Here is a 72089-nt window from a genome sequence, read left to right on the forward strand (position 1 = left end):
TTAATTAGAATGCCCCAACCATGTTATTGTATTGAGAATGTAATTCTTGTTAACTTGTATCCGAGTATACTTCTTGTCGTGTTAATTGGTATGTTCCAATCTTGCTTAATTCTATTGGTAATGCAATTCATGTTAATCTATTTTCAAGCATATTTCTTGTCGTGTTGTATGGATTGTTCCAAACCCTGTTTAACTACATTGATAATGTAATTCATGTTAACTTATAAACTTCTCGTGTTCGTTGGATTACCCCAACCTTGACTTGTTTCATACATGTATATGTATCATGATTCTTGTTGACATTGCTCTAGGATAGGTTAGGATGCTCCCTGAGTCTCACCTTTGATATAGACGTTAGGTGACATGATCCCTTTTGAACTGATTCATATTAGTCTAAAAATCTCTAAAGAAATCGAATCAATGCATGCTCATTCTCTACGAGTAAACTTGTTTACTCACCCCAAAGTTACTTGGGGATTTTTTTAGGTACGAAGACTTGGTTCGTGATGCTTGTCGACCATTCCGTGGATGACTTGTAGCTTTTAAGTTTCCATTTCATGCAAATGTTAGTATGAGATGCTTTTTGTAGCTTTATTTGACAAAATGTGTATATTTGATTCCATTTATGTAATATGTACATAAGTATACCATTTTCATTGTATACAACATGTATAAGATAAGGCCGAAGGCCAATGACATGTACCTTGTATCCCATGTAACTTTTAACTTCATGAAATATTATGAAAATATTGAAAAATGTCAAGTATTCGTCTCACCATGGTTGCATCGGGTGTGGGAATTCCATTTTCATTCTTTCATAGGGTCTCATTAATCATGTATGAAATGTGGCCAAGGGCCAAACGGTCATTTGAAACCATTTCCTAATTTTGGTTTTCAATTTTCTCATTTCAAGTTAATTTTCGCCTTTTTGGCCGTTGGGGGGTCAGATTTTGACTCGGCCATTTTCGGGAGCCACAAACCATTCCCACGCACTCAAAATCATCATTCACGTTTACATGAATGATCGTTTCCATTAAAAACCATTTCGTTTGTGTTTTGAGCCTCCTATGGACTCATTTCACATTTTTGTTGAAAAACTCGGCCCAAGGGCATTTTGGGGATTTTCTTTGGGGAATAAATTCCGTTCTCAACTCCATCACATATAAAAGTGATTTTAGGGGGAGTTTCTTCACGATATTTTTTCAAAAAATATCATCTTGACCTCGAAAATCGTGTCACAAACTCATTTTTTTGCTAAAACACTATTTTTGCTGCATTTTGGGTGTTCTGTTCAAGTTGAACCGGTTCAAGAATAGTTGAACTGGTTCAAGGTGTCATTTTGGTTCAGCTTGGGCATACTGCCAATGTTGAACCGGTTCAAGAATGTTGAACCGGTTCAAGTCTTCCAGAGTTGTTAGTTTTGGACTTCCAAGTTCAATTTGACGTAACTTCTTCGTTTCAACTCAGAATTGGTCCATTCTTAAGTCTAAACTAACCGCGTCAAAGTAAGCTTTCCAATTGTACCAATTTTAGCTTCAGATTATTTTCCTAGCTCAAGATATCAGCATTTTAGTGAGAGGGTGTCAGATTTAGTTCGAACTAGGATGGGGTTCATCCGGGATTTCACTTCCTTTGGCCTTGGGTCTTCATGTGAAGTTACCAAAGGACGTTTTGAGATGTTTTTGATCAAATTTGACTTGTTGAAAGTTAAATTCCTTCCTCCTTGGGTAAAATGACCATTTTACCCTTGGTTATTCTTTCGGAGTTAATGCCCTTGTCTTCGCTTTGTTTCCATTGAGCCTCGAAACTCTTTCAAAGTCCATTCCTATGTCTTAGGAATGAAATACATCTCTAAGGACTTGTCTTTGTTTTGCTTCCGCACTTTATTCATTTGGGTTCCGTGACTTCATGGGAGGTTATCTTAGGGTCTCAAAGGTGTGTTGTGCCTTGGGAGACCGTTGTTTCATTTCTTGCTTCCGCATCTGGATCCGTTAACGGGTCAATCTTCGGTTCATCACTGACCCACTGGGTTGAATAAAAACCCGGGTCGTTACAAGATCTATGAAATTCGATCGATCATAAAAAGGTTTGAGATCGATCTCAAAACTTCGATCGATCTAAGAAACTAAGTTCGATCGATCTCTCAAGATCGATCTGAGATAGAAGTTCGATCGATCGAACTGTGCGAAGGTGAAAACTGAAAGGTCACAGATCTGTGACTTTAGAAGCACGGGGGCCACACGAACAGTGTTGTGGGCCCATCAACTCATCAAATCCTTAATCCTAGTCACACAGCATGGCCCATACTCCCATAATTAATTCAAAACTCAAAAATATATAACCATATATACACATATATACACGTATATACAAACATACTTCAAGATCATTAATGGTGGATTTCATCATCAATATATCATGAATTCAACATTTAAAACATGTATTGAACAAGTTAAGGCTTGAAATCACAAAATGTGGCTCGGATCTTACCTCAAGGCGCGAGAGAAGATGAGAGGAAGATGGAGATGAAAATCTGAGAGGAGAGAGAGAGTATCAAGGTTTGGATCTCGCTGGAGGTTCGCTGGAGATGATGATGATAATGGGTAAGTGCAGCGGCGATGAGAATGAAGGACCAAGGGTTTGGAGGGTTGGATCGATCTAATGGATCGATCTTGAGACCCTCCAGGTCTATTTTTAAAAACTTTTTCCGATTAGTTCGATCGATCGAACTGAGATTTCAGATCAATCGAACTTTGATGGTCTCTCTTCAAAGTGTTTTTGGAATTTTTGAAATTTTTGAAAAATTAAAAACTAAAATTAAAAATTAAAATTGAAAAATAGAAAATGTTTTTGGATTTTTGAAATAAATAAAGTAAAATCCCTCTTTTTTTTATTTTGAAAAATTAAGTAAATAAAAGAAAATCTTTTTTTGTATATTTTTTTTTTTTTGGAAAATAGAATGAAATAAAATAAATATTTTTTGGATTTATTTGAAAAAAAAAAAATCAAATAAAGTCAAACAAAAGTCAAAATAGAGAATTGAAGAACTGAGATCGATCTGAACAAAATGTTCGATCGATCAGACAGAGAGCAAAAATATGCAGGTTTTTGGTTCAAAAATTTGGCTAAGTGTTGGAACTTGTAGATTGATCGAATTTTGAAGTTGGATCGATCTAAGAACTTCAGATCGATCTTGAAATGTTTTCGATCAATGAGACAAAGGGCTGAAATATGCAGGTTGATGCAGGCTCAAAATTTTTCTAAGTGTTGGATCTCAAGATCGATCGAACTTTGAAGTTAGATCTATCTAAGGTCTTCTAATCAATCTGAGAATAAGTTCGAATGATGGGACAAAGGGGTGATTTGGATGCAGGTGGATGTAGGTCAAAAAATTTTCTAAGTGTTGGATGTAGGTGGAAGTTCGATCGATTGAACTCTCATTTGAGATCGATCGAACTTATGCAAAATGCTCAATCACAACATAAAATTTCATGCAATCCTAATCATAGTTCCTAGCAATGCATATGAACCCAAAGCCAATATCTAGACTTCACAAGAAATGAAATTTAAGATAGAAATGAGGGAGAAATTGGGTTTTGACACCCTACGAAATGCTTTGCTAGTCTTTAACGTCTCTAGCAAGACATTGGGCTTTTTTAGCCCAGATCAAAGATCTTGTAATGCATCCCCTCCTTGTTGGGGTGATAGATACTTTAAACTCCCCCCAACAAATGGTTCTTTGAAGAACTTGTTGGATTAAGCTCAAAAGAAATTTTTGATCCCTTGTCAATGCAATCATAACCTTTGGGCTTCCATGCCCTTTCAAAGCAAGAATTTGAAACAACACTTTGAGAATGCAAGGTTGAAGATGATTCCTTTGAAGTTTTGGTCTTACACAAAAGCTCACTTCCTTGACATTGAAGATCATGACATTTGTCTACAATATTAACCTCTCCTTCATATTTGTCAAATGAATTGGGTGTGGGATTAAAGATATTCAACTTCACCTTCATGTGGCCAAATGAGATCTTCATTATCCCCGTCCTACAATTGATGTTGGCATTAGCTGTTGCCAAGAAAGGACGGCCAAGGATAACGAGAATTTGGCTTTTAAGATTGGGGACCGGTTCTGTGTCAATGATAATGAAATCAACGGGGAAGAAGAATTTGTCAATCTTTATCAAAACATCCTCAATTATACCCCTAGGCTTCTTAATGGATCGGTCGACAAGTTGTAAAACTACCGACGTCGGTTTCAATTGACCTAGGCCTAATTTGACATAAACCGAGTATGGAAGAAGGTTAACACTTGCTCCTAAGTCAAGAAGCGCCCGATTAATGATATGATCACCAATAATGCATGAAGTAGTAGGTGAACCGGGGTCCTTAAACTTTGGTAAAGTGTTATGTTACAAAATTGAGCTTACTTGCTCGGTCAAAACCACTTTTCTTGGTGCTTGACTCTTGTTCTTCTGCTTTTGGGTGCACAAGTCTTTTAAGAATTTGGCATAAGCCGGAATTTGCTTGATTGCATCCAAAAGTGGAAGATTGACTTTCACTTGCCTAAACATTTCCATGATTTCATTGGTTTTTGCCTTTTGCTTGTCTTTTGAAATGGATCCTTTTAAGGCATCCGGAAATGGAACTTTTGGTTCAAACACTTTTTCAGAATTTCCTTTTGAAAAGTCCTCAACACAAGAATTTTTGAAATCACTTTGTTTCAAATCATTTTTCAACAAAACCTTTTCAAATTCATTTTTCGACAAATCTTTCTTCAGATCATTTTCAAAATCATTTTTTAAATCACATTTTGAAGTTTTCTCATTCACAAGATCATGTATATACAATGAAGGAGGAATGGGATGTGAAACGGGATGGGTGATAACTTGAGGTTGCACCGGTTCACTCTCTTCATTGGACATTTTAACTTAATTGTCCACAATCCTATCACTCCGCAAGGTAGTCACCGTATTAACATGCTCAATGGTGTGGCCTTCCGATGAGGAATGGGTTTCCACAACATATTGTTGCTTAGGTGGTGCATTCATAGGCATCTTTCCCTTCTCTCTTGCATTGAGAGTGCTTGCTATTTGCCCTACTTGGATTTCTAGCTTCGCAATAGATTAAGAGTGGGAATGAAGCAATTGTGTGTTTGCCTTAAGAGTGCCCAAATCATTTAAAACTTTTTTTTAAAGGCGGGATTTCTAGTATTTCCTTGGGAATAAGATTGGTTGGGAAAATGAGAGTTAGCAAATTGATTTCCTTGTGATTGGTAAGGTCTATAACCTTGGGATCCTTGGTTTTGAAGTGGAGGTGAAATGTACTTCCCTTGAAAACCACCTTGGGAAGGGTTTGAGCCCTCTCCTTGGTTTTTCCAAGAGAAATTCGAAAGATTTCTCCAACTTGGATTATAATGAGTACCATAAGGATTGTTCCCTTGGTTCACGAAAGCTGCATTGACTTGTTCATTAGGTTCATTTTGCACTTATCCGTGAGGACAATGAGAAGTAGAATGAAGAACACTAGAACAAGTCATACATGTTTCATTTGATGCACGATAAGAATGGTTAGGGAAGGAAGATACTTGGTTCGCCGAGTTTTGGTTAATAAAAAATTGATCAAACCTTTGAAATAAAGACTTTATTTCGGCGGCTATTTCATTTGAGTGGTCAACTTGATGTAAGCCAACACTCTTCCTACCTTGTGAATTTCTACCATTCTTAGATGATAATGTTCTATGCAAAGAATTTTCACTCATGCTCTCATAAAGATGCCACACGTCATCCTCATGCCTATCAATGTATGAGCCACCCATGGAAGCATCAACCATGCCTTTGTAATTGTCCGATAAACTCTCAAAGAAATATTGAACTAATTACCATTTGGGCATGTCATGATGTGGACACTTCCTAAGCAATTCATTAAAGCGTTCCTATGCCTCATGAAACGTTTCTCCATCCCCATATGAAAATTCTCGAATTGAGGTTCTCATGGCATTGGTCTTAGAAACCGAATAGTACTTCTTCAAGAACTCTAGTTGCATTTCTGCCCAAGAAGTGATTGAAAAAGGCCTAAGATTGTTAAACCAATACTTTGCCTTATCTTTTAAGGTGAATGGAAAAAGTTTGAGTCTTAAGACCTTTTCCGACATGTCCGTATATTTTACGGTGGAACATACTTCTAGAAACTCATCCAAATGCTTGTAAGGTTCTTCACTTGGAAGTCCATGATAGTTAGGAAGCATTTGAATGGTTTGTGGCATAATTTCATAGTGATGTGCTCTAAATGGTGGCAATTGAATGCATGTGGGTGCATTGTATTCATTAGGCACATAGTGATCTCTTAAAGCAAGTAGAGGATTAGCAATTTGAGGTGCAACGTGGGCACCTTGATTTTGATTTCCTTGAATGATGGGAGGTTATGGAGCATACATTGGCCTTGGCATTCCAAATGGAACTTGGCCTTGTTGTTGTTGTGGTTGGTAAATGAATGGCCTAGGCATGTCTAATGGTGCTTGAATGTTCTCATGATGCACATTTGGATGAAGGATACCTTGTTGGTCTATGTGACCAAGGTTCTTCATATGTTCTTCATTATGGCTTTCCATTGATATAATGGATCGGGTAGAACTAGAACTTCCTCTTCCCCTAGGATTTCTAACTACGGATTCAAGATGCAAATCAAGAGGGACAAGAGTTGGTCTTAGTTATCTACGAACATGCATACACAATGTAAAAACACATAAACACAATGAATGACCAAGTGCTTTGACTTCACAACAATTCAATGAAACTTCCTCCACAAACACTTAACCCATACTCCTATGCTTTAACAACAATGATGCAAAGAACAATTAAAAATGCCTCCACGCGGGCTCAAGATTTATCTAAGAAATTAAAAACAAGCCTCCACGCGGGCCGACGATTTAATTAAGGGATTGAATAAAGAAAGTGTCACAAAGGTCCTTTAGCACTTCAACTCCAAATTTATAGCTTAGATTAGCAATTTTTTTAAAAAAATTCTTAGCATTTTTCCTTACTTACTTAGCTCCTTTGCTTGCTTCCTAACTCAATGCTCTTGTCAAAGATGAACAAACACAATAAGTAATCAAAAGAAAAATAAAAACTAAGTGAAGACACAATCAAAAGAGTACTAATTCCTAATGAATTCCACAAATACGACATTGCCTAATCCCTAGCAACGGCGCCAAAAACTATGGTCGTCGTCCTACCATAAGCTTAAGAGTGTGCATTAAGGAGAGGGCCAAGTTTTACATTTATAGAAGCCACTACTACCTTCACTAAAAATATAGTTAGGGCGAGTAGGGATCGTCCCAAGGGATTGGAGTCGAATTTGGTTGTGGAATCACTATTAGGGTTAGCAAGTTGAGTGATCAAACAAATGGTTGGTTGGTTGATTAAACTAAGAGCAAATTAAACTAAATAATTAAATGTAATAAAGAATAAGTAAGAGAGAGAGAGATCTTGGGGTTTAGAGGTCACCACCAAATAATGCTTTTCTACACCCTTAACTAGTGACTAATGAGGGAAATGTGTGTTGCAATATTGATTTGTGTGTGTGTTTGGTTGATTCAATTAGCAAGGGTGACCAATTAAGCATACATTATCTAATCAACATATGAAAAACACAATATATCTAGCAATTAAGTATATATTGTCTAAATAACATGTGAAAAGCACAATATATCTAGCAAGTCATTAATCCTTTCATTAAGCTCACAAGCCAAATACACCACAAGGTTAGAGACATATGCTACTTGCATTCAAAAGTATGGAACATCAAACAACAAGCATGGATTGTCCTCCCATCTAACAACTATGCTACCACTACACTACAATTAAGCTAATTACATGAAATTAAACTAATTAAGCTAAGGGAGAGGCACAATCCATCAAGAAATGAGCATGAACCATCTAGAAAATTACAAGAGCATTCCTTTAAGCACAATATTTTGACAATCTCTAGATCTATGGCATTAATTCACATAGACATGCACCAATAACATAAGAAATAGAGACAAACAAATGAACATCTATTCTAGCATACATACACATATGGATAGAATGAAATGATCAATTGGAAGCATTAAACCACATAAATTACTGAATAAACAAGATCTATATATATAAAAGTGTCAAAACATGTATTACAACACTAATCCCTCAATAATACATAAAATCAAGATGTAGAAAGCATGCTTGGGGCTAACTCTAGCCCCAATAGGATATCTAGCCATTCATGGTAGTGCTTCTCCAACCCTCAAGGGCTAACTCCATGGTAGAGATTTGCTCCTTGGTTGATGAAGAGTCTCCAATGGTGTCTCTAGCCTCCTCCTCCTCTAAGCTTGCTCTCCAAGAGTTCTTACAAGGTATGAGATAATATGATATGATATGAGGTGCTATCATGTAAAAAGTAATCCTTATCCTTATATAGGTAGGTCAAATGACACACAAAATGAGCTGGGGTCGTGCACAAAATATTTCCCAATGATTGGATAAAGGACAACTTTTTGTGAGCTGAAAATTTAACTTTTTCGCACTGGAGGAAGTTGGATCTATCGAACCTTAGACTTGGATCGATCGAACATGGCTGAGATCTATCGAACTGAAGTTGGATTGATCCTCAATGGCGGCACTTTTTGGATAAAGACAAATCTGAGATATTTTGAAGATATTTTTGGGAAAAGGACAAAAGTGGTTGGTAGGGTGGTACAACTAGATAAGATCAATCATTTGGATAAGGACAAGATAGTTTGATCGATTGAAGAATGATATGGATCGATCGAACTTTTGAGATCTCTGAAAATATCATCATGGCTTTGATCCATCTTAAAGTGTTGAGATCGATCATGTTGGATCGATCGAATTTTGATCTAAGATTGATCGAAGATGTTCATATCCACCTTTTTCTTCCTTTTGTTTCCACTTGGCTCCTTTCTTTGATTCATCCCAGAATTGCTTCATTTCTGCTCTTATTTCGCTGAGTTAGCTTATTTCTAGGATAAGTGACTGAAAATGGAAATAATACGAAATCAATCTAAAACGGTAAAGTAAGATAGATAAAGGTACTATAATGCCTAAGCTTAAGGGGTTTAAATACACACTTTTCAGCGCTCATCAAAAGGCAAACTTTGGAACTTGAAACAATCATTGGAGCTTAAAGCTAACATTAAAATTAGAAGTTGTTTAAGGACCTTTGTGAGAAATTCTTAGAACTCTTGTATTTTAATTGCTTCACTTCTTTGCATACTTGTGATAGCCCATGTGGAGGCCATTATTTGTTGCATTTGGATTTTGAATGTGGATAGAGCCATTATTTAATTCAAGTTAGGGGAAAAATTACTTCCCTTCACCTTATGTCCCTCCACCATATTTTGATCCTTATGAGGTTGAGTCCAATTCATTTCAACATGTATCATCTTATTATGGACTTGATCACTCTTTTAATCCTCCTTGTGACTACTACCCTCTCCCACCATTTTATGAATAACCAACTCCACCACCTTCTAGGTACTCACCCGGATTTGAAGATAAAGTGTTAGCTTTACTTGATATGCATATTTCACAAACTCCACTTATTATGAAAGCTTTCATTCTTGATAAAGGTTGATAACAAACCTTTTTTACTAAGTAGCCGAGATTCTAGCCTCATCAAGCACTTAATTTCTCGCGCCAAAAGGTGGAGGCCCAAACTTGAGGTTAAATAACTTGAAAAAAAAAAAAGAAAAAAAAAGTTATTGCAAAAGCAAATAAAAAAAGTGAGAACTTCTTCCAAAAGATGAGAAGTGGGAAATGATTAGATGGAGGTTGTTTTGATTTATAGCCTAGTCAATTTGAGCTTGTAAGTCCTTAAGGGTGTTTAAACACCTAATGTTCTAAAAAGCTTAATAGATCACTACATTGCACCATGCTTCCATCTTTGATCACTAGAAAGCTTAATAGATCACTACATTGCACCATGCTTCCATCTTTGATCTTCTAGACTAGTTTTTTTTTTTTTTTAAATAAAAAAAAAAAAAATCGGGTGGAAAGAATAAGCGCACCTAGATGAATAAAGCTTTAATAAAAAGTCCATTCTTTGTCTCGATGATCGGTACTAGATTTGTGTGCTAGTTTGAGGATAAGGATGTGATTATTTCCTTAGTTGGCTTAGATAGCAACATATTTGATGCCGGTTCATTTAAAAGGATTTTAGAGTTGTTTTGATTTGCATGATCATTTTCTTGATGTGTGGAGGACCATACTTGCTTGCTTGGTGTTGAAATTTTGGGAGATTGCTTGGAAAAGGTTAAAAAATTGCATACTTGAGGTAGTCTTCTCCCAATGCTTCTTTGCAATATTGGTGCCTCTTTTGTGAGAATGAGTTTAATGTTTGTGGGTATCATTTTTGGAAACCCTCACGAGACTTTACTCGTCCACTAGGGCTAACCTAGGGGTTTAAAAGGCTTGTTGCATATGCTAAATGCAATCGTGTTCCCTACGAAAATGGCATTATCCATTTATTGCTTTCTAGTTCATAGTTGTTTAGTTATTCATTTTATTCCTTTACTTTGTAGTTCATTGCTAGGGACTAGCAATATTTAAGTTTGGGGGTGTGATGAGTGCTGAAAAGTGCGCATTGAAACCCCTTAAGCTTGAGTATTTTAGGATCTTATTCTATCTTATTTTCCCATTTTAGTCTAATTTCGTGTTATTTCCCTTTTCAGGTCAATAAAGTTAAAACGGGTTAAAAATGGCTTCTTAAGGCCTTTTTGGAGTCAAACTAAGTCTTAATGAGAATCTGGAGCAAAAGGAGGCTGATCTGGAGCAAAAAGGAGGCTGATACTGGAAACTGCCAAGTGAGATCAATCGGAGAAAAGTGAGATCAATCAGAGAAAAGTTGGATTGATCGAACCCTGATCGATCGAAGAAAAGTTGGATCGATCAAACTGTTCGTAAAAGTTATAAAAAAACAGATCTAAAGTTCATTTGAAACCAACTCGAGCTGTGCTTGAAAAGGAAGATCCTAGGGCCGAGTTCTCACATTTTTGGGCTCTAAAAGCCTTGTATATAGGAGGGATTAAACCATTTTTGTAGAGTGATTCATATTTTTACATTGTAATTTCTATATTTTCATTAGTTTTCTCTCTCTAGAAAGTTAGAGATTAGGGTTATAAGAAAAGAGGAAAGTGGAGGCACATCTCAAGAACACATCTCTAGATCCATATACTCTCTATCTTTAGAGCTTCAAAGAAGAAGAAGAAGAAGAAGATGGAGCCATGTTTGGAGCTTGCCCTTGAGGGTTTCATGACCACATCCACCTCCTCCATGATTAGCTAGATCTATACTTAGGGCTTGGATGAGCCCTAAGTCTTGTGTAATCTAAACCATTATATTTCTATTTTTGGGGATTTATATATATATTGTTTTGATTAGTGGTTAGCCTTGTGATTGTTGATTCAATTCTTCCTAATGATTCTCTATTTTAATTACATGTTGTCTTATGTGTGATTATTTGGGAATTGATCTTCACACTAGATTCTCTATGTTGGTTGAATGTCTTTTGTGTGATTAATTAAGGATTTAGTAATGGCTAAGTATGATTTTCATTGAATGGGTTTGTAAATTAATTTGATGAATTATGCTTACACTTGATAGGTTGTTCTATAATTTGATTCATGCTTATAGGTAGGTAGACAATCTTTGTTTGGTTTGATACGCCACACTTATTATTGCAAATTCCATAATTCTTTAGATTAATGTGTGCTCTCATTAGACCCATTTGTTAACTAATTGATGGATTATACCTTTGTCTTGGTGGGTTATTCTACACTTAGTTTACTTGTTGGTTAGGTAGACAATTCACTCTTGCATTAGATAATTCATACTTCTACATGCAAATTGTGTTTATGTTTGTGGCCACATCTAGATTGCATTAATGTATTCCCCATTAATGGAAAGCAAGTGGTTAATTACATGAGCTTAGTAGTGATTCCAACACCCTAAGACCTCTCTTCATATATCTTAAATCCCTATCTCTCACTAGTTTATTTTAATTGCATTTTAATTTAATTGTTTTCTAGAGTAATCAACCAACCCAACCCTCCTTTGCAATCTTTTGATACGCTAGAGTCGAAGTTAAATTCCAACACGTATAATCCCTGCTGACAATCCCTACTCACTATACTTCATTAGTTGTAGTAGTGGTTTTATAAATGTAAATTTGACTTTCTAAGCTTCCAAAATCATAATCATATTTTGACATTGCGAAGCGACCTCTCGCATTAAAAAGTTAATTTTCTATCACATAGAAAGAGGCTCGTCAAATTACATAATTACCCAAAGTGCCGGTTTCAGGATTCCGAAGATTCCGCCGAACAAATCGAAGTAATTACTAATTAATAAAAGAGTCTATACTTCTTTTATGCTTAAGAGTCAAATGATATGACGGTGATAGGGAGCAATTGCATACGACGGCTCTCGCAATATATCTTAACCTAACGCGGATCCAGTTCAAGTCTTAGTTAATAATGAGTCCATCCATAATTACCGACTATGAACTATTTATGATTATTATTTATATTCATGTATTGATCATCATCACATACATATATAAATATCGCTTGTAATTAGGTGGGCACTATCAATTCCATAATGAATTGAAACATAATACATTGAATTCACCAATCCAATTATCTTAAGAACATATGTCACTTTAATCTAATTAGGAATTCGCTATGCCAGGGCATATAAATCCCAACAGTTCTGCCTTGGTTGTTGTCCTCCCTCTCTAATGTTGTTGTTTGATGTATACATTGGACTGAATTCAACAATTGCCATAGTCTTTGTTGCTGAGTTTGAATACTGTACCATTTGAAATATGTCCTCTGTTTATTTATTTATTTATTTATTTTTAAGGCTACATTATAACATGCGGATAGTAAATTTTGTTCTTTTATCTGTTTATTTGAAAAAGAAAAAGAACCATTCTTTCTGATGCAAAATATTTCAATGTAAAAAAAAAGTAAAGAAAAGAAAAACACTTTATAGAACAAACTCAAAAATTCTTATAGTCCCCATTTGAACCGTGAACAACAAAGTAAATGTGTGAGCCTAATAAAATCACTGTCGCTGTAGGCATCAGTTGCTTTCGCCGCCATTTGTTAAGGTTTGTTGTTCGCTCTCCTTTGTATCTTTTATATTTTTCTCTTACGAATTTTGAGTTTTATTAATTTATTTATTTTTCATTTCATTTCGTTTGTTTTTTCGGAATAGTTTTCCTGCAAAGATTTTAAGTCTATTTGATTATTGCTAGTAAATAAAATCAACAAAGCTTTGCTTTTATACTTGGAATTTAATTTTTATTAGGGAGATATTTAAATGAAATTTAATTTTCATATGTGATGTTGTAATTTGAATAGTATAAGAATTCCATATTTTAGCTCCGGTGTTTTGTCATGGTTATTGTCCTCCCTTTCTAATGTTGTTGTTTGATGTATATACCGGATTGAATTCAATAGTTGTCATAGTCATTTTTGCTGAGTTTGAATACTGTACCATTTGAAGTATGTCCTCCGTTTTTTTTTTTTTAGGGCTACATTATAACATGTGGATAATAAATTTTGTTATTTCATTTATTTCCTTGAAAAAGAAAAAGAACCATTCTTTCTGGTGCAAAATATTTTAATGTAAGAAAAAAAAAAAAAAAAAAAAAAAAAAAAAAAAAAACACTTCAGAGAGCAAACTCAAAAATTCTTATAGTCCCCATTCGAACCGAGACCAACAGAGTAAAAGTGTGAGCCTAATAAAATTGCTGCCGCTATAGGCATCAGTTGTTTTCGCCGTCGTTTGTTAGGGTTTGTTGTTAACTCTCCTTTGTATCCTTTCTATTTATTTCTTACGAATTTTGAGTTTTATTAATTAATTTATTTTTTCATTTCATTCCGTTTGTTTATTCGGAATAGTTTTCCTGCAAAGATTTTGAGTTTTATTAATTTATTTATTTCCCACTCTAATGTTGTTGGTATACAGTGGATTGAATTCAACAATTGCCATAGTCTTTTTTGCTAAGCTTGAATAATGTAATACCCCTAATTCTTAAAAGGATAGTCCCGGTATTAATTTAATTGTTTAAATTGCATTTTTATTCATTTACTTGTTTATTTGTCTGATTATTTGAATTCTTAAAGGGGTTAATTGTTAATTGCATTTTTATTTATTTACTTGTTTATTTGTTTGATTATTTGAATTCTTAAAGGGGTTAATTATTTATTTGCTTAATTATTGTTTTGTTTGTTTAATTATCTGAATTATTGAATTAATGGCTTTAATGACGTGTAACTATTTGACTTATTTGTATTAATTAAATTACTGATTTAAGTTGTTAATAGGGGTCTTTGATAAGTGCTTTAATGTTGCATATTTCAGCTCCTAAATTAGGTTATTTTAATTATTGCATCTATCTTATTTTCATGTTTTAGTTCTAATTTATGTTTTTGTCAATTTCAGGTCAATAAGGTTCAAATGGACTAATTTTGGTTCACTAAAGCCTTTTTGGAGTCAAGCAAAGATATTTGGAAAAAGTTCAGAAAATGACAAAAAGAAGTCGCAGCCCATTGCTCGGATATGGTGCTTATTCTTCAAAAAGCGGTCAATTCTACCTTTCTCGGGCCTTTGATGATGTTCCCAGATGAAGAAGCAAACCAATTATCCCGGGGCCAAAATGGAGCTAAAATGGAGCTTAAAGGATATTTCCAAAACCTGGGGATCGATCCCCAAAGCTGGGGGATCGATCCCCCACTATTCACAGAACTAAAAATGCCCTTGGGGGATCGATCCCCAAGGCTGTGGGATCAATCCCCTAGGCCCTGGCAACATTACGGGTTTTTGTCTTTTGGGCTTATTTGTTTGTAACTTATGGGCTTTAATAATGTTCGTTACTTAAGGGAAACAAGCCCATTATTTTTAGGGTTAGTTTTTCATTAGTTTGGAGAGAGTTTTATTTATTTTTATTTTATTAAGAAGTTTTATATTCTGTATTGATATTCTCTCTCGAAAACACGAAGAAAAAAAGCTAGGGTTCTTGGAAAAAGCATAGAGAAGAAGAAAAATTTTGAGAAGATGAAGCAGATGATGGAACTTGTTCTATCTTCAACTCCATCAATCATGAGTGGCTGATTCTTCTACTTAGGGGTGGATAAACCCTAAGCATGTCACCTAAACTTTCTCTCTTTTCACTTTTTAGGGATTTATTTGTGTAATTTTTGTATAGCCTTGAAATATAAATTAATTCTTTCATTTGATTATCTATGTCAACTTCATATTGTCTTATATGTTTTTGAATGATAATTGATTTTTACACTTGATTTCTTTGTGAATTGAATCATGTGATGGCTATGCATTGTATTAATTTGATGTGATTGTGTTCTAATTTGATGGAAATTGCTTATATTAGATGGGTTGTACTACGCAATTAGGTTAATGTCTAGTTTAAATAGTTTAATTTCAGGTTTGGTTAGTTTAATTTAAGATCAATTAGTTAATTGCAATTTAATTATTGGATAAGTAGACAATCCATACAATTGTTTGAAATCCATACTTATTGTTACAATTATATATCTTCTAGATTAATGTGTGTTGAATTTGCAACTTGAATTGATGAATCATGCTTTGAATTGGTGAATTGCACTACACTTAGTTTAATTGTCATTAGGTAGTTGATTCATGCTTGAAATTGATGGTTTACACTTTTCATTGCAATTGTTAGTCACATATAGATTACATAGTATTATTTCTCCAATTAGTTGAAAGTGAGTGAGTGAGGGAATGTGCTTAGTGGTGAATCCTACACCCTAAGTGTCTTTCCAATCTCTTAAACTCTATTTATTTTATTGCAATCATTTAGCTTAAAATTAGTCTAATCACAAAACCAAACCTTTTTAGCAATCACATAAGCACTAAAGTAGAATTCAATTCTGGAAAACCTATAATTGTTTAGATCTCTTGGGACGATCCCTGCTCACTTTATACTCCATAGTATAAGTGTTTAGTGGTTTTATAATTTTTAAAATATGGTGCCCACTTGACATTATTTCTAAACCTAAAGTGTTGTGCATTATTTTGTGCACACGCTCGGTCGCACCATAGTTTTGGCGCCGTTGCCGGGGATCTAATGGTTTTAAAAGAATTGAATTAGACATTAGTTCTTTGTTGATTGTTTACTTTTAAGTCATTTTAATTTTTATTTTCTCATTTGATTTGTCAATTAAGTACTTGAAGCAAAGTGGAGCAAACACTGGACTTGGAAGCAATTAAAATTTTTTTGGAAGTTACTTAAGGACCATTTGTAAGTTTCTCTTTAATTTTTGTACTTAATTGTTTACTGTCTTGCATGCGCATGCTTTGGACAACCCAATTGGAGGTTTAATTTGAATTATTTTATTTTTAAGTCCAAGCATACCTTCTTGTAGAAGGCATTGGCCCGTGTGGAGGCATTTAATTATTTTAAGTGCATTAATATTATTGAGGAGTTTGGGAACATCGTATGTGGAGGTTGAAAGCTTGAAGTGTTGGTGTGATGACTTATTCTAGTCCATGCATGGTCGCAGATCACTTAATCGTCCTCTTGCTCCTGTAAATCAAAATCTCGAAGTTTTCCTTCGGCATTTAAGAGGTAGTACTACGGATAGTCATCCTCATCTTCCAAATTTTGATTTTCCATCACCTTTAATGGAAGACCCAATAGATCCAATTGAAGATCCCATTGTAGATCTTGGTCATGTGGATCATAATGGTGTGCACCACCCACCATAAGTTCATATTGTGGATCCGCAAGGTGTGCATCCATCCTTGGGAATGCCATGACCAATCAATCCTGTGGTGCAACAACCTAATCTAGGGATGCCAAGGCCAAATGTTGTTCCCCCAATTAGTGAGCAACAATAACAATATGTTCAAATGGCATACCCTTAACAAGGTCAAATGCCATATCCTCCTCTCAATCCTCTTAATCCTCCAATGGTCCTTAGGGATCGTTACACTCTAAATTAATATAATGCACCTACTTGCATTCAGTTGCCAAATTTCCGTGCTCATCATTATGAGATTAAGGCTTCCACCATTAACATGTGTCCCATTTTCTATGGGTTGAGCAATGAAGAGCCTTATAAACATTTAGATGAGTTCTTAGAAGTTTGTTCCACCGTGAAAATCACGGATGTTCTAGAAGAAGTGATCGACGGATCAATTACCAATTATAAATCAACCCGTTTTGCAATAGCACAAATCACTGTAAAATAGGGCTATTGGTCGGGTAAGTCAAACCACTGGGACTGCTTGTTTATGGCAACTTAGGTATCTAGGATCATCTTTTAGAATGATAAGGGGGTTTATAAAGGATTTGTTGGATTGTCACTAAAACTAAAATGTGAGGTTCATAAAATAAAGCTTGCGAGAATTAAAGCGAGATAAAATACGAGTAAAGACAACTAGGGAAGTGAATTTGCCTCCATTCCTTTACACGTGCTAGATATAGAACTAATTTAGGGGATAAACAATATATAATGGTCAAGAATTATATACGACACATAGTTGTCATATAATTAACAAGAAGTACATTAAGCCTTAAACAAGCATAATCCACTAAAGGTGAATGTGTTTAAACTACTTAAACTAGGATGCAACTTAAACACACTTACTTGGATGAAAGATTATCAAGTTCTTGACAAAAATGATGAAGCACATGAAGGTAGAGATTAAGCATACACCATCAAAGGATTTTCCTAAGCAATGATCTATCAAAGTCACCTATCAACATGCCATTAAACCATTTCATAACCTTATTTCCATTGTCACCATGAAAACATAAGCAATATGATTAATGTAATACATTACCTAGAACAAGATAATCAACTTAGAAAAATCATTCATGTATATATCAACATCCATTACAACCAATGAAGTACTCTTGGTCATGAAAAGACCATAGAATATACATTGTAATCCCCAAAATAGAACTATACTAGAACATGCTTACAAGGGGGAGGGGCTTCATCACCTCCCTAGAGGAAGGAAGAAGTTGCCTCTAACCTCCATTTTCGAGGTCCCTCCTTGTAGCCACAAGAACTCTATCCTCCTCTCCTTTTTCTCTCCAAAAATCTTACAAAATGATATATGTTGATATCTAATCTCTTGGTTCCCCCCTCTTTTTGTAGATAATAAGCCTACCAAACCCCCTCAAAATGAGGCTCAACTCCCCCCAAAAGACATCTCCAACCAACTCATAAAAGAGGGCAATCTGAAGTTGGAAGATTCAAGACACAAGTGGGCCAAAAATGTTCCTTCGAGCGCTCAAAGAAGAGGCTTCAAGCGCTCGAAGATGTTCGAAGTGATTCTGCCTGAATTTTGAGTGCTCGAAGGTCCTTCTTCAAGCGCTCAAAGATGCAATAGATTGCATTCTTCTACTTGTTCTGCTCTGAGCTACTTTGGTAAAAAGGCCATAACTTTCTTCTCCAAACTCCGAATGACAAACCGTTTGATGATTTGGAAAGCTAACTCAAAGCTCTAAGCACGTCATGTTTCAATGGAAGTCTAGTTCTTAATTTTGGTGGGTTTAAAATGAAGAGGAAAGTCAAACTTCACTGCTGCCACGCTGTTCTGCACACCTTTGGTTAAAAGGCCATAACTCTCTACTCTAAACTCCAAATGAAGAACCGTTTGATGATTTGGAAATCTAATTCAAATATCTAAGTATGCTATGTTTTAATAGAAGTCCAGTTCTCAAGTTTGTTGGGTCAAAATTGACGAGCAAAGTTGAACTCCACTATTGCCAGGCTGTAAACTTCAGCATTGCACACTTTGATATTCAAGAACTCATCAAAACATCATTTTTATTCCTTTTTGGGAAATAAACCTGAAAATATATAAAAACATGCAAATGAAGATAATTTATATAAAATAATCAAATAATGGACTTAACTAATGCAACTAAGGGTGCTTGAATATGCAATATTCGGCGCTTATAACACCCCTAAACTTACATTTTGCTAGTCCCTTAGCAAAACCAAAATGAAAAGCTTAATGAAATGACAACCATGGGAATGCTACCACAAAAAAAAAAAAAAAATCAACCGTGGTAAAATGAAATACATACATAGCTCAAATACAACTTGAAACATACAAAGAACTAGAGACGGGGTCATTAAGTAGACTACCATGCATATATGAAGCATTGATACAAAAGTTTGCTAAACACGTTTCAACATATATGCATCAGCATCCTAGTCTATATAAATAACTCAATTGTCATCTCTTGAATGGAAATCGACTCTAACTTTAGTGAAAGTGGATTGGATTCTCAACATGCAGCTTTTACTTTCTTTTTCCAAGTTAAAGACACAAGTCTTCAAATCATTGAATTCCCCTTTAAATGAAGTCACTAAGGCATGAATTTATTTACAAAACAACTTTTGTTGCTTGTTGACAATTATTAGAACTCAAAAATGACACAAAAAATGGTTGTCCAATGCTGCAATCCTTTAAGTTTTCTAACCAACCCATGTAGCAAGCGTTGGGCCAACAACTCCCAAACCAGATGGCTTTAGGGTGTTGAGTGTAGAGACACTCCTAGGGCTTAATAACTCGAGTTGGAAAGGCTACGAACTCCAACGAACCATGTTTATTATAATTTTTTTTTGAATAACCGAGCAATATCTAAGTCTTTTAAGCTTTCTAACCAACCTATGTAGTAAGCGTTAGGCCAACAACTCCCAAACCAGATGGCTTTAGGGTGTTGAGTGTAGAGACACTCCTATGGCTTAATAACTCGAGTTGGAAAGGCTACAAACTCAAACTGGTCATTATTTTCTTTTTCATATATTATTATTTTTTTATCATTATTATTATTTTTATATCATGCCAAAGGTATCCATCTATTAGGTTCATCAATTCAGATTAACTAGGTCAAGATCAAGGTTAATCAAGTTACATGCCTCACGATTAAGTTTCCAATGTGCATCTGTGCATTGTGAAGCATAAAAGAGTATAAGATCCAGCGAGAATTTAATTGAAACATTTATACGGACTAAATTGCATCCACATGATCATTTCAAATTCAAATTTTTCTTTATTTTCAAAACTTAACAATTGCTTCTATACACAAGGTATTAAACATGAGCATCATCTCCGACAAGTTTCAAATTGCATTATCATTGCTCAAAAATGTGATGCAAAAAATATGTCATTTATAGAAATGCAATATTGCACCCCCAAACTTGAATAACACATTGTCCTCAATGTGGGATAACGACTACCATCTATTAAAAATGAGAGAAAAACAAGAACAAAAATACCCAGAATAGGAGGAAAGCACATGGAGAAGTGACAAAAAGCTCCCATGGAAATTCCAACACAAAAAGGCCCCCAAACTTGAAGTGTGCAACCTGCGAGGGATCAGAAACAGCTGGGGAAAGAAAATAAGTAACAATGAAGCAATAAAAGAAAATAATTAACAGACAATAGAAGAAAATAAAAGAGGGAATTTTCATTCAAAAACAGGTGGACATGATTACAAAAAGTACTGAAGTGCTAGCCTGGTCCAACCGGATCAACGATGACAAAAAAAATAAATTCCCAAGTTCTAACAGGAAGACAATAACAGAAATTAAAAACAGAAAACATGTGCAACTAAAGACTAATTGCCCGGGCAACCAACTATAGGCCAAGAGGAAAACGAGCAAGGAGGGATTTTGTTTCACATCGTTCCTCTTGAGCCATGCAACGCTCTTTAACCGCAACACGGTGGTCCTTGGCAATAGTACGACGGTCTTCTTCGGCACGGTAGTAGTCCTCACGCACGGTCCGATTGTAGTCAGCAAGGGTGGCCTCAAAATGGTCCATTTGGGTATGGATACCGGCGATGCTAGCCTACAGAAAAGCATAGTCCTGCGGAGGGTCAACAGGGGGCTCCTCCCATTCAGCAGCCTCAGCCATGGGATCATCCTCAGAAAGAGGAGGAGATGGAGAGTGGGGGAATGGAGGTGCAGTGAGCTGAGATAGCCGAGAATGGCTAAGAACATTGGTCCACCAGCAGAGAGTAAAAGTCTGAATCTTTTTGTCTTTTGTTTCATAAGGAAGAACAATGAAGCCTTTGTGCTTCAAGAGCTTGATGATGAAGAATGGCAATGGCAAAGGCCGATTTTTAACACCCTGATGCCATGCATTGATACACTCATCCCAGAACCGCATAAATGTGTCCCAAATGAGCTCCGGGACAGAGTACCATTGGCCTTGGTCCATGGCATACAAAGTTTGCAACATCAGGCCTCGGCGCTCGGTGCTGTGCGCCAAGGGGTAAACATTGTGCTTGAGAATGGAACCAAACTCGCTCCGGAAGAGTGGATTTGAGTGTATAGCTCCGGGGTCAATAAGGGTCATCCACGTTGCAAATGGCGGTAACAACCTGCTCCATAGTTAAATTATCAGGCTCCTCATATAAAGGGAGATTCTCACGATTGACAATATCATCGGGGCACTCCAGAGGACATCCAGAGACAGCCACAATGTCAGCAAGAGTGAAGGAATAAGGGACGCCATTAATAGATGTGGTGAGAGAGAGAGGCGGCTCTTCAGGGCAATTGAGATTCTGGTAGACGAGTCGCACCACACGGGGGTAGGTGACCTTTGCAACGAGTTGGCAAATATGTTATAGGTGCCGGTTGACTAATTCCGCGGCAGCCTATGAAATGGTGGGAAGAGTGTCAAAGACACCCGTGAGCGGAAAGAGAAACTCATAATTAAGCTTTTTATCGAGCCAAGGGTATCGGGGTTGCTCACGAGCAACAACGGGGACATCCACAGAGGGTCTAGGACGACGAGAAGGGCCGGCATGAGACATTTGGAGAGGTGGATGTGGATGGGGAATTTCAGCTAGCACCTGGCGTGCACCAAGAGAAAGAAAAGGTGAGACTGAGTGTTATGGAAGATCAAACCCAAAAATTTTGTTAACAAAACACTCTCAAGATTAGAGTAACATCAACAATCACACCCAACCTCCATAATTTCCATGCCCCTACTCCTCAAAAAGATAACAATAATTGAACAAAAAGAATGAAACGAAAAGGATGAGGAAGCATACCTTGAGAGGATGAGGGGGAGAAAGATGGATGAAGTGAGGAAGGAGGATGGAGGTGGTGAGTATTTATAGAGGTTTAGTGCATCAATGGGGTAGTGGAAAAGATAGGGAAGTTATGAATGGATGTGATAGAGGGAGTTCGTGGGTTGATTGAGGGAGTGGTTGAAATAACTAAAGCAAATGGGGAAAGGAAAGTTGGATTTAAAGGGAAAGGGGTGAGTTCGAGCACTTGAAGAAGGCTCTTCGAGCACTCGAAGAATGGGCAAACAGCTTTGAAACCATGGGTTGAAGCTTCGAGCGCTCGAAGGTGACTCTTCGAGCACTCGAAAAATGGACAGTAGGCTTTTTGGAACTTTCGAGAGGCTTCGAGCACTCGAACTTTGGGCAGAGAACTTGGAACTTTGGAGTGCAGGTTTCGAGTGCTCGAAGGTGGTCTTCGAGTGCTCAAAAATTCGGCAGAGAGCTTGGTGGCATCATCAAGAACTTGAACTGAAGTGCAAAGTTTCTCTAAGACCTTTGAGCACGTAAATTGTAGTCTTTGCCACACGGAAATGACAATGAAGTCAAAGAGTGCCAATGTAGGACTTAAGTGCTCGGAAAGAATTGGGAAACCACAATCAATTGGTGTATTGAAAATAGGATGTTATGCACACGAGTACCAACCCGAAGGTCCGATGAAATTGCTAGATAAAGCTGAAAACTTCCGGGAATGAAGACAAGGGTTGAGAAGGTCTAAGAAAGCCAGTCTGAATTGCAGGAACACAATTTAAGATAGTTCCAGAAAAATTAAATTTTGGCTTTCCTTAACCATTCCCCAGAAAATTTTAAGGCACGAGCAATTAAAAATTAGGGAAGCATGGGAATAGAAAGAATTTCTTCCCTTTGGTTGCTAAATTTAAAGTCGATAGCTAGACAAAGCGAGATCATGTATCAGTCCTCATAAATTGGGTCTATCAAGAGGACTTTCTCAACTTTGCGGATTGGGATAATGTCGTCAATGCAAGGCTTAAGCCGTTGGCCATTAACCTTGAATAGGGATCCATCAGTCGGATTCTGAAGTTCGATTGCACCATGAGGAAAAACAGTATTGATGAGGTAAGGACCATCCCATCTTGACCGGAGTTTACCGGGAAAGAGTTTCAAATGGGAATTGAAAAGCCAAATCTTTTGTCCCTGGGTGAAAGACTTGTTGACAATGTGTTTGTCATGAAAAGCTTTAGTCTTTGCCTTATAGATTTTTGCACTTTCATATGCATCATTTCGGATTTCCTCAAGTTCATTTAGGTGCAATGTACGAGTAGAGCCGGCTTGTTTGAGATCAAAATTGAGCATTTTTATGCCCAATAAGCACGGTGCTCTAAGTCCACCGGGAGATGACATACTTTGCCAAAGACAAGTGGATATGGTGACATGCCAATGGGTGTCTTATAAGCTGTCCGGTAAGCCCAAAGCACATCGTTTAGTCTTAACGACCAATCTTTGTGGTCCGATCGAACTGTTTTTTCCAAAATGTGCTTAATCTCCCGGTTTGACACTTCCACTTGACCACTCATTTGAGGATGGTAAGGTGTGGTGACCTTATGAATAACAGAGTACTTAGAGAGGATGGATTTAAGATAACGATTTCTGAAATAAGATCCGCCATCACTAATGATTACTCGAGGCGTACCAAAACAACTAAAGATGTTGGACTAAATGAACTTGATCACAACTTTATGATCATCGGTTTTGGTAGCCTTGGCTTCAACCCACTTAAAAACATAATCCACCGCTACAAGAATATATTTATAGCCATAAGAGGGTGGAAATGGTCCCATGAAGTCAATCCCCCACACATCAAAAATTTCTATGATCAAGATGGGAGTGAGGGGCATCATATCTCTCCTAGACATGGATCCGGGCCTTTGACATCGCTCACATGCTTTACAGAAATTGTATGCATCCCGAAACAAGGATGGCCAATGAAATCCACTTTGAAGGACTTTGTCAGTGGTCTTTTTGGCACTAAAGTGTCCTCCACAAGCAAGAGTATAGCAAAAATTTAGAACACTTGTGGTTTCGGTTTCAGGGATGCATCGTCGGATGATTTGGTCCGGGCAATATTTGAATAACTCCGGATCTTCCCAAAAGAAATGCTTAACTTAGGAGAAAAACCGGTCTTTCTCTTGTTTGGACTAATTAGATGGAATTTTGCCGACCGCTAGATAGTTGACAATATCCGCATACCAAGGGAGACTAGAATGGGAAATCTGAAAAAGTTGCTCATCCGGAAAGGAATCACGGACGGCAGCAAATTCAGAGGATTTCTCAATGAGTAAACGAGAGAGATGGTCTGCGACAACATTGTCGGTCCCTTTTTCATCCCGGATTTCAATGTCAAACTCTTAGAGCAAGAGTATCCATCGAATTAGGCGGGGTTTGGTCTCTTTTTTCGCTAGCAAGTGCCTAAGAGCGGCATGATCCGAGAAAACTATAACCTTGGAGCTAAGAAGATAAGAGCGGAATTTATCCAAGGCATACACCACAGCTAGCAAATCTTTTTCAGTGGTGGTGTAATTTAACTGAGCATCAGAGAGAGTCTTGCTCGCATAATAGATGACGTATGGAAGTTTTTCCACACTTTGGCCCAAAACCGCACCTAATGCATAATCGGATGCATCATACATAATCTCAAATGGAAGAGACCAATTTGGCAGTTTCATGATTGGGGCGGATGAGAGAAGAGTGCGAAGCGTAATGAAAGCCTCCATGCAAGCTTTATCGAAATTAAACAGAACATCTTTGGCAAGAAGTGCTCACAAGGGCCGAGAGATTTTACTAAAATCCTTGATGAAGCGACGATAGAAACCGGCATGGCTAAGAAAGAAGCGGATTTGACAGACGGAATTTAGAGGGAGGAGATTAGAGATTAACTCAACTTTTGCCTTGTCTACCTCAATTCCCCGTTTAGAAATGACATATCCCAGAACAATGCCTTCTTGGACCATGAAGTGGCTTTTCTCCCAACTTAGAATTAGATTCGTCTCCTTGCACCTTTGGAGTACAAGAGATAGATTATGGAGACATGAATCAAAGGAGGATCCAAAGACAAAAAAATCGTCCATGAATACCTCTAAGAATTTTTCAACCATATCCGAAAATATGGACATCATGCATCTTTGGAACGTGGCCGGTGTGTTGCATAGCCCAAAAGGCATGCGTCTATAAGCAAAGGTTCCGAAGGGGCATGTGAATGTGGTCTTCTCTTGATCTTGTGGATCAATTGCCACTTGGTTATAGCCGAATAACCATCAAGGAAACAATAGAAGCTTTGGCTAGCTAACCTCTCTAGGATTTGATCAATGAATGGAAGTGGAAAATGATCTTTCCTAGTAGTAGAGTTAAGTTTCCGGTAGTCAATGCACACACGCCACCTAGTGGTGGTGCGTTGTGGCACGAGCTCACCCGTTGAATTTTTAACAACGGTGAGGCTGGATTTCTTGGGAACAACTTGCGTGGGACTCACCCACTTGTTTTCGGAGATGGGGTAGATAATTCCCCCATCTAGCAATTTGATCACCTATTTCATGACCACTTCCTTTATATTAGGATTCAACCGGCGCTGGACCTCTCTAGAAGGCTTTGCGTCCTCCTCCATATGAATGCGATGTATACAAATAGAGGGGTCAATTCCTTTCAAATCAGCCACTGCCCAACCAATAGCTTCTTTATGCTCTTGAAGCACCGCTAAAAGGCTAGTTTCTTGATCCTTTAAAAGGTCAGAAGCAATGATGACTGGGAGAGTTTGATTTACACCAAGAAACACATACTTGAGGTGGGCCAGGAGTGGCTTTAGCTCAAGTTGTGGAGGTGACTTCAAGGAAGGAACCAGAGGAGTAGAAGAAAGTTGAGGAAGTAGTTCTTTTGGAATTTTCCAAGGAGGAGTAGCCATGATAGCATTTATGTCAAGCAAAGAGTTCACTTCTTGGATGGATTGGTCAATGTCAAAGCTTGAGAAGTCAAAATGAGACATGCAAGTTTCCAAAGGATATTTGCTTAGAACAAAGGGGAGAGATTCCTCGACCACTTCATCTATCACATCTAAAAGGAAACAATCATCTTCATCGGAAGGATGTTGAGTTGCATGGAAGATATGAAGTTTGACTTACATGTTGCCAAAGGCAATGTCCATTACCCCGGTTCGGCAATTGATTGAAGCATTAGCCGTAGCTAAAAATGACCTACCGAGGATCACAGGAATATGCTTTTTTGGGTCATGGACCGATTCTGTGTCAAGAACCACAAAGTCTACCGGGAAGTAGAATTTGCCCACTTTGATAATGACATCCTCAAGAATGCCTCGTGGGTGCTTAACCGATCCATCGGCAAGCTGCAAGACCATGGAAGTTGGCTTTAGATCTTCCAACCCAAGTTATAAGTAAACTGAATATGGAATCAAATTTACACTAGCTCCTAAGTCAAGGAAGGCCTATTCTATCTTATTTTCGCCAATGACACACGAAATAGTTGGGGTGCCCGGATCCTTATATTTTGGAGAAGCATTGTGTTGAATGATTGCACTCACATTTTCAGTTAACCTTACTTTCTTTGGCAAATGATTCCTGGAAGTGCGCTTTTGAGTGCACAAATCCTTGAGAAATTTTGCATAGGGAGGAATTTACTTTATAGCATCTAAGAGAGGCAGATTGATCTTCACTTGCTTGAAAACTTCCCACATGTCCTGAATTTTGCAATTCTTATTCCCAAAATGTGTCGACTCTTAGAGACGTTAAGGAAACGGAGCTTTTGGCTCATAAGAAGTTTCCACATTTAGGGTGACAAGCTTGGGATTTTCATGAGTAAAATTTGGATTGGAAGAGTTAGGATTTGGATTTTCTGAAGGAGAATTTCTGTCGTCCTTGTTTTCATCAACCTTATTGTTAACAACTCGACCACTTCTAAGGGTGGTGATTGCTTGAACATGTTCACAACTCGGCCCACTCGGAAGAGGGGTTTCATCAATCACATGCATCCCTCTAGGATTTTCAAAAGGTTGAGCGGGCAACTTCCCTTTTTCTCTTTGAAGGAGCTGGTTCATCGAAGTGGCTATTTGCTTGGAATGACCCAGTCATTTCATTCCTTTTATTTTTCCTTAAAATTTCACGGATGAATTTTTTTCGTTGAAATTTCTTGTCTGAGTTCAGTTTCTCGTCGCTTAGTGTCATCTCGAGTGCTTAGAAATGACTTCTGAGACTCTTTCGTGTGGATTAACAACTTCCTTTGAAGACCGATTCATTTCCGCATTTTCACTTTTCAGACACTATTCATTATTTTGTCCTTTTTCCTATTTTGTCTTTTCCCGTTTGTCACTTTGTTGGCAAAACCTCACTTTTTGTGTTCAGAGTTGGTTTTTGACTTCACGTGTCTTCATCTTGAGTGGTTTCCACAAAATAAGTATTTTTACTTTTGCAGAAAAGTACTCTGGTTGCTCCCGGTGTCCATAGGGGCATGGATGCATAATTCTTTAGAATTATTTTCTTTTTCCTGGGGTGTTTTTCATAAATATCTTTTGAAGATATTTTATTTCAGGGGTATCTAAGAAAATATATTTTGGAAGATATTTTCATTCAGGTTCAGTTTTGCAGTTAACCCCTTTTGTAGGGACCATTGTGCAATTAACAAAAGTTATTGCAAAATATCTCGTCTGGAGCCTGGATCCTCGTACGGGATTCATTTTCACATTTCGTCAAGTCATGTACTCTTAGAATTTCATCCTGGTAGTTATTTTCTAGTTTCAGGGTTTCTGGACCCAGTTGCCGCCAAACTTGTTTGAGGCATATCTCTCTGCTCGGGACTCAATTTTTGACGCTGTTTCCTTCGTTGTTCATATTTTCTCATTTAGAACCGTTTTAGTTCAAAGAGTTTTGCTGTTTGAGCGCGTCTGCTCAAATTTCACTTTTTCGGACTCGGCGGGGCCCGTTCGGGGCACTTTTTGAGATTTTCTATAAAAAGGGGATGAGATATTTTGATTTTCATCTTCCCCACTCCCTATGCACGACCTGAAGCTTCCATGGCAGCCCAAGGGAGGTTGTCATCTTCTCTCTCCTCATTTGAGCTTCATTTCTTTGTCAAAATATAGTCGTGCCTTAGTATTTATTGTTCGTCTTGATGACGCGCATCTTTTGCCCTTATTAGAACCCATTTTTGGCCAAATTTTGAGTTTGGTTTTAAGGTCAAGTTGTGATTTTCATGGGGCTTCTTAGGAATTCTTGTCCACGGTGTTGTCCCCGACAAAACCTAGGAGTATCGTCGGATTCGGAGCACTTTTCTTTTGGTGGGGATTTGAGTTTTCATCTCAAATTGAGGTAGGGGATGTCTTAGGTTTATATTAATGTTGTATTGAATGTTTTATGAGCATATACAACTTGTTTGCATGCCTTGTTCAAGTTTTAGAGATTTAATCTAATTATTTCTTTGTATAAGATTTAATTCACATGGATGTATGTTGTTTAGAATTAAATTATGGCATGCTAGTAAATTAGGCCTTAGTATGATAGTTAACATATATTAAATTTGGAGCATTTGCATAAGAATTGCAAAACTTATTTAATATTATCTTTGGTGAAAGATTAATTCACATAGTTGTATCGAGCATGAAATCAACTTGTAATGTGATATTAAAGTAGGCCTTGATGAGTTCTTTAACTTATATTAAATTGAGGACATTTGGATATGTTTGGAAATCTAGAGGAAAATTAATTAATTAGTTTAATTAATTTTATTTTAAGTGTTGTAGTCACTTAAATTGATTTTGGGTATGAAATATGTAAAGACTATGTTTTAAGCTTTAACATATGTTAACTTGAGCCTATTTGGAATTGAATTGAAATCTAGGGACTTTCATGTTAAGGTGATAATTTCATGAAATGTAGTTTAATTAATTACCTTGTGAGCATGCTACTAACTTGTTGTAGAATTAGTACTTGTGGTCTCTAAAGATGGTAATTTGACCTAGCATGGCATGTGATATCATTGTCTTGAATAACTTGTTTAAATATATCTTGTGTAGGTATACAACATGTTAGAATATTACAATTGTTTACCTTGAAAGCTTGATACTAAATTGTGACCTATTTAGTACTTGTGGCTTAAGATGGTAATGTGGCTCAATTGTTGTAAAATATTCTTGCTTTGTGTATAAATTGCATATTGAGGACATGACTTGTCATATGCCATTTAGACTTGAATTCTAGGACATGAGTTATGTGAATTCAATCTTACTTGTGCATGGAATGTGGTAACTTGCATTTGATTTTATATAAGTTTTGAACTTATTGGTTTTGGAAAGCTTGTGAGGACATACTTTATGTGATGGCTAGGGTTTGGCTCTAGTACGAAGACAAGAGTCTTCTAAGTCATAAGTGTGCACTAGGTAGTACCTTGTGGGTCGTAATTACCCGAAAATACTTGCTTGGTCTAGCGACCACATGTCTTAGTCTTTCCACTATTTGTTTTTACATTTAATTTCAAGTTGTTAATCATGGATTACTTGTAACTTGAGAATTGATGTTTGCTTAGGATATTTGAATCCAGTTTAGTATACTTGAACGTGTACACTTGTTTCATGAGTTAAACTTCGTTTAGTATATTTGTGCTATGAATATTTGTCGTATGCAAAATCCTATTAATTTAGTATACTTGTGTTGTGTACTTTGTTTATGAGTTTTTTTATGTTTAATGCATACTTGTGTAGAGATGCTAAGACATTGCATGACTTATCTCAATATAGTTTAGTATACTTGGAAATGTATGCTTGTATGTCGTGTAACATGTTTTAACACTGTTTAGTAAACTTGAGCATGTATACTTGTATACCGTTGTTCAATTGAATTGCATGAGTAGTTTAGGATACTCCCTGAGTCTCATTGTGACATAGACGTTAAGTGGCATGAGCCCCTTTAACATGTTTCACCTTAAGGTGATAAAATTGTAAAATGCTAGGTCGATGCATGCTCATCTCCTACGAGTAGTTTTATGTTGCTCACCCCTACGTTACTGGGGTATATTTCAGGTACAGGACTCAAGACTTGAAGATTTCATTGCCTTGGATGATTTGTAGCCTCTAATGACAAAACTTGTATTCCTTGATTCTATGTATGTAAAGTGTACATAAGTACACTCTTTTCATTGTATCCAACATGTATGACATGAGGCCAAGGGCCAAGCATGCCTATTTTTACACTTGTACTCATTTGACACCACATTTTCTTTGAAAATGTACTTTTGTCAATTTTGGAGGTTTGGCATGTCAAATTTTGTGAATGGGTTGTAATAAGGCCATGGGCCATTGTAACATGTCTAAAATGTCATATTACACTTGCGTGCATGTTCACATCATCACACAATAGCATATAATACAATTTGATCATGCCATGGGGGATTCCAATTAGACTTTCAGCCTTGAGTGCATAACATGAAATTTTTGCACTTTCTCGAGTCATTTCGGTCGACCAAAATGGCATTTTGGTCGACTGAAGCTTTTTGGTTTTTGATTGAACTTCAAAACATGCATTTCTAGTAGCCATTTTCACTGTTCAGGGCCATTCGATGGCTTATTTCGGTCGACCGATGGTTCATTTTAGTCTACCGAATCAACTAAGCCTTAAAAACTTGTTTTTAGCTAAGATTTAAGTCATTTCGGTCGCCCATTGGGTTATTTCGGTCGACCGAAATAGCCTGATCCCGAGAGTTGCTTCAGTTCAGTTTCAACACTGTTGTTCTAACTTCAAACGACCATCACTTCTTCGTTTCTAATCCAAATGGGGTGATTCTTGAGCCTAAATTCATCAGCTTTCCAATGAAAGCAACCATGCATTCAAACTTCAATCACAGTGGGAGTTATTCATGTTTTAGTGAGAGGATGTCAGTTTTTGTTTAAACCGAGAAGGGGCATTTCGTGGGATTCTCGTCCAATGTTCTTAGAACCTCTTGGAATGTTGTGAAATGATTAGATTAGGTTGTTTTCACCTTATTTGACTTGTTTAGAGTCAAGTCTCTCCTTTTAATGGTGAGTTAATCATTTCGCCCCTTGGTTCACGATTTTTTGGCCGTTTTGACCTTTGTTTCCGCTTTCGTCCTCTTTGAGCTTCGTAGCTTCATGGAAGGTCACATTGGCGTCTTAGAGATGGTTTATATCTCTAAAGACTTTGGTTTCATATTTTGCTTCCGCATTTCGGATCCGTTACCGGGTCAACTTTCGGTTCATTACTGACGAATCGGGTTGAAAAACCTTGGGCCGTCACATTGCCCCACTTGATTCTCAAGTCTAGCAATAAACTGAGTATGGGAATGAACCATTTGGAGAGTGGGCTGCAAAGATGACAAGAGTTGCTTATTGGATTTTATCATTTGCTGATTTAGATATTCCATCATTTGTTTATTTGCAGCATAATCTCATCCTTTGGGAACACAGGTGGTTGATTAGAGACATTTGGATTATACGGAGGACGGTAACTTGAAGAGGCTAGAAATTGCCTATTTTGAAATTGAGGAGGGGGCTAATTTTGATGCCCCGAATTTTGGAATTGAGAATTTTGTGGGGGCTTGTTGCCTCCACGATAAATTCGGATGATCTCTCCATCCCAGATTAAAAGTATTGGAATATGGATTATTCTCGGGCCTTGAGAACATCGCATTTGTTTGCTTTTGATTGGGATTAGGAAATTGTTCCAATGTGGGACAATCTTCCGAGAGATGGAATGGACTAGTGCATGATGCACACACCGAGCTAGCTGAATTTTGAGACAAAGAGGGGGAGAGATGTGGTGCCATTAATTGATAGAATTTATGAGCTATGGCATCCACTTGAGATGATTCTTCCCTCATTGTCTTCGGTTGACATGGAGTGGGGTTCTTTGTATTGGTTGAGGTTGGGGCCCTACGAGAATTATGTTGTAAAGAATTTTCACTCAAATTCTCAAGCAGGGTCCATGCCTCATCCGGACTTTTAGACATGAACATCCCCCCACAAGATGAGTCAACCATGAATCTATGTGGGTTAGTTAACCCAACATAGAAAGCTTGCACCAATTGCCATTTTGGAATTAAATGATGCGGACATTTCCTAAGGAGGTCTTGTAACCTTTCCCAAGTCTCATGGATTTGTTCTCCATCAATTTGAGAAAAGCTAAGAATGGAACGCCTCATTAAATTGGTTTTACTCACTGGATAATACTTTTTTAGGAATTCTTGTTGCAATTGGGCCCATGTAGTAATGGAACCTGCTGCTGGGGAGTTTAACTAATACTTTGCCTGTTCTTTTAAGGACAATGGGAAGACATGTAAATGAATAGCATTGTCAGGGAAGCCCCTAAGCTTGATGGTAGAGCATATTTCAAGGAATTCATCAAGGTGCTTATAGGGGTCCTCATTCTTAAAGCCCTGAAAAGATGGAAGCATTTGGATGGTGCTAGATTTAATTTCATATTGAGCAGCCTCAATGTTTGGCATCACTATGCAAGAGGGAGAAGCATAAGTGGTAGGGATGAAGTGGTCCCGAAGAGTCATGGGAACCACATTTGGAATTTCGGCCCTATCATTATTAATTCCCTCATTTCCGACATCTCCAATATTATCAGCCATTGCGTTAAATTCAGTTTCAATTTCTCTTATGCTAGTAGATTCCCTAAGGTTTCTTCTAAGAGTTCTTTCTAGTGAATTTATGTCAACTGGCGATTCTAGAGTTGGTAGAGAGAGTGATCTACGGCCAAACATCAACAACACACAACACACTTATCACAACAATCTATCATCATCAACTCCACATACGATGTTCCCTTTCTCTACAATTATCAAGACAGAAATTAAATGGCCACGACAAGGACCGATGGTTGCAATTGAAAATATACAATAAAATAGCCTCGACAAGGGCTTCACAACTTAACTAATACTAGATTTAACACATGCACAATATTAACAATTTCGAAACTAAAAGGTCAAGAAACTTACCTGGAGTCCTCTAGACTTACAAATTTGCTAGCGTTCCCTCGGCGAGCATTAAGTCCCTAGAATCTCACAAACAACTTACAACATAAAGATAGTCAAAATCGCATAAGAAATATTCACAGGTCACAATATTAACAATCAAACCAAAGTTAACTCTAGAACCTCGGTTGCTAAACCGTTTGCAGTCCCCGGCAACGGTGCTAAAAATTGATCGACGGATCGATTACCAATTATAAATCAACTTGTTTTGCAATAACACAAATCACTGTAAAATAGGGCTATTGGTCGGGTAAGTCGAACCACTGGGACTGCCAGTTTATGGCAACTTAGGTATCTAGGATCATCTTTTAGAATGATAAAGGGGTTTATAAAGGATTTGTTGGATTGTCACTAAAACTAAAATGTGAGGTTCATAAAATAAAGCTTGCGAGAATTAAAGTGAGATAAAATACGAGTAAAGATAACTAGGGAAGTGAATTTGCCTCCATCCCTCTACACATGCTAGATATAAAACTAATTTAGGGGATAAACAAAATATACTGGTCAAGAATTATATAGCGACACATAGTTGCTATATAATTAACAAGTACATTAAGCCTTAAACAAGCATAATCCACCAAAGGTGAATGTGTTTAAACTACTTAAACTAGGATGCAACTTAAACACACTTACTTGGATGAAAGATTATCAAGTTCTTGACAAAAATGATGAAGCACATGAAGGTAGAGATTAAGCATACACCATCAAAGGATTTTCCTAAGCAATGATCTATCAAAGTCACCTATCAACATGCCATTAAACCATTTCATAACCTTATTTCCATTGTCACCATGAAAACATAAGCAATATGATTAATGTAAGACATTACCTAGAACAAGATAATCAACTTAGAAAAATCATTCATATATATATCAACATCCATTACAACCAATGAAGTGTTCTTGGTCATGAAAAGACCATAGAATATATATTGTAATCCCCAAAATAGAAATATACTAGAACATGCTTACAAGGGGAGGGGCTTCATCACCTCCCTAGAGGAAGAATTAGTTACCCATAGATGCCCTAGAAGAAGGAAGAAGCTTGCCTCCAACCTCCATTTTCGATCTCCCTCTTTATAGCCACAAGAACAATATCCTCCACTCCGTTCTCTCTCCAAAAATCTTGCAAAATGATATATGTTAATATCTAATCTCTTGGTTCCCCCCTCTTTTTGTAGACAATAAGCCTACCAAACCCCCTCAAAATGAGGCTCAACTCCCCCCAAAAGACATCTCCAACCAACTCATAAAAGAGGGCAATCCGAAGTTGGAGGATTCAAGACACAAGTGGGCCAAAAATGTTCCTTCGTACACTTGAAGAAGAGGCTTCGAGCGCTCGAAGATGTTCGAAGTGATTCTGCCCGAATTTCGAGCGCTCGAAGATGCAACAAATTGCATTCTTCTACTTGTTTGACTCTGAGCTACTTTGGTAAAAAGGCCATAACTTTCTGTTCTAAACTCCAAATGACAAACCGTTTGATGATTTGGAAAGCTAACTCAAATATCTAAGTACGTCATGTTTCAATGGAAGTCCAGTTCTTAAGTTTGGTAGGTCTAAAATGAAAAGCAAAGTTGAACTTCACTGCTGCTAGGCTGTTCAACGCACCTTTGGTTAAAAGGCCATAACTCTTGGCTCCAAACTCCAAATAAAGAACCGTTTGATGGTTTGGAAATATAATTCAAAGATCTAAGTATGCCATTTTTTAATGAAAGTCCAGTTCTCAAGTTTGTTGGGTCAAAACTGATGAGCAAAGTCAAACTCCACTGCTGCCAGGCTGTAAACTTCAGCATTGCACACTTTGATATTCTAGAACTCATTAAAACATCATTTTTATTCCTTTTTGGGAAACAAACCTGAAAATATATAAAAACATGCCAATGAAGATAATCTATATAAAATAATCAAATAATGGACTTAACTAATGCAACTAAGGGCGCTTGAATATGCAATATTCGGCGCTTATCAAGAAGTCCTTAAAATGAAGCTTTTCCCTGTCACTCTTCGGGATAAAGCTAAATATTGGTTTAACAACTTGCGGCCAAATTCAATCACCTCTTGGGCATAATTGCAACAAGAGTTCCTAAAGAAGTATTATCCCACAAGTCGAACCGATGCTATGAGAACTTCCATTCGTGAATTTAAACAACAAGAATGAGAACCCCTTCATGAAGCATGGGAACGTTTGAATGACTTGCTACAGAAGTGTCCACATCATGACATTCCTTAGTGGCAATTAGTTCAATGTTTCTTTTCAAGCTTATCCGATGCCAATAAGAGCATTGTTGATGCTTCTTGTGGTGGAAGCTACATAGAAAGAAATGAAGATGAAATTTGGCTTCTTTTCGAAAAAATGAGTGAAAACTCAATGCGTAGATATTCATCTTCTAGGGGTGGTCACCTAGAAAATATGGGAGGAAAGAAAGCTTTAAATCAAATAGACTCTTCCATAGAAATTGCCGCCGAGGTCAAAAATCTTACTCAAAGATTTGATAAATTCCTTTTGAATAAAGGTCCGGCAATTCAATCTTATTCTCATCCTTCCAATGAAATGTGCATGACTTGTTCTAGTTACACTCACCATACTTCAAATTGTCCTCTTGAACAAATCATCCCAAGTGAGTCTCAAGAACAAGCAAATGCAGCTTTCATTCAACAAGGGAACAACCCTTATTCCAATATTTACAATCCGAGGTGGAAAAATCATCCAAACTTTGCATGGAGAAATCAAGGAGACGGTGCAAACCCTCCTCAAACTCAAGGTTACCAAGCAAAGTATGTTCCCCCACATCTCCAAAATCAAAATCAGAATTCTCAAGGTTACTGTCCTTCATTCTATCCTCACAATGTGAATCAATACTCTCATCCTCAAGCAATACTCTTATCCTCAAGCATTAAATTCTCAATCTTACTCTAATCCAAATCAAGCGTCTCCTAAGAGTCCTGCTTTTGAGGACAAGGTCTTGCAAGCCTTAGGTGATCTTCAAAAAGATAATCAATTGTTTCATTCTTACTCTCAATTAATTGCAAAGCTTGAAGGTCAAATTGGGCAATTAGCTAATTCTTTAAATGTGAGAGAGAAAGGTAAATTGTCTAGTCAAACTAAAACCAATCCTAAGGGGCATTTTATGGCGCAAGCAAGTCCTTCATCTGAATTTTCTGGAAATTAGCAAGTTCAAGCAATTACTACCTTGAGGAGTGGTGGGAAAGTGGATAATATGGTAGAGGTACCTAAGAAGGATAGTGAATTGACACAACCTAGTGGTTGCATCCATCCCATTCAAAATCATATTCTTACTCCCTTGGATGCTAGTGGTTCCAAAAAGGATATTCCATCATCTTCATCATCATCTCCCCAATTCGAGAAGCCTTATGAGCCAGAAGCTCCATTTCCTCAAGCTTTGAGAGAGACTTCATCATTTGGGAGACAAGAAGGAAAAATTCATGATATGATGGAAGTGTTCAAACAAGTAAAAATCAATCTTCCTCTTCTAGATGCAATTAGGCAAATTCCACCATATACAAAGTTCTTGAAGGACTTGTGCACTCAAAAGAGGAAGAGCAAGGGAAGGGACCTTAAGAAAGTGCTTTTGACGGAACAAGTGAGTTCCATCATTCTGTCTAACACTCCTCCTAAGTTCAAGGATCCGGGTGCTCCGACTATTTCTTGTGTTATTGGAAACCAAGAGATTCGTAGAGCTTTCCTTGATTTAGGTGCAAGTATAAATCTCATTCCATACTCTATTTACTTGCAATTAGGATTAGGGGACTTGAATCCAACATTGGTAGTAATCCAACTAGCCGATAGATCAATTAAGAAACCGAGGGGAATTGTTGAGGACATCTTGATTAAGGTTGATAAATTTTATTTCCCGGTTGATTTTGTGGTACTTGATACTGAGCCAGTCCCTAATCTTACAAATCACATTCCAGTCATCCTAGGAAGGCCATTCCTTGCCACCACTAATGCCACCATTAATTGTAGATCCGGCATTATGGATATCTCTTTTGGCAATATGGTTAAGCTTAATGTTTTCAATGCGAGTCAACATCCCACAGATGAAGACAAGTGTTTCCTAGTGGATACCTTGGATGAAACCATAGAGGAGACTCTTCCCTCTATTCTCTCTAAGGACCTCTTGAGGCGTGCCTTTGTGAAATGTTTGAAAATTATGGTTTTGACACAGAAGGATCCATAAGTGAGGTGAATGCTTTGATGGACTCTGTGGCCACTTTGGATTACCCACCTTGGAAAAGTAAGAAAGAACCTCTTCCTTCACTCTTTAGTACTCCACCAATTCCTTCTCTCATCTCTCCTCCTATTCTTGAGCTTAAGCCTCTTCCCTCAAATCTCAAATACGCCTTCTTAGGTCCAAAAGAGACTCTTCCAATCATCATTGCTTCAAATCTTGAAAATGACCAAGAGAATGATCTTTTGAAAGTGCTTAAAGCTAACAAAGAAGCTATTGGATGGAGTGTGGCTGACTTAAAAGGCATTGACCCTTCTATTTGTATGCATCGCATACACATAGAAGAGAATGAAAGGCCATTTAGGGATGCTCAAAGGAGATTGAACCCAAATATGAAGGAAGTTGTCATAAAGGAGGTTGTGAAACTTCTAAATGGAATCATATATCCTATCTCTGATTCCAAGTGGGTTAGTCCAACTAAAGTGGTTCCTAAAAAGTCAGGAATCACAGTTGTTGAAAATGCTAAGGGAGATCTCATTTCGACACGCACCGCCACTTCGTGACGTGTTTGCATAGATTACCGAAAACTGAATTCCGCCACTAGGAAGGACCATTTTCCATTGCCTTTTATTGACCAAATCTTAGAAAGATTGGCCGGGCAACAATACTATTGCTTCCTACATGGTTACTCGGGGTACAATCTGTTGGGATTTATATGCCCTGGCATAGCAAATTCCTATTTGGATTAAAGTGACATAAGTTCCTAACGTTTCTAAAATATTTATATTTTATACAATTGGTGAATTCAATGTATTATGTTTCGATTCATTATAGAATTGATAGTGTCCACTTGATTATAAGAGATATTTATATATGTATGTGATGACGATCAATACATGAATATAAAGAGTAATCATAAATGGTTCATAGTCGGTAATTATGGATGGACTCATAATTAATTAAGACTTTAACTGCATCCGCGTTAGGTTGAGATATATTGCGAGAGCCATCGTATGCGATTGTTCTCTATCACTGTCATGGCATTTGATTCTTAAGCATGAGAAAATTATAGACTCTTTTATTAATTAATAATTACTTTGATTTGTTCGGAGGATTCTTCGGGATCCTTAGACCGACACTTTGGGTAGTTATGTAATTAATAGTTAGAGGGTTATATTTTCAAGATTTGCATCATTGTTATTTGTATTTATTTTGTATTGATTATGGTTGATCACAAAGTAAATTCGAAGGCCTTCGTATGTTTTTAGACAAAATGATTTATTATATATTTATTTATTTAAATTGTTATTTTTGTCAAACAAATGTTTTATTGTGATCGAGCCAGAAATAATCAATGGTACCAAAATAAATATATTAATTAAGTAGTCGGATTGATGGCTTTATTTATCCAATAACTAATTATGCATAGAGGGGTTAAAGTGCAATATTGACTTAGAGGTTATTTATTATTTAATTAGAGTTCAATTAATTTCTTTTAGTGGAGTAAAAATTAATTTATGAATTGATTGAATTAGGTCCATGGACCAGACCAATTATTAATTCATTGTAGCCAATAAAATAATAAACTCAAAGGATTCTCACTCATAGCCCAACTTGATATTGGAATTATATTAGATTTGAGACATGTGAATTAGAGATTGAGAAGGATTAGTTATTTCCTTTTTTTTGCCTTTATGTTGCCTATAAGTATACATGGTCTATGTATATTTTAGGGGTGATTTTTAGTAAAAGGAAAAAGAAATATATTTTCTCTCTCTAGAAAATTAGGGTTTATGTTCTCATCTAATGGAGGCTTCCACAAGCCTAGTTTTCCAAGGTCATTCATGGAGGTTTATGAGTGATTCCTAAAGGCAAAACAATTACCAAGAAGATGGAGATCCAAGGAGAAGGCATCTTGCTAAGGGATCTACAATAAGTGAGAACATTCACTTTAGAGGAAAGATTTAAAGGTTTATTCAGACCTTTGATGTAAGTATTCAATCTGTTACTTAAATGATACATCATATTTTATTTTTGCATAAAACTTGTCTCTATGTGATGAATCAAGATCTATGAATCAAAATCCTTCAAAAAGTTTTTAAAACTTTCACGTTTCCCAACACAATCAAGTGGCCCTAGATCCATTAGATCAAGAAAAGACGACCTTCACATATCCTTTCGGTACATTTGCTTATCGATGAATGCCTTTTGGATTGTGCAATGCTCCTGCCACTTTCCAAAGGTGTATGATGTTAATTTTTTCGGACATGGTGGAGAAGTATTTAGAAGTCTTCATGAATGACTTCTCGGTTTTTGGGTCCTCATTTGATTCATATCTCCAAAATCTCAAAAAAGTGCTTCAAAGATGTCGTGAGACTAATCTTGTGTTAAGTTGGGAAAAGAGCCATTTCATGGTTCAGGAAGGAATCGTGCTTGGACATGTCATCTCTAAAAGAGGAATAGAAGTAGATAGAGCAAAATTTGAGCTGATTTTCGAATTGTCTCCACCTACTACGGTGAGAGAAATCCGCTCCTTTCTAGGACATGCCGGTTTTTATCGCCAGTTCATCAAAGACTTTAGCAAAATTGCTAGACCCTTGTGCAACTTTCTTGCCAAGAAGACTCCATTTGTCTTTGATGAAGCATGCCTAAATGCTTTTCATCAATTTTGCACTCTTTTATCATCCGCTCCCATCATGCAACCTCCAAATTGGTCCTTACCATTTGAGATTATGTGTGATGCTTCCGACTTCGCAATGGGTGCTGTTTTGAGGCAAAGGGTAGGTAAGCTACCATGTGCTATATACTATGCGAGTAACACTTTCTCAAGTGCTCAATTGAACTATTCTACCACCGAGAAAGAATTACTTGCCGCAGTATATGCCGTTAATAAATTTCGGTTATATCTCTTAAGATCCAAGGTAATTGTGTTTTCCGATCATGCCGCTCTTAGGCATCTTTTAATGAAAAAGGAAACCAAACATCGCTTGATAAGATGGATCCTACTTCTTCAAGAATTTGACTTTGAAATCAAGGACAAAAAGGGCTCCGACAATGTCGTTGCCGATCATCTATATAGATTAATGGTTGAATCTTCTCCAAATCTTGAAATTCATGAATCATTTTCGGATGAACAACTCTTCCAAATCTCAAATGGGACGTTGCCTTGGTTCGCCGACATTGTAAACTATCTTGTAACCGGTAAACTTCCCATTACTTAGTCAAAACAAGAAAAGGACCGATTCTTTTCTAACATCCGAAAATACTATTGGGAAGATCCCATTCTGTTTCGTTATTGCCTGGATCAAATCATAAGGAGATGTGTGCCGGAAAGTGAAGTTCCGAGCGTCCTTGTGTTTTGTCACACACTTGCTTATGGTGGGCATTTAAGTAGAAAAAAGACAGCTTTAAGGGTTCTTCAAAGTGGGCTCTTCTGCCCACTATCCACCAAAATGCCTATAACTTTTACAAGGTGTGTGTTTGGTGCCAAAAGTTAGGATCAATGTCAAAGAGAGACATGATGCCTTTAACTTCAGTCTTTGTAGTTAAAATCTTCGATGTATGGGACATAGATTTTATGGGACCATTCCCAATGTCTTATGGCTTCCAATACATTCTCGTTGTCGTTGATTATGTATCAAAATGGGTTGAGGCTTGTGCTACCAAAATGAATAACCACTCCATGGTAATTGCATTCGTCAAATCAAATATTTTTCCTCGTTTTGGTATGCCAAGGGCTATGATAAGTGATGGAGGAAAACATTGCTGCAATCAATTCTTAAAGAAACTCTTTTTTAAATACTCTGTCACACAGAAAGTGGCGACTCCATACCATCCCAAAACAAGTGGGCAAGTCGAGATGTTAAATAGGGAAATCAAGCATATTCTTGAGAAAATTGTCAATCAGACCCGAAAAGATTGGTCAAGGAAATTGAATGATGCTTTGTGGGCTTACCGGATAGCTTACAAAACTCCAATAGGCATGTCTCCATATAGACTTATTTATGGGAAGCCTTGTCATCTTCCGGTTGAGCTAGAACATAAAGCACTTTGGGCAATAAAAAGGCTTACCTTTGATCTTAATAAGGCTGGACAGGACCGTTTGCTCCAACTCAATGAGCTAGAAGAATTGAGAAACGATGTCTATGATAGTTCAAAAATCTACAAGGAAATGATAAAAGCATTTCATGACAAACATATTGTGAAAAAGTCCTTTGAGGCCGGTTAAAAGGCTTGGTTATTCAACTCTAGGCTCAAATTTGTCCCTGGAAAGCTTCAAACCAAATGAGAAAGCCCTTATCAAATCATCTCCGTCTCACCTCATGGGACGGTTGAACTTAAAAATCTAAAATATGAAGGGACCTTCAAAGATAATGGTCAAAGGCTTAAACCATACATTGATGGACAAGCTTTTCAAAAAAATGTGGAATCCGCCCTCTTTGTAGATCCTATTGACTTTGAAGATTGAGAGCATCTCACGTCTTTCTAACGACGTTAAACACTAGTTGTATCGAGTTTCTCCTTCGTTGCATTTTAATTTCCATTTTATTATTATTTTATTTTATTTTATTTCATTTTATTTTCTTTTTTCTTTTTCCTTTTGTACATTTATGCATTTTTAAATTCAAAAAGAAAAAAATAAATAAAAAATTTGTTGTGATGGATAGTGTAGGTTGGTGTTTTATTATTATTTCTATTATTATTGTTATTATTATTCTTATTTTTATTTTTATTATTTTTATATATATTTCATGTTAGTTTTGCTTTATTCAAAAATATAAAAAAAAAATTTTTAAAAAGTAAAAAAAATAGTACTAGTTCATATAGGTTGCTTTGTGATTTTATTTCAATTTTATTTATTATTATTATTTTTATTTTATTTTATTTTAGTATATATAGTATTTTTGGTTTTGTTTAAAAATAATAATCAAAAATAATAATAATAATAAAAAAAAAAATCTATCGATCCAAAATGGTGGGGAGATGGATCCCATTTTTGTGGCAGAGACTAACAAAAAAAAAAAAACGCTCGCGGTACACAGTGATGGAAACTTTTTTTGTATAAATTTGTCAATCCCTGCTTAGGTGATCGAACCCTTGACCTTGCCCTTACCATCTCTCTCTCTCTCTCTCTCTCTCTCTCGCCTCCATTCACTGCCCACCCTAAAATCCACACTTTCAATCAATTCATCCGTTCCTCACTGTCTTCTCCAACCCTCGAATCTCTTAACCCAAATCCAAACTCCCAAGTTCTTCGACCATCCCTCTCTGTTCGATCCTCTCTTCCGCGGCATTGAAGGCGTCAAATTCCGGCGCCATGGCTCTGAGTTTTTCTGCGCCGACGGTTTCTGCTTTGTAAATCGCCGGTTTCTTCAGCGATTCCGGCCAAGATTTGAGACTCGGCCTTGGCTTCGCTTTGGATACATTCCGAAGATTTTGATTTGGGTCTTCTCTGTCGTGTCTCTGGGTTGCGTTTCGTTCCGGCGAGCTGGGCCGTTTCTGAATCGCCGGTGATTTCGGCTGGGCTATTCTCCGGCGTTTTCTGTTTCATTCCGGCGATTTTGATTTATTCTCCGGCGATCGCGGCTTCTCTCTCTCCGACGATCGCAGCTGGGTTCTTCGCCGTTCTCCTTTGCTTGTATATATATATATATATAAAAGGAATAAGATAGAAATTAAAAAAATAAATAAATAATAATAATAATAATAAAATACATCAAAAAATAAATAAATAATATTAATTAAAAAAAAACAAAATTAAATAACAAAAAATAAATAAATAAATACATAATACAAAAAAATAAAAGAAATTAAATAATAAATTAAATAAAAAAAATACATAACAAAAAACAATAATAATAAAAAATAAATAAAAATAAATAAATAAAAAAATTCTTCATAAGCATCCTATCCTGTCTTGTTAGAGACCTTAAACTTAGCCCATTTTTTATTTTTGTAGATTGTACATACATATTCTTTTTCTTTGTTTATTTTAATTAATGTAAAAAACTAAAAATAAATCAAAAATCACAAATCAAAAATCAAAAATTGATGTTACCATTATGCCCCTCTGCATGCATGTTCTCATCTTTGTTTCAAGGGTTTCATCTTATATATCTTTGCATCATATTTTATATTATGTAGAGTGTATGATTCTTATTCCACTTGATATTTAATATGGGTTGCTAGTGTGGTTTTTCAGTAGGTTTTTGAATCCAAGTTTGGGGGAGACCTCTTTTCTACTGGATACCTGCCGGACTTCCTATCTTTGCTATCATGGTATACTCTTTCTATCATTTTTCATCGTTCTCATTACACATTGAGGATAATGTACAATTTAAGTTTGGGGGTAAGGTAATCTATTTTAAGTCGCGCTTTAAATGTATGATGCAATTTTAGATGTTTTGGCAATGATTTTGAACTTTTAAAGCATAGTGCTTTTGAAAGGCAAGTTGTTAGAGTATAATATTTCTTGTATGTTCTAGGATGCCATTTAGGGGAAAATTTCAAATTTTGATATCATGTTTGCTTTTGTGGTACACATCATCTGATTGGTTGAAAGTGTTTTGAGAGTTGATTCTAGAATTCTACATTTGCACTTGCGCACACTAGCATTCAATTTGTGGGATACATGCTTAGTTGATTATTGTCTTAGTTTATCCCAATTGAGCTAGTATGCTTTGAAAGTTTTCATTCTTGATAAAATAACATTGCAAATAAAAGAAATAAAAGCACTCACCAAAGGTGAGGAGGAAAAAAAAAAAAAAAAAAAAACTGCATTATTTCAACATGTCAACTGATTAAAAAGGAAGACAGGGAAAAAATATAAAATATATGATTAGTTTGAGTTCGTAGCCTAGCCATTCCGAGTTATTACGCCATTGGGAGTGTCTTTACACTTAACGCCCTACGACCATCTGGTTTGGGAGTCGTTGGCTCAATACTTGTTACATGGAATGATTAGAGAGCTTAAGGAACTTGGACATTGCACATGGTCATACATATTTGAAAAAAAAAAAAAATGAAATCAATTAAAAAAAAAAAATGTTTGATTGAATAACAAGGTTCATTCAATGTCTTGATGTCTGGTACTATATCTGTATGCTAATTTGAAGGTAAGGCTATGTCATTACTTTGATTTGCTAGGATAGCAACACATTATGATGTCTGTTCACTCAAAAAGAATGATAAAATTGATTCAATTTGCATGATTAACTTGTTTGATGTGTGGAGGACCATTTTTTGCTTACAAATGTTGAAATGTTGAGAATAGCTTAGAAATGGTAGAAATTTGCATACTTGAAGTAGTCTACTTTCAATACTTGTTTGATATGTGTCGTTGCTTTTCAAATAAGAAAGAGTTGTTGATGTTTGTGGGTACCAATTCTGGAAACCCTTACGAGACTTCACTCGTCCATTAGGGGTAACCTAGGGGGTTTAAAAGGCTTGTTGCATATACTAAATGCAACCGTGATTCCTATGAAAGTAGTGTAATCTTTATTTGCTTTATTAGTTCATCGTTGTATATATGTTTGTTTCATTTTCATATTGTAGTTCATTGCTAGGGACTAGCAATATCTAAGTTTGGGGGCGTAATAAATGCTTAAATATTGCACATTTCAGCACCTAAACTAGGGTATTTTAATCATTGCATCTATCTTATTTTCATGTTTTAGTTCTAATTTATGTTTTTGTCAATTTCAAGTCAATAAGGTTCAAACGGACTAATTTTGGTTCACTAAAGCCTTTTTGGAGTCAAGCAAAGACATTCAGAAAAAGTTCAGAAAATGACAAAAATAAGTCACAGCCCATTGCTCAGATAGGGTGCTTATTCTTCAAAAAGCGATCAATTCTACCTTTCTCGGGTCTTTGATGATGATTCTAGATAAAGAAGCAAACTAATTATCCCGGGGCCAAAATGGAGCTTAAAGGAGATTTCCAAAACCTGGAGATCGATCCCTAAAGCTGGGGGATCGATCCCCCACTATTCACAGAACTAAAACTGCCCTTGGGGGATCGATCCCCAAGGCTGTGAGATCAATCCTCCAAGCCCTGGCAGCATTACGGGATTTTGTCTTTTGGGCTTATTTGTTTGTAACTTATGGGCTTTAATAATATTTGTTACTGAAGAGAAACAAGCCCATTATTTTTAGGGTTAGTTTTTCATTAGTTTGGAGAGAGTTTTATTTATTTTTATTTTATTAAGAAGTTTTATATTCTGTATCAATATTCTCTCTAGAAAACACGAAGAAAAAAAGCTAGGGTTCTTGGAAAAAGTATAGAGAAGAAGAAAAATTTAGAGAAGATGAAGCAGATGATGGAACTTGTTCTATCTTCAACTCCATCAATCATGAGTGGCTGATTCTTCTACTAAGGGTTGGATAAACCCTAAGCATGTAACCCACACTTCTCTCTTTTCACTTTTTAGGGATTTATTTGTGTAATTTTTGTATAGCCTTGAAATATAAATTAATTCTTTCATTTGATTATCTATGTCAACTTCATATTGTCTTATATGTTTTTGAATGATAATTGATCTTTACACTTGATTTCTTTGTGAATTGAATCATGTGATGGCTATGCATTGTATTAATTTGATGTAATTGTGTTCTAATTTGATGGAAATTGCTTATATTAGATGGGTTATACTACAAAATTAGGTTAATGTCTAGTTTAAATAGTTTAATTTCAAGTTTGGTTAGTTTAATTTAAGATGAATTAGTTAATTGCAATTTAATTATTGGGTAAGTAGACAATCCATACAATTGTTTGAAATCCATACTTATTGTTACAATTATATATCTTCTAGATTAATGTGTGTTGAATTTGCAACTTGAATTGATGAATCATGCTTTGAATTGGTGAATTGCACTACACTTAGTTTAATTGTCATTAAGTAGTTGATTCATGCTTGAAATTGATGGTTTACACTTTTCATTACAATTGTTAGCCACATATAGATTACATAGTATTATTTCCCCAATTAGTTGAAAGTGAGTGATTGAGGGAATGTGCTTAGTGGTGAATCCTACACCCTAAGTCTCTTTCCAATCTCTTAAACTCTATTTATTTTATTGCAGTCATTTAGCTTAAAATTAGTCTAATCACAAAACCAAACATTTTTAACAATCACATGAGCACTAAAGTAGAATTCAATTCTGGAAAACCTATAATTGTTTAGATCTCTTAGGACGATCCCTGCTCACTTCATACTCCATAGTATAAGTGTTTAGTGGTTTTATAAATTTTAAAATATGGTGCCCACTTGACATTATTTCTAAACCTATAGTGTTGTGTATTATTTTGTGCACACGCTCGGTCGCACTAGTCTTTAATTATTATACTTGTTTAGGTATGTAATTAAGTTAATGGGATTATTTAGGGTTTCATGTTCCATGTTGTGCCTACTAGAATTGGGTTAGGGTTTGTAATCTCTAATTCTAAGTGGACTAGGATTTAGAGACGTCTGTGTATATATACTATCATATGGGTTATGTCTAGGGTTTACGACTAAAACCACGAGCAGAGCATATTGAGAGGAAGAGAGAGTTTTGAGAGAAAAATAGAGGTAGAAAGGCTAGGGTTTGATCTAGACTAAGGTTGGACCAAGGAGGAGGAAGGGGTGGTTGTTCGTAGGTGAAACCAAGAGCAACAGAGGTGGAACAGCAGTCGGGGATTTCGTTAAAAAATTCAGAGACGGTGGTTTATAGTTTCAAAACTAAAACTCAAGGCAAGTCTCAATTCTACTCTTTCCCTTTAACTCATGTTCTGTGCATGCCTAATTAGGCTCCAGGGATTAAACTAAAGCTTAAACACATCTTTTATGCATGTTTAAACAGTATGTAATTTCATTGAATTAATTTGTTCAGAGTTTGCTTAAAAGTTCTATCTGAAATCTTGCTGTCGTTGCTTAAAAACTTGTGTTCAATTCAAGTCTTGGTTGTATAATACTATATTATGATCAATCTGGAACTAGGATGGGACCTTAGAACATGTAATAAAATTAATACAAAGACTCCAAGGATTGCTGGAGGCGAGGTAGACAACAAAAAACGGACGACGGCTCTTAAGGGTGTGAGAGCAGGCTCCAAAAAGGGAGGGAGCCAGCTCCCACAAAGCAAGAGCCAGTGCTCAAGGGTTGAGAGCCGGCTCTTAACATCTTAGATCTGTCTCCCAAGGGTGGGAAGCTGGCTCTCCTTGTTCTGGAGCAAGCTCTCAAGTTTTGAGAGCCTGCTCTCTCCTTAAAACGTATTAAAACAGGTTTTTAAGGTCTGTTTGGGCTGAACTGGGTTTTCTAAGGCTATTTAAATGGTACTGAATGGTGTAATTAATTGTTAGAGACTTATAAAAATGTTGGGAAGCATGGTTATATTAAGATATTGAGGATTGAATTAACCTAAGGTTAAACAAAGAACTTGTATGTGGAAGGTTGGATAAATAAATTTTAATTGCTTATTGTTTTAGCAATTTGGTTTCTCTGCATGAATTAGAATTGTTAATCATGTCTCAGTTGTGTCATAAGCATATAGTTGTTTAAATATATGTATGCTTAGATGGAATTAAATGATGTTTTAAATCTGCTGTATATTGCATCAGTTATGGTACTGTTTGGAGGGGTTAATTCCTTAGTCTTACTTTATCAATTTAAAGGATTGGAGTATGATTTCTAAATCTTATATTAGATGCCTAATTTGGTTATACACATGTTAGACTGTATTTATGCTTATTTTGTGATGTGGTTGATGAATATTTATACTGTTTTGTCAACTATGTTAGATGGTGGATTGTGTAATACCCCTAATTTTAAAAGGATAGTCCTGGCATTTATTTAAGTGTTTAATCCTTTATTTAATTGTTTAATTGCGTGTTATTTTATTTAATTGGTTATTTTAATTGTGTGTTTCTTCCATGGTTATATAAATTTGACTTTGTTTTAATGAATTGATTAAAGTGTTTTATTTTCTTTTATTAAATTGTTTTATGATGTTTTATTTGACTTAATTGATAATTGGTTTTATTTAATTAAATTGGTTTAAATTAGGATTGTGTTTTCTGTGTATTCACGTATTAGCCGACATAGGTTATAACTTAGGTTATTCTTGGGCCGACTAAGTGTTGTATTAGGGCTCAACTTATACAAGGATTAGGGTTGGATTACTATGCCTATAAATATGACCTTATGTGGGTTTAGAGTTGGAGAAAAAAATACATAAAACTCTATTCCCGTATACAGTGATACAGAGAGTTGTGAGAGCAGAGAAACAGAGAGGGATTAAGGAGGGAAGCTAGGGTTATGGGCTTCAACTAAGACTAAACCAAGAGTGACGGAGGTGGAACAACAGTCGGAAACTTCGTCGGAAAATTCAGGAGACGACAGTTTAGAGTGTCAAATCTGAAACTTAAGGTAAGTCTTGTTCTTCTCTATCTCTTTAATCTGTGTTCAGTGCATGATTAGCTAGACTCTAGTGATTAAATAAAGGCTAAAATGAAATAGTAATGCATGCGTAATTGGACTAAAACAGAGAGTTTCATAATTATATATGCTTATTCGTGTTTTCTTTATTTCTTTGATCTTTATGCATGAACTGTTGTTTAAATTGAATCCTTGCCTATTAAAACATCTAAAATAATTTAGTATGGACGTATGGGACATAGTGGGAAGCTTAGAGGCCTTAACAATGAAGTTTTAGGGTTTACAGAGGCTAAACAAACGAAGAAGACGGCTTCAGCACCAACATAGCCGACTCAGTTAGAAACTGAGTCGACTAAGTTGTCAACTTAGCCGCCTCAGTTGGGAACTGAGCCGACTAAGTTAGCAACTCAGCTGACTAAGTTAGCAACTTAGCCTACTCAGTTGTAACTTAGCTTGCTCAGTTGGGATTTTTGGTTTTAAACGCCCAGTTTGGGTTTTTTGTGCACTGTTTGGACTATACAGAGTGTTAGCACTTCGTTTAAATTATTTTAAATGATGTATATTATTGTTTTAGACCTTTAAGAATATAGGTAAATAATGATTCATAAATGGATTAAGGTATGGATAGTGTACAGTTAGGGGAAGATCCTACATGTTGAGCTTTGAATGTTAATCAGCTTATACTTTGGAACTTGGAGGATTGTTTATATATGATTTAAATTTTAATTAATCATATTTAGATAGGATTATAAGTAACATGGATTACTTGAATTTAACTATGCTTGTGTTGGATCAAATTAATTTTCACTTTTCTATACATCTGCATCAGTTTATGGATAATTTGGAGGATGTGAACGCTTATACTTGTTTTAGCTGTTTACATTATTGGAATTGGATTTTTAGGCTCTATAATGACTACCTAATATTGATATATATGTGTTAATTTATATTGATGCATGTTTTGAAGGATGGTTGTTGGATATATATAGTGTCGTTTTATTAACTATGCTATCTAGAGGATTGTATACACCGGTATGGGACGGTGACATACTGGGGATGGACTAGTTCAAACACTATGTTCTACCTAACTTGGATTGAGTTATGGGTTAATCACAAAGGTTAAGTCCATCACCTATGTGTGTCATATCAATTGTGAATTGAATGATCCACTATGGTTTCAGGATGGATTTGTTATACATATATCAGACCACTACATAGATGGATGGTATTTTGTATTAGGAGGAGTATGAACTTTATATATATATTATATGGTGCCATGGTATGAGCTTGAGTCTCATGACCATGGTTAGGGCGCATATATCGCCTAGGATGGATAACTGGACATAGATGTTGTTCCCTGGTAGGTCTAGGTACTCATGCCCACCTCAGGGTGCGTATTCGCATGTTGCCTTCTATTTAGGCTGAGACAGACCTACTGGACTAGCGAGCGTCCTATAGTGTGTATTATATACTTATATGGACTACTCTAGATATTGTTGAGTCTTCCTAGGATGTATCTGCGTATCGGATTACTGTTTAGATTGTAGTAGATCAGGACTTGCATGTGGGCCTGACCCACTTCTTTATTTTTCAGGTGTTCATCAGTTCCAGGGTTAGAGCTTGGACATGTAGAACAGATACAGATATTCATTCCTCTGACTATGTAGGAATCTTCTTTATGTTAGCTTTAGACTTTATTTCTATTATTTCAGTTTCGGTTTGAGAATCTTTAATAAGGGGTCCAATGGATGGATTCCTAAGTTGTAAACCTATGGAGTTTGGATTTAACAGATTTCAATAATTATATTATTTTAAAGATTTTCAATTAGCATTCTTTCAGCTTATTATTTTTATTTCTTATTTTATCTTGTATTCTGTATTCGGTTATATATTAATTGTTTGATATCCCTCGGGTTTAGGCCTGGGCCTGATCAACCCGTATCTCGGATCCGAGGGGTATCACAGATTGTATGCACGGCTATGGGACGGTGGCATACTAGGTATGGATTAGTTCAAACACTAAGTTTTACTTAATCTGGACTGAGGTATGGATTAACCATAAAGGTTAATTCCAACTCATATTAGTGTCAGGTCAATAAATAATTGAATGACATAATTTGGTTTTCGGGATGGATTGTTATACATATATCAGGCCACTATACCAGATGGATGATATTTTGTATTAGGAGGACACAGACTTTATATATTTATGATATAGTTAGGTACGTATATCGCTTAGAATGGAGAACTGGACAGAGGTGTTGTTCCCTGGTAGGTCTAGGTACACATGACCACATTATGTGCGATTTGCATGATATCTCTACTCAGGCTGAGATAGGCCTATTGGACTAGTGAACATCCTATAGTGTGTAATTATACATATATAGACTACTCTAGATATTGTTGAGCTATCTAGGATGTATCTGCGTATCGGGTTTTTGTATGAATCGTAATAGAATAGGACTTGAATGTGGGCCTGACCCACTTTCTTATTTTTCAGGTGCTTATCAGTTCCAGGGTTAGAGCTTGGTCATGCAGAGCAGATACAGACACTTATTCCTCCGACAACGTAGAACTACTTTCCATGTTTGGTTTTATATTTTATTTCAGTTGTTTCAGTTTCAGTTTGGGATATTATTAGGGGTCCACAAGATGGATTCCCGAGTTGTTAACTTAATGGAGGTTTTAGATTATTGGATTTTAACAATTATATTTTTTAAGGATTTTTCAATTAGAATTTGTTTCCACTTTATTATTTATTTCTTACTATTCTCTTTGTATTCTGTGTTTGTTAAATATTAATTGTTTAATATTCTCTCGGGTTTGGGCCTGGGCCTGATCAACCCGTGTCTCGGATCCGAGGGTAACTCAAATAATGTACCATTTGAAATATATCCTCTATTTATTTATTTTTTTTAAGGCTACATTATAACATGTGGATAGTAAATTTTGTTCTTTCATCTGTGTCCTTGAAAAAGAAAAAGAAACATTCTTTCTGGTGCAAAATATTTCAATGTGAAAAAAAACAGGAAAGAAAAGAAAAGAAAAACACTTTATAGAGCAAACTAAAAAATTCTTATAGTCCCCATTCGAATCGAGAACAACAGAGTAAACGTGTGAGCCTAATAAAATTGCTGTCGCTGTAGGCATCAGTTGCTTTCGCCGCCATTTGTTGGTGTTTGTTGTTCACTCTCTTTTGTATCTTTTATATTTCCTTCTAACGAATTTTTAGTTTTATTAATTTATTTATTTTTCATTTAATTCCGTTTTGTAACGACCCGGTCATTTGCTTTCCTTTCCTTTTTCCTGAAATTTTACGAATGAATTTTTTTCGTTTAATTTTCTTTTCTGAGCTCTGTTTCGTGTCGCTTAGTGTCATCTCGAGTGCTCAGAATTGGTTTTTGAGACTCTTTCAGGTGAATTGACAACTTCATTTGAGGACCGAGTCATTTTCTCATTTTTCATTTTTCGGACATTATGCGCTTCGTCTTTTCCCTATTCTGCCATTTCCCTATTTTGTCTTATCTCCATTTGTCAGTTTTTGGCACAACCTCACTTTGACTTCACGTGTCTTCATCTTGAGTGGTTTCCTCGAAATACGTATCTTCACTTTTGCAAGAAAGTACTCTGGTTGCTCTTGGTGTCCATAGGGGCATGGATGTACAATTCTTCAGAATCTTTTTCATTTCTTGGGATGTTTTTCGTAAATATCTTTTGAAGATATTTTATTTCAGCGGCATCTAAGAAGATATTTTCATTCTGAGGCAATTCCGCAGTTAACCCTTTTTGTAGGAGCCATTGTGTAATTAACGAAAGTTATTGCAAAAATGTCTCATCTGGAGCCTGGATCCTCGTACGAGATTCATTTTCACTTTTTGTTGACTCGTAAATTCATAGAATTTTCTTTTGGTCATTTTACTCCAGTTTTAGAGTTTCTGGACCCGGTTGCTGCCGAACTTGTTCGGGGCATAACTTTCTGCTCGGGACTCAGTTTTTGACGCTATTTCTTTCGCTATTCATATTTTCTTATTTTAAATCTTTTTTGTTCACGGAGTTTTTCCGTTTGAGCGCGTTTGCTCAAAATCCACTTTTCCGGACTTGGTAGGGCCCTTTCGGGGCACTTTTTGAGATTTTTACAAATAGGTTGCCCTAATTTTTAAAATTAGATTTTCAGACCTTCTTCCTCCTTTTGGCTGGCAGCCATGGGAGCCCAAGGGGCTGCCTTCACTCTTTCTTCTCCTCCACTTGATTTCCTTGGTAGAAATCCTTCGACCTTAGCATTTGTTGTTCGCCTCGTCGTGCTCTACCATTACCCCTTATTAGAAACCATTTCTGACAAAATTTTGAGTTCAGGATTGAGGTCAAGTTTGGATTCTCATGGGGCTTCTTGTGGATTCATATAGATCGTGTTGTCCCTGATAAAACCTCTCGGTATCGTCGAATTTGGAGCACTTTTATTTTGGTGGGCCTTTGGGATTTTCATCTCAAATTGAGGTAGGAGATGTTCTAGGTTTAAATTCTTATTATATAGCATGCTTGTGATGCTTATACTATTTGTTTGTATGATTAAATATAAAATCTAGAGATTTTATTATTTATTTTTCTTGTACGGGATCTAATTTTCCCGGTTGTTCATGACTTGATTTAAACATGTAGCATGATTTTATATTGCCCCTCGATATACACATTGTCGTGTATTAAAATTGGAACATTTGAATAAGTATTAAAGATTTTATTTAATATTTATCTTAGGTGAAAGATTAATTCACATGGCCTTAACTAGCTTGACATCAATATGTGTTAGCATATTAAATTAGGCCTTAGCATGCTCTCCAACATAGTTGAATTTGAAAGTAATTGGAGGTGTTTTGAAAATTAGTAATTATTAATTAATTTGCCCCGAGTGCACTATTCACTCTATTTGAATTCCGATTTGATATTCTTGATTTACATGCCATATAGCTTCACATATATTTGATTTATAATATTCGGTTAGGTTTTGAAACCTTTTATTTAATTAAATTCCATGTTTAAGATTTAATCCTCATGGTGATATACAACTTGGAATTGTATTGTAGCATACTAGAAAATTAAGTTTTAGTATGGTTGTTCACATCTATTAAATTGGGATTTATTGCATGAGAATTGTAACTTTTGTTTTATATTTAACTTTAGTGAAAGTTTAATTCGCATGGTCGTAAATTGAATGAAATAAACTTGTAATGTGATATTACATTAGTCCTTGGCATGTTTTCCAACATAGGTTAATTTGAGAGCATTTGGTTAAGTTTGAAAATCTAGAGATTTTAATTAAAAGAATTAATTAAAATCTATTTTGTGGTCCCATTAGCTTAATTAAGGTTTTAACTTGATATTTGTATTGGCCATGACTTGTTTACTAGTATATATTAATTTGGGACTATTTGAAGTTGTTTTAGAACCTTGGGATTTAAATTAGCATGATTTAATTAAAGTTCTACTTTGTTGTTCTAACAACCTAATTGAGTTTTAGAATGGATATAGGTGATGACCTTGCCATGCCCTTTAACATGCATTAAATTGAGGTTAATTGAAATTGAATAAAAAATCTAGAGAATTTAATTGTGTTTATCTATTTAAATTCTATCAATTGACTCCATGATCTAGTTGTGTTTTAGAAGTGGTTTCTATATTCAAATCATGGACTTAGACTTGTTGTATATTCATTTGGTTATGTTTTGAACATTGGATAACATAGTTGCTATGTTTATATTCATGAGAATATGTTTTCCTTATTGAATATATTATTGCCTTGAGTAATGATTTGCACACTTCTTATTTAACATCTTTCATGCATAGCGTGTAACGAATCGCACACTGAAGATTCGACTTTCATCATATCATATTAGTTGTGGATTTTGAGCATGTATTGTATAGGTTTCCAAATTTGGTTGTGCTTAGTAGATAGTTGATTATCTTGCATATTCCTGTTGATATATGCGTTGTTGCACAACTTGTTGATTTTGTAAACTTGGGGATGTCATTGTTTGACTATGGCTAGGACGTGGTTATAGTACGGGGGATAGTCCCTCTATATGTAGTTCAGTGCGCACATAGGGAGGTTACCCATGGGCTAGTAACCCTAAAGTAACTATGTTGTCGGTTTAATCCGGCGTGACGTCCAAGTATCCACTTTGTTTGATTTCGCATTTCATTTTTAAGTTGATAACTAGATGATGTTGTAACTTGTTGTTTCTTATTTGTTGTTCCATTTTAAGTTACATGATGTTAACTTTGCGAAATTGTGCTTTATGCGTTGTATTGGAAGTTCCAATGTTGGTTAAATTGCATCGATATTGAAAATTGTTTTTTGATGTTCTAACAAAGCTTAGGATTGATCCTATTGATTCATTAATAACTTAGACGTTAGGTGGCATGACCCACTTCTGTTGTTTTCGTGCTTTAGATTTCAAGCTGATAGCTTTAAGAAATTGTATTTTGTTGCCTTGTTTAATATGCTTTTATGTGGTTAGATTGCATTGAAGTTGTAAATAGCGTTTTGATTGTTCAGCATGGCCTAGGATGATTCCTTAGACTTATTCAGAACATAGACGTTAGGTGACATGATCACTTTAGTTGTTTCTGTATTCGAGATTGCAAGTTAATACCTTTAAGAACCTATATCTTTTTACTTTGTATAACATGCTTCCATATTGTTTAAATGGCATAAATGTTGTGATTTATGCTAGAAACACTCTAAGGTAGTTTAGGATGCTCCCTGAGTCTCATTTCGATATAGACGTTAGGTGGCATGAACCCTTTTAACATGTTTCACCTTAAGGTGATAAATTTGTAAAATGCTAGGTCGATGCATGCTCATCTCCTACGAGTAGCTTTATGTTACTCACCTCTACGATACTGGTGCATATTTCAGGTACGAAGACTTAGTTCGTGACGCCTAGCATTCCTTGGATGTCGTGTAGCTTTCAAGTTTCCATTTCATGCAAATGTTAGCATAAAATGTCATTTAGTAGACTTATATGTCAAAATATGTATATTCGATTCCATGTATGTAATGTGTACTGAAGTACACTCCTTTCAATGTATTTGATATGTTTGAGATAAGACCGGAGGCCAATGACCATTATATTGTATTCTATGTACCTTTTAACTTCACGAAATATTGTGAAAATCTTGAAAAATCGCAAGTCATTGCTTCACCATGGTTGCATCGGGTGTGGGAATTCCATTTTCATTCTTTTATAGGGTCTTATAAATCTTGTTTGAAGTGTGGCCAAGGGCCAAATGGTCATTTGATCCCGTTTTGTATTTTTGGATTCCGAGTTTTCATTCCAAGTTCCATTTTTGCCTTTTTGCCCGTTGGGGGGTCGGATTTTGTATCGGTGGTATTTTTAAGTCGTGGACCATTGTAGCACGTCCAAATAGGTAAGTTACGTTTGCGTGCATGGTCGTTTCCGGGCAAAACCTTATCATTTGTGTTTTGAGCCTCTTGTGAATTCATTTCGCACTTTTTTTGCATATTCTAATCTAGAGGCATTGTAGACTTTTCACGGTGGTTTTATTTTCTTCTTTCAACATGGTTGAATAGAAAACATGATTTTAGGGCGATTTCTTCTTTGTGTTTTTCCACAAAATGTCGTCTTGGTACTGGAAATCCCGTGCAAAGTTCGGTTTTTCTGTTATGGTGAAGCAGCTTTTTTTATAACTTCTTGCCCTTTCCTGATCTAGGGGCATTCTGGGTACTTCATAGTGCTTCTTTTTCATTTTCGTTCGCGCTCCAGGTAGAAAACATGATTTTAGGGGGGGTTTCTTCTTCGTGTTTTTACAAAAAAAAATCATCTTGATGCCGAAAACAACTCGCAGATCTGGAAAATCTGGTCGTTCCAGGTTTTTTCCGGAAAAAGTGCTGATCTAAGGGGCATTTTGGGTATTTCACTTGTAAAATAAAATCTTCTCTTAACATGGTCATGTAGAAAACATGATTCTGGGGGAGGGGGGGTTTGTTCACAACTTTTTGCCAAAAAATGTCATTTAAGGCCTCAAAATCCCTTTTGAATTCGGAAAATGTGTACAGGCCCTCCTCATACTTGAAACCCAGAAAGTCTAGTTTTTTGAAACTTTGAGGCTTCATATCTTCATCATCCGGACTCCAAATCAAGTGATTTTTGAGTCTAAGTTTATTAGTTTTTGCTGGTCTATATAACAGTATGCACGATTGCATCAAATTATATCTGAAAAGATCATTTTACCCCTTGTAAAGTACCCTTGCCACACTGATTTTAAACCTAAAAGTTGGTTTTTATGAAACTTTGACGTTTCATATCTTCTTCGTCTGGACTCCAAATCAAGTGATTCTTGAGTCTAGATTCATTAATTTTTCCTGGTCTATCTAACGGTATGCTCAGTTACATTCAATTTTATCTGAAAAGACCTTTTTACCCCTTGCGAAGTACCCTTGCTGCATTGATTTCAAACCCAAAAATGTGATTTTTATGAAACTTTAGAGTTTCATATCTTCTTCATCCGGACTCCGAATCAAGTGATTCTTGGGTCTAATTTGATTAAATTTTTGTTGTCTTTCTGGTGGTGTGCTCAGTAGCACCCGATTTTATATTTTTAAAAATGACCATTTTGCCCTTGGGGGCCTGTTCGGTCTTTTTCTGATCATTCGTTCCCGCATTAGTTCTTATTGAGTTCCATGACCTCATGGAAGGTCACTTTGACTTCTTAGAGTCTTGTTTTCTATTTTTGCTTCCGCATTCGGATCCGTTATCGGGTCAACCTTCGATTCATCACAGGACGCGCTGGCTTAAAACCAAGGTCGTCACAGGTGGTATCAGAGCGTCCAGGTTCGAATACCTTGGACGACGAGTTTTGGGTGCATATCATGCTCACATTTTTTTGCTTTGATGTGTCATTTATATCTTGATAACATGCTTTGTTTGATAACATGTTCACATGCTTAGGTGTTTTAAGACATCTATTATTTGTTAAGCATACTTTATGTGTATATATGCTCTTGATAACATATTTTGATTTGATAACATGTCTGTTTGCTTATGTGGCACCTTGAGTAGATAGTCCATTGCTATGATGCATGCTAACTGTTTACTTTTATGTCTGGTTTTGACAGTGTCTCTTAGGATCTGTCGTATCTCTTGGATGCATTCTTGTTTCATGAGTTTCTTTCTTGGATAGGAGAAATTCATTCCGTAAGGACCCATGTAGGGAACCTTCTTGTCTATTCTATCAATCGATTCGAGTAAGGCTCATGTGAGTGTAGAATCGCAGTTTTTGTCTGGTGGACTGAGACGTGGGCCAGGGAGGCACCGTTTCATTTCCTTTTCCTTCATGGCTTCTAGATCTAAGGCCTTAAGCGTAATGGTGCCAGTGTCATTGTTGTCAGAGTTTTGGGATTAGTTACCCCAACTCTTGCAGATGCCTGGTTTCCGTAGTGTCTTTGGTAATGATCATTTTCGACATTGATGTCATTGGTATCGAAAAGTTCCCTTCTAGGGCATGTTACGAACTAGTGCCTTATACTGTCATGCTACCTTGCTGACGAGTAAGTGTGGGCGGGTTCTGGTCACTGTTCGTACTGCCTTGTCACTCTCTTCTTCTATCATGTTTCAACATTTCGTTGTCTTGGGATTCTCTCGGTAGTTGACATTGAGTTAACGTACCGATTCGTATGAGGTGTTGCCTCAGTTCATGGTTTCGCGTTCCTTCAGTTGATCTTTAGACTTCAGGATTTGTCCTTCAGTGCGTTGTGAGCTGTCCTTTGATTTGACCTTTTGTTCGATCATTATTCTGTTCTCTCTGGTATGTTCCTAATTTCGGGGACGAAATTCCTTTAGGGAGGGTAGGTTGTAACGACTCGGTCATTTGCCTTCCTTTCCTTTTTCCTGAAATTTTACGAATGAATTTTTTTAGTTTAATTTTCTTTTCTGAGCTCTGTTTCGTGTCGCTTAGTGTCATCTCGAGTGCTCAGAATTGGTTTCTAAGACTCTTTAAGGTGAATTGAAAACTTCCTTTGAGGACCGAGTCATTTTCGCATTTTTCGTTTTTCGGACACTATGCGTTATTTCGTCTTTTCCCTATTCTGTCATTTTCCCTATTTCGTCTTATCTCCGTTTGTCAGTTTTTGGCACAACCTCACTTTTCGTGCTCGGAGTTAGTTTTTGACTTCACGTGTCTTCATCTTGAGTGGTTTCCTCGAAATACGTATCTTCACTTTTGCAAGAAAGTACTCTTGTTGCTCTTGGTGTCCAAGGGGCATGGATGTACAATTCTTCAGAATCTTTTTCATTTCTTATGGCATCTATTAAATATCTTTTGAAGATATTTTATTTGAGGGGCATCTAAGAAGATATTTTCATTCTGAGGCAATTTTGCAGGTAACCCTTTTTGTAGGGGCCATTGTGTAATTAACGAAAGTTACTGCAAAAATGTCTCATCTGGAGCCTGGATCCTCGTATGGGATTCATTTTCACTTTTCATTGACTCATAAATTCATAGAATTTCCTACTGGTCATTTTTCTCCAGTTTCAGAGTTTCTGGACTCGGTTGCCGCCGAACTTGTTCGGGGCATAACTTTCTGCTCAGGATTCGGTTTTTGACGCCGTTTTTTCCGTTATTCATATTTTCTTATTTTAAATCTTCTTTGTTCATGGAGTTTTTTTGTTTGAGCGCGTTTGCTCAAAATCCACTTTTCCGGACCCGGCAGGGCCCTTTCGGGGCACTTTTTGAGATTTCTATAAGGTTACCCTAATTTTTAAAATTAGATTTTCAAACCTTCTTCCTCCTCTTGGCTGGCAGCCATGGGAGCCCAAGGGGCTGCCTTCACTCTTTCTTCTCCTCCACTTGATTTCCTTGGTAGAAATCCTTCGGCTTTAGCATTTGTTGTTCGTCTCGTCGTGCTCTACCGTTACCCCTTATTAGAAACCATTTCTGACCAAATTTTGAGTTCAGGATTGAGGTCAAGTTTGGATTCTCATGGGCTTCTTGGGGATTCATATAGATCGTGTTGTCCCCGACAAAACCTCTCGGTATCGTCGAATTCGGAGCACTTTTATTTTGGTGGGCCTTTGGGATTTTCATCTCAAATTGAGGTAGGAGATGCTCTAGGTTTAAATTCTTATTATATAGCATGCTTGTGATGTTTTTACTACTTGTTTGCATGATTAAATATAAAATCTAGAGATTTTATTATTTATTTTTCTTGTACGGGATCTAATTTTCCCGGTTGCACATGACTTGGTTTAAACATGTAACATGATTTTATATTGCCCCTCGATATGCTCATTGTCGTGTATTAAAATTGGAACATTTGAATAAGTATTAAAGATTTTATTTAATATTTATCTTAGGTGAAAGATTAATTCACATGGCCTTAACTAGGTTGAAATCAATATGTGTTAGCATATTAAATTAGGCCTTAGTATGCTCTCCAACATAGTTGAATTTGAAAGTAATTGGAGGTGTTTTGAAAATTAGTAATTATTAATTAATTTGCCCCGAATGCACTATTCACTCTATTTGAATTCCGATTTGATATTCTTGATTTACATTCCATATAGCTTCACATATATTTGATTTATAATATTCGGTTAGGTTTTGAAACCTTTTATTTAATTAAATTCCATGTTTAAGATTTAATCCTCATGGTGATATACAACATGGAATTGTATTATGGCATGCTAGAAAATTAAGTTTTGGTATGGTTGCTCACATGTATTAAATTGGGATTTATTGCATGAGAATTGTAACTTTTGTTTTATATTTAACTTTAGTGAAAGTTTAATTCGCATGGTCGTAAATTGAATGAAATAAACTTGTAATGTGATATTACATTAGTCATTGGCATGTTTTCCAACATAGGTTAATTTAAGAGCATTTGGTTAAGTTTGAAAATCTAGAGATTTTAATTAAAAGAATTAATTAAAATCTATTTTGTGGTCCCATTAGTTTAATTAAGCTTTTAACTTGATATTTGTATTGGCCATGACTTGTTTACTAGTATATATTAATTTGAGACTATTTGAAGTTGTTTTAGAGCCTTCGGATTTAAATTAGCATGATTTAATTAAAGTTCTACTTTGTTGTTCTAACAACCTAATTGAGTTTTAGAATGGATATAGGTGATGATATTTCCATGCCCTTTAACATGTATTAAATTGAGGTTAATTGAAATTGAATCGGAAATCAAGAGAATTTAATTGTGTTTATCTATTTAAATTCTATCAATTTGCTCCATGATCTAGTTGTGTTTTAGAAGTGGTTTCTATATTCAAATCATGGACTTAGACTTATTGTATATTCATTTAGTTTTGTTTTGAACATTGGATAACATAGTTGTTATGTTTGTATTCATGAGAATATGTTTTCCTTATTGAATATATTGTTGCCTTATGTAATGATTTGCATACTTCGTGCTTAACATCTTTCATGCATAACGTGTAACGAATCACACACTGAAGATTCGACTTTCATCATATCATATTAGTTGTGGATTTAGAGCATGTATTGTATAGGTTTCCAATTTGGTTGTGCTTAGTAGATAGTTGATTATCTTGCATATTCCTGTTGATATATGCGTTGTTGCACAACTTGTTGATTTTGGAAACTTGGGGATGTCGTTGTTTGACTATGGCTAGGACGTGGTTATAGTACGGGGGATAGTCCCTCTATATATAGTTTAGTTCGCACATAGGGAGGTTACCCATGAGCTAGTAACCTTAAAGTAACTATGTTGTCGGTCTAATCCGGCGTGACGTCCGAGTATCCACTTTGTTTGATTTCGCATTTCATTTTTAAGTTGATAACTAGATGATGTTGTAACTTGTAGTTTCTTATTTGTCGTTCCATTTTAAGTTACTTGATGTTAACTTTGCGAAATTATGCTTTATGCGTTATATTGGAAGTTCTAATGTTGGTTAAATTGCATCGATATTGAAAATTGTGTTTTGACATTCTAACAAAGCTTAGGATTGATCCTATTTATTCATTTATAACTTAGACGTTAGGAGGCATGACCCACTTCTGTTGTTTTCGTGGTTTAGATGTCAAGCTGATAGCTTTAAGAAATTGTATTTTGTTGCCTTGTATAATATGCTTTTATATGGTTAGATTGCATTGAAGTTGTAAATCGCATTTTGATTGTTCAGCATGGCCTAGGATGATTCCTTAGACTTATTCAGAACATAGACGTTAGGTGACATGATCACTTTAGTTATTTCTGTATTCGAGATTGCAAGTTAATACCTTTAAGAACCTATATCTTGTTGCTTTGTATAACGTGCTTCCATATTGTTTAAATGGCATAGATGATGTGATTTATGCTAGAAACACTCTAAGGTAGCTTAGGATGCTCCCTGAGTCTCATTTCGATATAGACGTTAGGTGGCATGAACCCCTTTAACATGTTTCACCTTAAGGTGATAAATTTGTAAAATGTTAGGTCGATGCATGTTCATCTTCTATGAGTAGCTTTATGTTACTCACCCCTACGATACTGGGGCATATTTCAGGTACGAGACTTGGTTCGTGACGCCTAGCATTCCTTGGATGTCGTTTAGCTTTCAAGTTTCCATTTCATGCAAATGTTAGTACGAAATGTCATTTTGTAAACTTATATGTCAAAATATGTATATTTGATTCCATGTATGTAATATGTACTTAAGTACACTCCTTTCAATGTATTTGATATGTATGAGATGAGGCTGGAGGCCAATGACCATTATATTGTATTCTATGTACCTTTTAATTTATGAAATATTGTGAAAATTTTGAAAAATCGCAAGTCATTGCTTCACCATGGTTGCATCGGGTGTGGGAATTCCGTTTTCATTCTTTCATAAGGTCTTATAAATCATGTTTGAAGTGTGGACAAGAATGGTCATTTGATCCCGTTTTGTATTTTTGGATTCTGAGTTTTCATTCCAAGTTCCATTTTTGCCTTTTTGCCCGTTGGGGGGTCGGATTTTGTACCGGTTGTATTTTTAAGTCGTAGACCATTGTAGCACGTCCAAATAGGTAAGTTACGTTTGCGTGCATGGTCATTACCGGGCAAAACCTTATCGTTTGTGTTTTGAGCCTCTTGTGAATTCATTTCGCACTTTTTTGTGCATATTCTAATCTAGGGGCATTGTAAACTTTTCACGGTGGTTTTATTTTCTTCTTTTAACATGGTTGAATAGAAAACATGATTTTAGGGGGGGGTTTCTTCTTCGTGTTTTTCAAGAAAATGTCGTCTTGGTACCGGAAATCCCGTGCAAAGTTCGGTTTTTCTGCTATGCTGTAGCAGTTTTTTTTATAACTTCTTGCCCTTTCCTGATCTAGGGGAATTCTGGGCACTTCATAGTGTTTCTTTTTTTTTTTTTTTTTTCGTTCACGTTTCGGGTAGAAAATCTAATTTTTGGGGGTGTTTCTTCTTTGTGTTTTTACAAAAAAAAAATCATCTTTATGCCGAAAACAACTCGTAGATCTGGAAAATCTGGTCGTTCCAGGTTTTTTCCGGAAAAAGTGCTGATCTAAGGGGCATTTCGGGTATTTCACTTGTAAAATAAAATCTTCTCTTGACATGGTCATGTAGAAAACATGATTTGGGGGGGGGGGGGGGGGTTTGTTCACAACTTTTTGCCAAAAAATGTCATTCTTTGAAATGTGTGCAGGCCCTGCTCATACTTGAAACCCAGAAAGTCTAATTCTTTGAAACTTTGAGACTTCATATCTTCATCATCCGGACTCCAAATCAAGTGATTTTTGAGTCCAAGTTTATTAGTTTTTGTTGGTCTATATAACCGTCTCCACGGTTGCATCAAATTATATCTAAAAAGACCATTTCACCCCTTGTAAAGTACCATTGCCGCACTGATTTTAAACCCAAAAGTTGGTTTTTATGAAACTTTGACGTTTCATATCTTCTTCGTCCGGACTCCGAATCAAGTGATTCTTGAGTCTAGATTCATTAATTTTTCCCGGTCTATCTAACAGTATACTCAGTTGCATCCAATTTTGTCTAAAAAGACCTTTTTACCCCTTGCAAAGTACCCTTGCTGCATTGATTTCAAACCCAAAAATGTGATTTTTATAAAACTTTGGAGTTTCATATCTTATTCATCCGGACTCCGAATCAAGTGATTCTTGGGTCTAATTTGATTAATTTTTTCTTGTCTTTCTGGTGGTGTGCTCAGTAGCACCCGATTTTATATTTTCATAAATGACCATTTTGCCCTTGGGGGCCTGTTCGGTCTTTTTCTGGTCATTCGTTCCCGCATTAATTCTTATTGAGTTCCACGTCGGATCCGTTATCGGGTCAACCTTCGGTTCATCACAGGACACGCTGGCCTAAAAACCAGGGTCATCACACGTTTGTTTATTTGGAATAGTTTTTCTGCAAAGATTTTGAGGTTATTTGATTATTACTAATAAATAAAATCAGCAAAGATTTGCTCTTATATTTGGAATTTAATTTTTATTGGGGAGATATTTAAATAGAATTAACTTTTCATATGTGATGTTGTAATTTGAATAGTGTAAGAATTCTACATTTTAGCTCTGGTGTTCTGCCATGGTTATTATCCTCCCTCTCTAATGTTGTTGTTTGATGTATACACAGGACTGAATTCAACAATTGCCATAGTCTTTTTTTGCAGAGTTTGAATACTATACCTTTTGAAATATATCCTCTGTTTTTTATTTTTAATTTTTTTTTTGTTTTTTTAAGGCTACATTATAACATGTGGATAGTAAAGAAAAAGAACCATTCTTTCTGGTGCAAAATATTTCAATGTGGAAAAAAAAAAAAAAAAAAATACACTTACAGAGCAATCTCAAAAATTCTTATAGTCACTATTCGAATCATGAACAACAAAGTAAAAGTGTGAGCCGAATAAAATCGCTGCCGCTGTAGGCATCAATTGTTTTCACCACCATTTGTTAGCATTTGTTGTTTACTCTCTTTTGTATCTTTTATATTTTTTTCTTACAAATTTTGAGTTTTATTAATTTATTTATTTTTCATTTAATTCCGTTTGTTTATTCGGAATAGTTTTACTGCAAATATTTTGAGGCTATTTGATTATTGCTAGTAAATAAAATCAATAAAGATTTGTTTTTATATTTGGAATTTAATTTTTATTGGGGAGATATTTAAATAGAATTAAATTTTCATATGTGATCTTGTAATTTGAATAGTGTAAGAATTCTATGTTGTTGTCCTCCCTCTCTAATGTTGTTGTTTGATGTATACACTGGACTGAATTCAACAATTGCCATAGTCTTTTTGGCTGAGTTTGAGTTGTAATGACCCGGTCTTTTTCCTCTTTTTCCCTTTTCGGCGATTTTCTTTTTTTGTCTTTTTCCTATTTTGTCTTTTCCCTTTTTCATTTTTTTCCCGTTTATCATTTTTCCTTGCATAACCTCACTTGTTGTGCTCGGATTTGATTTCGGTTTTGCATGCATTCATGATATTTGTTTTCCATAACATGTGTATTTTTACTTTTGTAGAAAATACATTCTAGTTGCTTATTATTTCATAAAGGGCATGGATACATTCATTATTGTAATTATTCCTTATTTTTGGGGTTTTTGTGTAATTTCATAAAGTAATTATTTTTCGTCTTGGGGGCCATTTTGCAATTTATTTTGGAAGATATTTTCAAAAAGGACCTTTTTACAATTTTTGGAAAATGTGACAAGTGTCACATTCTCATGGTGCCACTTGTTGGCAAAGGAGTGGAGTGACTTGAATGTGTAATCTTTTGACATTTGGAGGTTGGAGATTCACCCACATGTTGGCCTAGGATTGGTGCACTTGTTGGCTTAGATGGTTGACAAGTGTAGACTTAAGATTAAGCCTAGGAAGGAGCATTGGATGTGTGACAAGTGTAGGATCATGATTTAATCTTGCATTGTGTATGTGTGAGAGGTAGTGTAAGAACACATAGTGAGTGGAGGATTTCTAGCCCTTCCACTCACCATTTCACACTTTATCTTTTTCATTTCACATGTTCTTCAAGAACCCTAGTGTTGACCTTAAGGATTCCATCCAAGGACAATCTAGAGGTTTTAATGATAACAAACCATTAATGGTGTTTAAGGACTAATGTTTATATTGAGTGTTATAGATTATTCACATTCAAAGGATGACCTCAATGAAGATCATAAAGTCATTCTAAGTATTCCATTATTCAAGATCACATCAAGGAAAGCAATGGATACAAAGAAAACATGAAGTTGCAAAGAACCAAATGCAAAGTCCATCCAAAGATAGCTTGGACTACAATGAGCAAGAAAGCAACTCAAAGAAAAGAAGAAAACAAGTCTACCTAAAAGCCTACACGATCATGGACAAAGCTTGAAAAAAAGGGTAGATAGGATGGTGAGTGTTTAGGATTCAATGTCAAAGTATTTATGAATCTATTTGAAGCTCATCTTTATAGGACCATGCATATCATATCATCATTCATATGCTCATATATCCATTAGCAATAGACTATGCACTTCATTCATATACAATTGCACGTGAAGTCATTGCTAAAGAGTGAGTTAGTTCAAGCTTACATAAGCTTTGAAAGAACTCATCATTTGTGTTAGAAATGCTAAGACCATGCACATCAATCATACAATTCATATTGGTCAACAATTAAGGCATGAGAAGCCTTCATTACCATGAGTTGGTAACGGACATTAGGACCCCAGAATGCGCGTCATGAAAAACTTTGTTTTCGGCTAAGTGTGAAAAATGGATTTTTGAAATAATGATTATTTCAAAATAATTTTTCCCGGTAATAGCTCTCTATACTTAAACTAGCCTAAACTGATTTTATCAGAATTTTTGACCAAGTCTACATTGGTCTACATAAGGATTCAATTTTACCAAAATAGTCAGAAATCCAAATTTGTACTAAAACTGAATTTCTACATTTTGATATAGTTGGATTTCAATTTTCTAGAATTTTTTATTGAATCCATATGGGGGTACCTTCCTTATTTACATTGTAAACTTAAAGTAAGTGGACATATAATAAGGTCTGTGCAGATGTCCTGTAGTGCACTGTCTCACCTGTTAACTTAGAACAATTCATGAGGCAGCAGGTCTGTTTCGGTCTATCAAAATTCTGGACCATTCTATTTCGGTCTACCGAAATAAGGAACCATGGCCAACTTGAACCATTTCGGTCTACCGAAACAGAGAAGGGTTTCATTTCGGTCTGCCGAAGTAAAAGTACTGAGAGTGATGTTCAAATCCATAAATCATTTCGGTCGACCGAAACAAGTGAAGGTTTCACTTCGGTCTACCAAAACAGAGATACTGAGAGGATGATATCCAACCTTAAGTCATTTCGGACGACCAAAACACAAGGGTGTTTCATTTCGGTCAACCGAACCTGCGCAGATCGAATCTGAACGGCTATTTTGCCTTGAACTGAGTGCACAATAGCTCTATTTTTGAATTAGATGCTGAAATTCTATAAATAGAGCAAGGGGACTTCAGGATTAAGTGTTGCTACTATTGAGAAACATTATATAGCATCCAAAGAGCTTTTGTTCTTTATTCATATCATACTCTCTCATCCCATATCATTCATAGAGTGTTGAGCTTTAAATCTATTTATATATATACTCTAGAGTGAGCTGAAAGTTGTGAGCTAATATTTGTATATCAAATCTGTGAGAGATTATTGTGAGCTTTGATTTGCATATCAATCTTTGAGAGATATACTTGTATGCAACAAATCTGATCTACAATTTGTAAGGGCCGGTGTGGCCCAAGAAAGAAGAAGCAAGCTAGTTTTAATTTGTAAGGGTTGGTGTGACCCAAAGGAAGACTAAGAGAGGTTGTCTCTTAGCAAGGTGAAGCAAGGACTTTCTTCGTGTAAAGGTTTGCTCTCCACCTATAAGGAGAAGCCATAGTGGATTGGGAAGTCTCAAGAGGGGTCTTGAGCCGAGGAGTAGGAGTTTCCGAACTTCTCTAAAATCGCCGTGTGAATGTTTGACATCTCTCTTCCCTTATCTCCTTTACATTTATGTTATTAATTGTTCATGTTTATAACTTGATAATTGCATAATTGTTAGAAGGGTTTAATAGAATTTGCAAATCCGAAAATTGGCCATTGTTTGCCAAAGACTCTATTCACCCCCCCTCCCCCCCCCCCCCCTCTAGAGTCTATACTTGGGCAACAATTGGTATCAGAGCCTAACTCTAATTGAAAAGACTTAACCGTCTTAGGGTACAATCATGGCTAACAATGGCATAGTCACACACTTAGAAGGACAATGTATTGATAGAGCTCCATCTTTTGATGGAATTAATTATGGCTATTGGAAAAATACAATGATAGACTTTCTCCAATCCATAAACTATCATATTTGGCTTGTCATAGTTAATGGACCATTCATTCCTATGAAAGAAGTAGAAAAGACAATGGTTCCTAAAGAAGAGAAAGAATGAGATGCAAATGACCATAGATTGATTCAATGTAATGCTTTAGCCATATGCTATCTTTATTGTGCATTGAGCAAAAATGAGTTCAATAGAATTATCTTTTGTAAAACGGCTAAAGAAATTTGGGACTTACTTGAAGTAGCCTATGTTGGATCAAGCCATAATAAGGAATCAAATGTAAATGAGATGCATTATTGTTGTACTAACATTACTAATCATGTGAATGCTCGTGATAGAACTTGCTCATCCTCCTATAGTAAGGAAAAAGAAACAACTCAAGAGAAGTGTATAGCTCTTCAAGATTCTAGTAAAGAAGCAAGTGACATCAAAGAAAATGATGCAAATCATGAAGATGATATCATGTGTCTCATGGCCTTCGAAGAAGAGGTAAACTCCAACCTAAACTCATTATGTGATGAATATATTTCTTCCAATGAATTAGTTGATGAGCATGATGAATTAAAAAATGATTTTAGAGAAATACATAATGAGTTACGAAAAATGCTTTTGGAATGCACCTCTCTTATAAAGGAAAATCATAGTATTTTACAAAAGCGTGAAAAGGTTCAAACTGAAAATAAACTTTTTAAAAAGGGAAATGAATGTGTTTTGCTTAAGGAATCAATTGACTCAATTTCAGAAAATGAGTTCTTAAAATTAGCTAAGGAGGACCAAATTGATGATTTAGCTAAGATCACTAAAGGAAGGGAGAACTTAAGCATTATACTTGGTAAGCAAAGAAGTGTTTGCTTCAAAAATAAGATAGGATATGATCTTTACAATAACAATGCATGTTTATTGAAAAACAGAAAATCATTAAAGGATTCATTTGTGAAGAAATCTTTTACATGCCATTATTGTAGAAAGTTAGGACATAAAATTTATATTTGTCCATTTAAAAAGAAGAAAAAGATCAAGAAAATTTGGGTTCCAAAAGGAACTTTTGTGCCATTGCCTAACACTTATGGACCTAAGAGAATTTGGGTACCAAAGAAAGATTTCCTAAGTTTACCTTGTAGGGTTGCTTGATCATTCAAAGAGGTTCCTTGGTGTTGATTTTCTAGTGCAAAGGGAGGTTGAGGAGATCCAAAGCTACTGTAGTTGATTTTAAAACTTAAACAAGGTTTGAGCAAGTGTGTCTTACCATTTTACAACTGCTGAAGGTGCTTTGAACTTCATATTGCAGCTGGTATAATCTTTCATACCTGAAACCTCTAGTATGCCTTGATTTTCTGGTTTAAGCCTTTGAAATTGAACTCAAATTGTTAAAATAAAACTATACCTTGACTATCTATCATCTGAGCATGCTTAGTTTGATGTTTTGAGGCTATCTAAGTTAAGGTTTGGACTGAGGAATAACCTATTTAAATTCTGGTACTAAGAACCACACTAGTTTGAGTTTATAGCAGTTTACAAATCTGGTTTGAGGGTTGATAATACAATTTAGTGTTGTGCTTGGTGTATTATATTTTTGAGCATGTTTATAAAGTCTATATACACTTGACAGAGCCAAAATCCATTAGTTTATAGTGGTGAAATACCATAATTACCCTCACAACAGTGCTGCTGCAGAAATCGACTTGTGAAGCCTACATTGAACTGTAAATTACTATTTACTTGATATAAACTGAGGTGTAATGATTGGACCATGTTTTATATGTTAAATGAAGTTATGAGAACTAAAATCAAGAAGGTCCACTCATGGATTTACAGAATTACCCCTTAAAACTAGAATATTACAGTTATAGAAAATAAGCTTGCTACATGCTGTTATTTTCTTGATGATATAAGTTGTTGTGTTGAGCCCTAGTTGATATATCTTGTCCCAGCAGTAGAATAAGTGTTATTAATCTATTTTATGCTGAGGGACCCCTTGGTTGAAGAGATTTTGAATTATCACAAGGTAGTGTTTGGCAATTGCTGAAAATCAAGTTTTAACCCTAATATTGTTGCTATGAGCATATACAATGTTATACCTTGCCTTTTAATTTGTTCTTATCATATGAGCAAGTGTATATTGTCTACTGAAGACTATGGGAGTGAAGTTTAGGTTGTCCCTAAGGTTAAATTACATTTGTGCCTTGTATTGAATTGAGCTCTCAAGAGGAACCTTAACCATGTGTACTAACCCACAAGGACCCTAAAAGTATTGGGTACCAAAGAATTCTACTTGAGCATATTTTATAGGCTAAAGACCTCTTCTTTCAAGAACAAGTGGATTCACAATATGGAGGGCTAAAACACATAAAGAGAAATCAAGCCATGAATAAGATGAGGGATGCACTACAATGAGATATTGATTACTTCGGTAAATATTCCCTCCTTCATCACAAATGTGCCTTTAGTTGATAAGATTGAACATAACTTAATTGTGCTAGACAAAAGGAATACATGATTATTTTCATAGCATAATCAATGTGATTGGTGATCTTGACATGAACGTTACTTGCTGCAAAAATGTCTATGTTAAAGTAGCTTATCTTAGATTATGTGACTTGAACATGCTAGCATGCATTTATTGTTAATGAAGACTACATTTGTGAAAGGCATTTCGAAATTGCTTGGCATCAAGGAAAATCCAAAGTTGCTTCATTTGGCTTTGTTTTAAAGTAGCTATATCTAGAAAGTCATTTATGTGCATTTATGTTCTTAAAATGATTCATCTACATTCTTTGTATCACTAGCATATAAAATGAAACTATTTGAACTTGAAAATAATTGGATCAAATCTGGAAAGTTAAGTCCTATTTTAATGAAGATATTTACTGGTTTTGCAATTCCTGCACAAAACGGTCTATTGAAATATAACTTCGGTCGATCGAAATGGAATAACCACTTGAAACAGTCGACCGATATAAACAGAGAGTTTTGGAACTAAGCTCTAAGTTATTTCGGCCTACTGAAATATAACTCCAATTTATTTCGGCCTACCGAAATGAATTCATGAAAACCAAACCTCTAGTTATTTCGGACGACCGAAATAAAAGGGCCAAAAGAATCGGTCGACCGATGTGTGTGCATCATGAGTACTTGAAGGGTTTTAAAGTCTATATCATAATATGCATTGTGGATCATCATTGGTTATTAAGTTAGAATGTGTTCTCAAGAGTTCAACCAATAAAATGCCTTGTATATATGTCTTCGTGCACATATGACTTTGAATTAAAGCAATAAGAATGCTACATGTTTTTGCATGAAATGATTTTTATCAAATGCATGACTTATTGGCTTCATATCTAAAAAGTCTTCTAAAAAAAAAATCACCCAGACTTGAAGTGCAAAAATGTTAAACAACATGTTTAAAATTATCGATTGCCTTTTGCACTTAAAAAATAAGCTCTTAGAGCTCATCTTGAAAGGCACAAGTGATTTTCTCATGAGTAATGGTTTTTGACAAAGTTTATAGTTATCTCTCTCATTGTGTTTGCAAAACCATTAATGAAAACATGTTAATTACACTTATATACTATCCTTAAATCAACATTTATGATTTGTGCAAAGAAGCTTACCACTAGCATGCAAAATGAATAAAAATTAGCATGATGAGTGAACTTGAATTCTTTTAAGGGGTGAAACACCTCATGTGTCATGAAAATCAAATTTCATATATCTATTTGACACTTTAGTCTTGGAATATATCATTCAAAGAACATTTTGTTCTAGCTTAAATGACTAATGAGATATCACAAGTGCTAATTTATTTGATATATCCATTTTTAGCATTCTAAAACTTCATATGATATTTCTTGATCAATTCCTTAAAGAATGTGTCTAAAAGAAATATTAAGTTCATCCACATGAAGAGTCATGTAGCCAACCTCTCACCACATCTCTTAAAGAAGATATTTTGGTTTCAATGCCTCATTCTATACACTTCATGAGATCT

General features: G+C 35.9%; 1 non-coding gene across 1 annotated transcript; it reads right to left on the minus strand.

Moving 5' to 3' along the window:
- Positions 1-35264: 35264 nt before the first annotated feature.
- LOC132297904 (small nucleolar RNA R71) lies at positions 35265-35373 on the minus strand. The gene has a single exon (XR_009479448.1). It is a non-coding gene; the product is annotated as a small nucleolar RNA R71 (small nucleolar RNA).
- Between the last annotated feature and the right edge of the window lie 36716 nt (positions 35374-72089).

The sequence above is a fragment of the Cornus florida genome, unplaced genomic scaffold (assembly GCF_030987335.1).
Source record: "Cornus florida cultivar Cherokee Brave unplaced genomic scaffold, ASM3098733v1 CherokeeBrave_3.0.0_Hap2_Chr02, whole genome shotgun sequence".
NCBI classification, from domain to species: domain Eukaryota; kingdom Viridiplantae; phylum Streptophyta; class Magnoliopsida; order Cornales; family Cornaceae; genus Cornus; species Cornus florida.